Source organism: Equus quagga, chromosome 5 (assembly GCF_021613505.1).
Source record: "Equus quagga isolate Etosha38 chromosome 5, UCLA_HA_Equagga_1.0, whole genome shotgun sequence".
Taxonomy (NCBI): domain Eukaryota; kingdom Metazoa; phylum Chordata; class Mammalia; order Perissodactyla; family Equidae; genus Equus; species Equus quagga.
The window spans coordinates 23,597,778-23,666,992 of record NC_060271.1 but is presented as its reverse complement, the minus strand read 5'-3'; the positions used below and the strand labels follow the sequence as shown (position 1 = coordinate 23,666,992).

The following is a 69,215-nucleotide window of genomic DNA, read 5'->3' as shown; positions in this document are numbered from 1 at the left end:
ACACACACACACACACACATCTACAAAACAACCAACCTCCCAAAACATACACACACACACACACACACACTCAAAACCCCCAAAGGCAGGTGGAGCTTACCAGACAAAGGGAATAGCTATTGCAAAGGCCCTTGGGTGGAGGTGGGCCTGGCCCTTCTGATGAAGAGAGAGAAGGCTAAGTGTGGCTGGAAGAGAGAGAGAGAGAAAGAAGAAGAGATAGGGAGGTATGGATGGTATTCGATGATGGTACAGAGGTAGGCAGGGGCCAGCTCGGGGAGGACATTGTTGGTTAGAGTAAGAAATTACGTTTTTATTCTAAATGTCATGAGAAGCCATTGAAGGGCTTAAGCAGGAAAGCGATATGATCTAGTTTATATTTTTAAAAGCTCACTCTGGAGTCTGTGTGGAAAATGGATTGCAGAGGACAAGAGTGAAAGCAGAGAGACTAGTCAGGATAGCATTGCCATCATCTGGGCAAGAGATGATGGCATGTGGTCTAGGGGCCTAGTGATGGAGACGGAGAGAAGTGGGCAGATTCAGGATGGATTCTGATGTGGCATCAACAGGGCTGGCTGCTGGGGGTGAGCGAAGAGAAGAATCAGGAATGACCTTCAGTTTTGTAGATTGAGCAACTAAGTGGATGGCGTTGCGCTATGTACTGAAATATCCCCTGAATTGGAGACCCCTGGAGGGGAGCAGATTGGGGTAAGCATGGCAGGACAGGAAGTCAGGAATTTGTTTTGGCTAGGTCAAGTTTCATTTGCCTGTTTGACCACCTAGTGAAGATGACAAATAGGCAGTTGGATCTAAGAGTCTGGAGCTTGGGAGAGAAGTCAGTGGTGGTGATATAGATTTGTAAAGTCATTGGCAAATAGATGGTGATCATTTTGTAATGTATAAAAATATCAAATCACTATGGTGTACACCTGAACTAATATGATATTGTATGTCAACTATAAATTACACTTCAATAAAAAGATAAAAAATTTTTTAAAAAATGGAAACAAAACAATAAAAAAAAATAGGAGGCCGGCCCTGTGGCCTAGTGGTTAAGTTTGGCATGCTCTGCTTTGGGAGCATGGGTTCGGTTGGCCTATGCAGACCTACACCACTTGTCGGTGGCCATATTCTGGCAATGACCCACATATAAAATAGAGGAAGATTGGTACAGATGTTAGCTCAGGGTGAATCTTCCTCAGCAAAAAAAAAAAAAAAATAAAAAAATAAAAAAATAAATAAGAAGAAGAGCAAAAAAATGCCATGAGACCGGATGAGATCACCCATGGAGAGAGTTAAGAGGAAAGATGGAAGCTTAGGGTTCTCTGCGAACATGTCTGTGCTAGGCAAAGTTGTGTGGGAAACAGGAGCCCGGGGAGGGCAGGCCTTGCTTGGGTCCCGACCAGGGGTCCAGTGGGGCAGACAGAGGTGACAAGTGACAGCCACAGTGAATAGGTGGAAGGTGTAAGAATTCTCAGAGATCCTTGGGAAGGGAGCCTGGGAAGAGAGAGGGTTTCCTGAAGTCTTACAGACTGAGGGTTCAGACTGTTGGTGCACCTGCATTGAAGGGATGTGTGGACTGCTGATAGAATAAACAAGAAGACATCTAGGTCACTCCTCTTCCCATGGGTTTGTCATCTCCAGCTACCATGAGCTTCTTGAGGGCAGGGACTGTCTCCTTTGCCTCTGTACCCCGTACCCAGCTCAGAACAGCTGTGGCATGAAAGAAGGAAGAGAGTGAACTTTTAACAGGCCTGTACACATGGTCTGAAAAGGAGACTGTCTAAACAATGAGATCTGCAGGCCAAAAGGAAAAGGGATACTGAGAAACCAGGACCAATGGCTCCTTAGAGCCTCACCTGCAGGCCCTCTTCGGGGATGGAGCAGCCGCCTTGCTGCTCCCCCGAGCAAGAGAACACTTTGCTTCTCTCCCCAGAACTGTGGAGAAACCCATTCATCCCCAAGCAGAGCATCCCAGCAAGCTCACAACCCAGATGGCAAACCATATGGAGAGGGATTTCTCAGAAGTCCCCAAGGAAGGAAGATGCTGGCTTCTCCTACCTCCTTGAGCTCCCGCGGTGGATCCCTGGGGGGCGGGAGGGAGAGCGTCAAAGCCAGCAGGGAGGGGGGACCTCGAGCAGATGTGGCAGTGGGAGTGGATGAGAGGCGGTAAACATGACCAGAGCATGGAAGGGCGGAGCTTCTGCACCCTCCAAAGGTGGCCTTTGGTTTTAGTTCATCCTGGTGTTCCCTTGGGATGGGGCGGCCATCATCAGCCATGAGAATGCAGAAGCAAAGATGGCTGTTTAGGAGAGAGGGGAAAGTTGAAGCAGAGATGGGAGAGAGAGAGGAACTATTGGCAGGTCTCTGACAGCTCCACTCACTGGCTTCAGTCCTTCCCTAGGCCCAGCTGACTTAGGGTTCCATGAGATACCCCCACCTCCTCCCCACAAATTGTGCTTGGGGGAGTCTGAGTTGATTTCTGTTCCTGAACACAAAAAGAACCTCAATGAAGACAGTAGCGTTGTCCAGGCTACTCTTGGCCCGGCCTCTTTCGCTTCCCCAGAAGGCCTGCTGCCATTGCTACAGGATGACAGACAGACAGTTCCACCCAGCTGCCCTGGCTGGATTCCCATTTGTTCCATTGTGTGTCAATGAAAATATCTCCTCATCCTGTAGACCTTGTTTGAACTCCTCCTGCTGTCCTTGTGATGTTTGGCATAACAGGAAACAAGGGCAGCCTTTACTCAGGGCTATCTGGGAATTCACAGTCACACCCCAATGTCCCCTGGAAACCCAAATGAGGAAGTAATAATTAGGACATTCTCTCCTTTTATAGAAGCAGAAACTAACTACCTTGGGGATCTTGGACAGGCCACTGGACTTTCTTGGGCCACAGTTCTCCATCTGAAGAATGGGGGGAGGCAGGGCTTGGGGGAAAGCATACAAAAACTGGATCATGAGGAAGAAAAGAGAGCATAGAGTCTGGCACATAGTATGTTCTCAACAAAAGTGAGTTATTTTTACTATTAAAAGGAATTTAATGGGTAGCCATAAAAAGAGATTCTGGGAAATAAAACATTTCTGGGCTTATATTGTTTAAAGTGCTTCTCAGGATGCCTGGCACATAGGAAGGTATAAGAGATGGTAGTTATATGAAAAATGTTTAGTGTTGGGACAAGGACTGAAGTGAACTCAGGCAAGCAAAAGCCATTTGATTTGGTGCTTGTGCAGCTGTGGCTCAAATGTTTCTTCCTTTTGTTTAGAATTCTGGTGATGCATAACCAATGCATATGGTTATGCAATGAAGTCGCTGAAAATTTGTTTGCTTAAAGATGATGTTTGCTGACCAGCTAAGAACTTATAGAGAAGGCAGTCATTTGGTTTGTTAGAAGCCGTCCTCCAGGAGGACAGGAGCAAGTGGAGGAAAAGGAGGTGATGGACACAGGGGATCAAGAGAAAGTGTAGGGAGAAAGGATCGGCTGAGAATGGAGGCAGGAGAGATGGATGAGTGGAGAGAGAAAGGAGAAAGCCCCCTCCAGAAGGTGGCCCCCTGATCAAATATTTTATTATTTCATTTCATTAATTTTATTTGCACAGCTGGTTTCTCAGTTCTCTTTCTTCCCAGAACAGTTCTCTGGGCAGCCTTGACCAGACCACAACATGAGAATTATCTGACTTCAGCTTCTTGCTATAAACTCCTCACATCACATCCCCAGGAGGAGATGATGAGACCTCTGTCTTCGGAATGTGTGTGTGGTGCCATGGGCCAAGAGGGTGGAGGGAGGGGACTTCTACGCTCTGAGGGCTCCACTTCTCTTCCATGGTCGAGAGTGGAGGCTGCTTGTTGCCGCCAACACTCCATCCCCACCTGACCCGACCAGGACTCTGGTTCTGATCCCAGCTCTGCCACTTGCTCTCTGCTTGGCCCTGGAAAATACCTTTCTTTTCTCTGGGTCTCTGTTTCCCCATCTGAATAGGAAGGTGTTCGACTAAATGAACTCAGAGGAACTTTCTAGCTCAGGCAGTCTGTAAGTCTCTGAGATCTGGAATGACTGGGGAAAGGAAAGACACAGGGGCAGGAATCCCAGAGTTTCCCATCAAATGCTGGCCCCCAGCTCCTACTTGGGGAATTAGAGTGAAGCAAGTTAGTCTGCTGGTTACCTTAACAAGGGCAACTGAGTCCCATCCTAGGATTTCCTTCCTTTCCACCTGACTTCAAATTCCGCTCTTCTCACTTTTAAACAAGTAAAAGCCATATGGGAAATCATCACAAGAGTAAAGTATATAGTTTTGCATTCTTCATCTAAACGCTCTGGATTATGTCCAAGGGAGTGATGCAGTTGGACATGGCCCCAAGCGTCATACTGTACATTAATGATCTGTTATGTATCCCTCTCCCACTAGACTGAGAGCCCTCCACGGGCAGAGACTATGTCATATTTAGCTACATAACACTAATAAATATTACAGGGTTGAGGGGACTCCTTTTCCATCCCTGACACATGAGCCAATTGAGAAATATGCAAAAGAACAAACTCTCACCTTTACGACTGTAAATCAGATATTGGAAACCATGTCTTAGAGCTGCAGACATGTGGGCTTCCTAATAGCGAAACTTAAATTCGTTTTATCTGTCCAGTTGTGGACAGTGCAGGGAATTTGCAAATTTCCCCATGTGTGTGAGGTCTGCTCCTACAAAACTTGGTGGGTGAAGAGGCAGATTAAAATGTGTAGTGTCAAAGGGAAAGGAAAGAGAAAGGCACAGAGCTCCACATCCCCATATTCTCTCCCCAACTCACTAATATCGTAAGTCCTACTTCCTCCTCAAGAAGTTGTGAAGGGGTCAAGGTAAGGCAGGAGGGTTGTACTAACGGTGGTTCCTCCCCATGGAAGAAAACATCAAGTGTGGGCGAGAAGCATTCTCCCCTACCCACACAGTTCCAGGCGTGTTATGAGCTCAATATGCTTCGTACAGGGTAGTGGATATTTATCATCTTTTTGGCTATCCGGCATCTGAGCCTCTTTCTATGTTTCTTTTCAGGGGAGAGGGCTCACCCAGCTGGAGGGAAGTAGAGCCTGCTTCTCACTAGAGAAGACAAAAAATTCCAGAGGCTTCATTTCTCAACTTCTCTTGAAGTGTATTGTAGACCCATGGACTAGTATTTACCAACTAGATAACTCCGACTTTGAATCATAGGACAGTGACATTAAAAAGTAGGGACCAAGCAGAATCCCTTTTTGGTAATGGGGTAAAGGGGGCAGCAGGGAGCTGTATCTAGTTTCTCGTCTAGCAGCGGCTCCAGCATCTAATTTCTGCTGGATTAGCAGTGCAAGCTAGCCCCAGCAGCAGCACAAGTGGCGTCCTCACTGGATAAGTTGCATAGCATGATTTGGGCGTTGTTCTTGAATGTGTGGCCATGGGTCTGGTTCTCAATTCCCCCTGAAGAGTCCGTGAGGTGCCCCAAATCCTTTTCATAAGTTCCTTTTCTGCTTTGATCAGCCAGAGTCAGTTTCTGTGGCATATAATTAAACCATGACAGATGCAGAGTGTGCAAGGAATGGTTGTTGACAACAGACCCTCAGGAAAAGAGGAGAAATCTGAGGATTGGTTATTTTGGCCTTTTGGAATCAAGGGCAGTGAAAACCCAGCTTTAAGCAATGGGACTCTGACAGGTCAGACATACAATGGTGAAACAGTCAATTAAGTGGAAACTTCTAGTCACCTGGAATGAAGTGCCCATTGAAAGCAAGGCTCTAAGAAACTGAGTGGCCGTGCTAGAGGGCAGTGTGTGGGGCACAGAGACTTCAAGCTCATATCCTAGTTACTCAGTTCGAGTGTCCACCTAAAATCTAAGGACCTTTTATGTCTGCGATCGAAGAATCTCAAATTTCTTGCAGCAGCAGGAACAAGGGGAAGAGGTCGTATTCCTGGAGCCCAGGACCTCGAGTCAACCAGTGGAAGCCAGAACTATGGCAGGTGTGCCCTGCAGGAGTTAGAACCATGACAGAGTTGCAGCTGCTGTGGGAGGTGACACCAAAGCAGAGGAGGAGGGGAAAGAATATCCCAGCCTCTCCCTTTCTCCTGCCCTCCAACCTCTTACTCACACAGAAGTCAGAAAATATAACTTACAGGTATCAGCTTACCTGGGATATGGAACAGAGACGGGGAAGGAGAGCAACAGATATGAGAAACAGGCCCAGAACTGGTCCAAATGCAAAGCCATCTTCTCCCCAGTCCAGAGATGTGTAACTAGCATCAGAGTCCAGTATACCTAGAAGGCAATTACAAGTCAAACCCAAGAGGAGAGGCAAATAAGAGTAAAGTTTTGCTAATTTGTACTGTCAAAAGCTAAAGAATACATGTGGAAATAGACCTTGAGGGTGCTAGACTAAGGAGGGAGCAACATAATTTTAGATTGCACTGAACTTATTTCTGCAGACACATTTACCAGAGATCCTTACTTCAATTAGGCTAGTTTGAATAGCTGGAAATGTTCTAATTGTCTACTTGGTTGATTGACTAAAGCTTGGACTAAAGAGTGGTCTGCCAAACACAGTTAAGATGTCATAAATCCTTTATTATGAAGTAGTAGGGAGATTGGGATATGTGAGTACATTTCTGTGTGCAATGTTCTCTCCATCCCCTAACTGTATTCCGAGAATGGGCCTGAAGACAATCTTTTTTTGAAGACATTGAGAAATACATTAGTGAGGGGAGCACTGTCATCTTTGAAGAACACTGTCATGGCTGTTCTCTGTAAGGCTGGGGATAGTCGGAGGAAACTGCAGTTGAAATGGGCTCCCTGATTTCACTAGGACTACCAGGATGCTAAGGTGGCAGACTCCAGGTAGGAGCACTTAACCACTAGGGGCAAGGTGGACATGGTGACCGAATAGGCATAGGAAAGGAGTTTAGATGCTAGACAAAGAACAAATGCCTGCTACTATATACCCCTCTGCCTATCCATTGACATAAGCCCTTTTTCCAATACTTAGACTTCAAAATAAAGCTTCCACCGACGATAGTACAATCAACTATTCTTTGAAAACTAACAATGTATTCACTCATTGCCAAACGAGTCAACCTAAATCTCATCAATAACTATATCCAGTTGCAAGTCTACAATCTGTGGGTGCTGGCCACTCTTCTGATAACTGCTATCCTATCTCAAAATTCTATAATCTGAGCAATAAATGGTAAAATTAATCACCACCAACACACTATTAAATAATAATGAGGAAAAAGAAAGAACAGAAAAATTAGTTTAAAGCAGTTAAATTACTGAATTTGACTGAATCTAAGAATGAGTTGTAAAACAAACCATTATCTTGTGTACCATTAAGGATCCAATTAAGTGATGACACAATGCTTTCTCATCACTTATAATTTAGGGCTACTTTATATTTATTTAGACATAGACATAGATTTTTATTTTATATAACTTTTGTGCACACAAAAAGTAAAAATATAAGAAAAATATATTGATTACGATATTCCTCAAACTTCTTCATATTTATAGTCCTAATTTGAATTCCCCCCATATTATTTGTACGATAAAGAATATTTGCCCCACTGCTTTCTTTCCACACTTTGCTTGCATATACTACTTTTCATTTCAATGTGGAATTATAGTGTAATATTTCTAAGACATGTTAAAGGACAATTAAACTAAAATGGGTAGTATCAGCAATATCCATCACTCAGTTGAAGTGATAATAATATGAACAGCTATGATCAAGTAGGCATATGCACAGTCAAGAGTAACTATATCAAGAATGTTGCCTGGTTACCAGCAATAGCAAGGTGTTATTAATTGTAGGATGCTGCCCCATTTCACAGGTGTGAAAATTATGAAAAAAAATGAACATCTTAAAATTGATGATTTCATAGTGAATATAAAATACCCTGGCACAACAAGGAAGAAAATACAGATGTATGTTACAATTCTTTTTTTCTGGTGGTATATTTGACTTCTGTTCTCCAATAACCCTCTCATGTTCTATTTGACTTAATCCAGCACCTCAACTGTTGTTGTTGTCATTTGTTTGTCTGTTATTTTTACTCAGTAGGGTAATCAAAATCTTCATTCTTGAGGGAATTTAGTCAGTGGTAGTTCTACCAACATAGCGTTACTATAGTGGCAATTCTTGTCTTTTCTCCTGTTTATGTAATGGGTCATTTTCCTCTACTTACCTTTAGGAGTTTATCAATTATTTTCAACATTTTGATTATGAAATTCCACATTGTGGTTTTCTTTGTGTCTGTCCTCCTTAGGGTTTCTTGAAATTCATGGCTTTCTGGGTTTATAGTTTTCATTAAATTTGAAAAAATTTTGGTTCTTATTTCTTCACACTCTCCCTCCCTTTTTTTCCCCCCTTGGGACTCCAATTACACATACATTAGACTGTTTGATATTGTCCTACAGATCATTGAGATTTTGTTCAGTTTTTCCTGACTTTATCTTTCTGTACTTCACTTAGGATACTTTCTATTTCTAGGTCTTCAAGTTCACTGGTTATTTTCTTCTGTAGTGTGTAATATGCTATTAATCTTATCCTATGAATTTTCATTTCAGATTTATTGAGTTTTTAAGTTCTAGAAGTTCCATTTAGTTTTAAAAAATATTTTCCCTTTTGGGGCCAGCCTCATGGCCAAGTGGTTAAAGTTCCATGTGCTTTGCTTTGGTGGCCCAGGTTTGTGGGTTCAGATCCTGGGTGTGGACCTGCTCCACTCACCAGCCATGCAGTGGAGACATCCCACATGCGAAGTGGAGGAAAATTGGCACAGATGTTAGCTCAGGGCAAATCTTCCTCACATTCTTTCCTCATTATGTTCATGTTTTCCTTTAAGTCTTTGACCATATTGGGTGTATTTATAATAGCTTGTTTAAGATCTTTGTCTGCTAACTCCATCATGTCCGTCATTTCTGAGCATGTTTCTATCGATTGATTTTTCTCTTGGTTATAGGTCTTATTTTCCTGCTTATTCACGTCTTGTAATTTTTTTATTACATGTTGGACATTGTGAATGTTACATTATCAACAAGCTGGATTTTGTTTTTTTCCTTTAAAGAATGTTGAAGTTTGTTTGTTTGGGCAGGCAGCTATTGGTGGGTTACCTTGATAATTTCAAGACTTGCTTTTAAGCCTATGTTCTAGGCTGGTTTAACCCTATTACTAAGGTGTCTCCTGACTGGATTCTCTACTAAATGCCCTATGTATTCAACAAGGTCCCTCATATCTGACTTGTCAAAACTTAAACATCTCCAAACCTTGTGAGAACTCTGGAAATTATTCGTCGTACAGCTCTTTAACAGTTATTCTTTGCCCAGCCCTGTGGAGTTTCATCCTAAATATATTCAGTTGGGTCTTAGTGTTCAGCTAATTGGATTTCTGGAGCTCTTTCTCTGTGTAGCTCTCTCCTCTCCTGTACTCTGTTTCACAAATTGCAGTTGTCTTAGGTTTTTGTTTTCTCAGCTCATTAAGACTGCTATGGTCTAATTGCATTCCCTCTCTCTCCCTATGCTGGGGTTCAGTAAATGCCTGCAGATAGAAAGTCAGGGCAGCTATAGAATTTTCCTCATTTGTTTCCCTTCTCTCAGGGATCACCATCCTATACTGCCAGTTTGCCTAATATCTGAAAACAGTTGTTTCACATATTTGCTCCAGTTTTAGAGTTGTTCATGGTAGGAGAGCTAGTTTAGTACCAGTTACTCCTTAATGGGGAAAGTGGAGTATTGCCTGGCTCATTAATTTTCAACTTTTGCTATTTGTTTTCTTTATTGTTTTTTTTCCCTTAAGGGTGTCCCCCCCCCCCCCCCATAAATATTGCTTTAGCTTTATCCCACAAGTTTTGATATGTATTATTTTTGTTATTGTTCAATTAAAATATTTTATAATTTTCATTATGGTCCCTTCTTTGGCCCATGGGTCATTCCAAATAATATTTATTATGTTCCACAATTATAAGGTTTTTAAAAAACATATATATTGCAAATAACTTCTTCTGATGTGTGTGGCTTTTTACTTTCTTAGTCATATATTTTAATGAACAGAATTTCTTAGCTTTAAGGAAGTCCAATTTGTGAAAACTTTTTATGGCCAGTTCTTCTTTTTTCTTTTTTGAGGAAGATTAGCCCTGAGCCAACATCTGCCCCCAATCCTCCTCTTTTTTGCTGAGGAAGACTGGCCCTGAGCTAACATCTGTGCCCATCTTCCTCTACTTTATATGTGGGATGCCTGCCACAGCAAGGCTTGCCAAGCGGTGCTTAGGTCTGTGCCCAGGATCTGAACCAGCAAACGCCAGGCTGCCGAAATGGAATGTGCGATTTTAACTGCTGCACCACTGGGCCAGCCCCTATGGTCAGTTCTTTTTGTGGCCTATTTAGGAAAATTTTGCTTATCCCAGGACCATGAAGATATTCTCTGAAGTTTTCTTCCTAAAAGATTTATTCTATTTTTCACATTTAGGCTTATGATACATCTCGTTATTTTTTGTGAACATAAATGGAGTTATACTGGTGCCTTTTTGTAAATCAGGTGACTAGATATGATCTGGTCTATTTATAGACTCTATTCTGTTCCCCTTATTTATACATCCTTCTGCCTTGTTATTTAAAAATATTTTTTCCAAGTTCATTTTCTAATTGTCTCTTAGTGGTCATGCTGCATTTCTTTTGTTTGTCCCTCCACATCTCCTTGCCCTTTTCCATCTTGCTCTTAGCTCAGGGAAGCTGCCCTGAATGGATTACAGTACTGTTTTCCCCGCTCTGAATCCAGGGCAAATGCAGAATCCCAGAAAAAGGTCAGAGGGAGGGAGGAGAGAGGTCAGTGGGTTTCTGCCCCCAATTTCCTTCCTGTGAGGTCCCCTCAGGTTAGATTTGTGACTTGACTGAATGTCATTGTTTCTCTCAAGGCAGCTCACCCCATAAAACTCTCTCTCTTTCCGAGTTCTGGTAACTTCTCTAGCCTTAACTCCTTCCCTTGTAGGAGTGGTGACAGCTCCTATGTTGCTAGCCGCGGGTTCCTGCACCACCCCTTATGGTACCTCTAAGTGCTGCTAACATCTTTGTGATTAGTCTCTTCGCATACAAACCTTTAAGGAAAACCCTAAGTTGAAGGTACTGTTTCCTGTTGAGATCCGGAGTAATGCACTGGTGTATAAGAAAGTTTTTAGAAAAAGTTTCCAGTGTCCGGCATTTTGCCAGACGTTCTATAGTTTTAATTGTTTGTTTCTAGAAATTCTTGGATTTCCTATGTAGATAATCATAACATCTTATAAATGGTGACCCTTTTGCCTCTTAAAATACTTACAATGATATCATTTTAGTTTCTGTTCTTTTTCTTTCGTATTCTCCTGGCATTATAATCTTGAACAGAGGTAATTATAACTGTCTCATTCCTGGCTTGAAAATGAATGCAACAGATGGTTCACCATTTAGAATTATATATACTGTAGATCCGGGGTAGGTACCCTTTTATAAGTCAAGGAATTTTTCTTCTGAGTTTATTATTTTTTCAAATCATGACCAGATATTGAATTGTATTGAGTGATTTACTACATTGTTTGAGAGCATCATAAAGCTCTTTCGTTTTTCTTGTTCTGTTCTCGCTTGGGGTCCTGGCTCCATCCTGATAGTGCACATCAAGGTCAAGGCCATGCAGACCGTTCTTCCTGGAAGGACAGATACGGAGCCCTATAGTCCTTTTGGGTAGATCTTGGGCTTCTTGGACTCTTCCATGTGGAGCATTACAAGATGTCCATGAAGGCATCATTTTGATGTATTACATTGCTTGCAAAATGTCTGCTTCTTTCAAAAAACCCTGACTTGCTCAAGATCTCCTTTCTATTAGAGTAAGGAGAGGAAGTAGAAAAGGGAGTGTTGAGGAGAAACCCCATTCTGACACCCATAGGTAACGTGTAGCCATCCTATGAAGCAGGTATTGGTGTGCTTAGTTTACAGATGAGCAAACTGAAGCTCAGAGAGGGGAAGTGCATTGCCCGGGACAACGGCAGAGTGGGATCCTGGACCTCTGGCCTCCAATTTTGTGCTCAGAAACACTGTCTGCTTCCTCAAAACAGAGAAGTGAAATCTGGGTCCCTCCTCCCATGAAGGTACTTCTGCCTTTCCCTGAGCCTTGGGTCCTTAGCCGTAAGCATCTCTGGGTCTGGTCCTGCTCTCCCTTTCAGGTCCCTCGCAGTTTTACAGCTTGGAAGTGTCATGGCCCTCTGACCCTGCTTCCAGATCCTCCTGGGTCCACTAAGCGCTCTGTATCCCGTCGGTGCTGTGAGTATTGCGCATGTATGTGTGGAGGGGGAGGATGGGGTCTGGGTTCCTCTCTGGAAAAGGGAGGGGAGCAGAGAGTGGGGTTCTGATTCTGCTTCTCTATAGACTAGGCTTGGTGCTGAGATGGGCATGTGCTTGCTGCTGCCTGGTCTGTTCCTGTCCCTTCCTCTGACCACAGGCTGGACAGCTTCCAACTGCCTAGTGACGGAAGGCTCCCGGCTGCCTCTGGTCTCCGGCTTCTTCCTGACCTGCCCCACGGACTCCAGGCTGCACCTCCTTGCAGCATGCTCCTCAGTGACCAACCTCACACAGGCCTTGGAGGCTGTGCCACAGAATGTGGAGGGGCTCTGCCTTGCTGGTTCCACTTCAGTCCTGCACCCGGATGCCTTCTCCCTCTTTCCTGGGCTCAAGTTGCTAGGGCTGAGTCTGCATCTCACCCAGCTCCTGCCAGGAGCTCTCCGGGGCTTGGGGCAGCTGCAGCAGCTCTTTTTCATAAGCCGCCAAAAGGATTACCTCTTCCTACCCCCTGAGGCGTTTAGTAATCTAAGCTCCCTGCAATACCTTGCTTTCTTGGGCCCCTGCCTGGATGGAAACTTGGGTGTCCGGTTGCCTCCCAGTCTACAGCGGCTGGCTATCAAGTTCAGTTGCCTTCAGAATGTAGGGAAATTGGCCGACATCTTCCCAGACCTGGTGTTTGGCCCCTCCTCTGGTGATGCTCGGACCCTGGACATGTTGGATCTGTCATTCAACAATCAGCTGAAGATGGCCAGTCCTGGGGCCCTCCAGGGCCTCAAGTTGGGGACTCTGCTTCTGGATCACACAAAGATGGAGGCAGCTGCAGTGGGGGGGCTTGGGCTGCAGAGACTGGACACTCTGTCTGCGATGTATACTGCCACTGCGGAGCTGCCTGCCGTCGCCGTTGCCCACTTTGAGCTGGAGGAGTTGAATTTGGGATCCACTCCGCTAGGGCACATAGCTCTGGAGGCCCTGGCTTCCTGCTACAGTCTGAGGAGCTTGGGTCTTAAAAGCAGTGGCCTGACTGACCTGCCATCAGGTTTTCTGGCTGCCATGCCCAGGCTTCAGAGACTGAACCTGGCCAGCAACCAACTGCGGAGTGCCATGCTGTGCACGAATGAGACAGGGGCTGTGTCAGGACTGCAGGTCCTGGATCTGTCCCAAAATGGGCTGCGTACCCTGCCCCCAGCCGCCTTCTCCTGTTTGCCCCATCTGCGGGAGCTGCTACTTCAGGGAAACCAGCTGGTTTGTCTGGAGGGCCAGGTATTCCAGGGCTTAAGGAGGCTGGAGATGTTGGACTTGGGCAGGAATCCACTGGAAGCCCTGGGCGAGGACTGGTTGGCTCCTCTGCCTGCACTGACCACTCTAAACCTGCTGGATACCCACATGGTACTGAGCTTAGCCTGGGTCTTCCGGGGCCCAGAGAATCTGCACGACTTGAGACTGCAGCTCCCCTCTGGCCCTTCCAGGGTAGCGTTGCCCCTGCCTGTGAGGCTGACTAGCTTGGAGCTTCATGCAATCTCAGGCAGGGAGCATTGGAAGCTGGCTTCTAACATATTCCCAGTCCTGCAGACCCTGACTCTAAAAGGCTGGGGACTGCAGCTGAAGACGCAGAATGTCACTGAGATCTTCCCTGCCCTTCGTCAACTCTCCCTGCTTGGCAATAGCTTGGAGGCTCTCTGCTCCCAGGACAACTCCAGCTACTTCCTCTGGCAGCTCCCCGGGCTCCAGTATCTGAGGGTACAGGGAGATGGGCACAGCTCCAGGCCTTGCTGCATCACGGGGCTGCCCAGCCTACGGGAGCTGAAGCTGCAGGCAGTGCAGTCCCGAGCCCGGCCCCGCCTAGTACGGCTTGAGGAGCTGGTGGGTGAGCTGCCCAGCCTGGAGGTGCTGTATCTGGCCCAAACAGGATTGGAGACACTGTCTGCAGCTGCTTTCCAGGGCCTGGGAAGTCTCCAGGTCTTAGTGCTAGACTGGGAGACAGGCCTTGTGCTGGATAGCAGCCTCCAAGAGCATAGTCCCCAGATGCCCCAGTACATGTATATTCTAAGTGCATCCTTAGCCTGCCAGTGTGCCAATGCCTGGGTGGGTCCTTGGCATGAGCGGTCCCCCAGGACATACATGCATGTAGTATCACAGCTGTGCCACTCAGAAGCTGGGGGCCGCCTCAAGAATCCCCTTTTCCCCTTTCTCCAGAGCCACTGCCCCACAACTGTGGGGTTGGAACTCTTTTTGGGCAGTTCTGCCCTGTTGCTTCTGCTAATCTCTTTGCCCCTTCTACAGGAAGCCAGGAACTCCTGGATCCTCTATCTCCAGGCCTTGCTCAGGGCTTGGCTTCAGGGTCTGAAGTGTCGGAGGGGTGAGGGCAAGAGGTTCTTTTACGATGTGTTCGTGTCCCACTGCGGGCAAGACGAGGGCTGGGTGGTGTGGGAGCTGCTGCCTGCTCTGGAGGGCTGCCGTCCGGCTGGCCAGGGGCTGCGCCTCTGCCTCCCCGAGCGGGATTTTGAGCCAGGCAAGGATGTGACTGACAATGTGGCAGACAGCATGGCAAGCAGCCGGGTCGTGCTCTGCGTGCTGAGCCGCCAGGCCCTGCGCACCCCACGCTGCTGCCTGGAGCTCCGCCTGGCCACCTCCCTCCTGCTGGCTGCCCCCCGTCCTCCAGGGCTGCTCCTGGTCTTCCTGGAGCCTGTCTCCCGCCACCAGCTCCCCCGCTACCATAGACTGGCCTGGCTGCTCCGCAGAGGAGACTACTGCGTGTGGCCCAAGGAAGATGAAAGAAAGGCTGAGTTCTGGGCTTGGCTGAGGAGCAGGCTAAGGCAGCTTGGCTTGGGCTAGAGTAGTTGCATGTCAGTTGGAGGGTGGGGTTAGGAAAAGCAAGCCAGCCTGGCGCGGAGAGAACAGGCATGTGTGGCTTCGGGAGACCAAACTCATCTTCCTGTGGGAGGTGGGGTGCTGCAAGTGTAGGGAGGATCAACCAGTGGTTTTGGGAACACAGGCTTTGGGGAGGTTCTGGAAGCTGAATGAGAACATTTGGGAGATGGCAGGTGGCTGTGGGGTACGTGATGTGATCTCAAGATCTCCAAATCCTCAGTAAATTGACTAAATCCATGAGATGCTTGGCTTAGTTGGACTTTTTGTTTTTTGATGGAAAACCACCTGAGGCAGAAGGCGAAGGGGTTGGGGTCACAGAAACTGTAGGCCAGACGACATAAAGTTGGGAATTTATGGAGAGCATGGGGAAGCAAGGAGGGCTCTGAGCATTCCTAAGCTATGGCATGGGGTCCAGGCGAAGTCCAACCAAATCTTCAAGGGCAGAGGGGCCCCCTTTTCCATCTGGATTATAGACGAATTGGCAGCTGAGGACCAAAAAGCTGAGATGCTGCCCAGGAGGCAGCAGACTGATTGCCCATTCCCTCAATAAAAACATGAATGCATGGGCATATCTACCTTTCTGTTTGAGCCTCATAGCAACACTGGGAGTGGGAACCCACTCCCTTGGTGCTATGTGCTCTAGCTTGCTAAACTACTTGTCACTCCCAGAACACCATGCACTCTTGCCCCTGGGCCTTTGCACATGTTGCTCCTTCACTCAAGAACATACTTTCCCCCGGTTTCTTTTCTCTGAGGAACTATTACGTGTCCTTTAAGATTCAGCTCAGCCATCACTTTCTCCGGAAGCCATTCCTGACCTCCCAGCCCAGGTAAGCTGCTGCCTCTGGGTTCTAGCAACTTCCTGCACTTGCCTTTCTCAAAGTATTGATCCCTCAAAGGTCTAGGAGCCCCAAGAGCAATTGTCTCCAAAGTGGGGTGCACAAGATGAGCCACTGGGGTTTAGGAAGAAAATGTTAAAACTTCTATTTCCACTTTTTAAAATTTCACTTTATTCTGAAGCTAGACTGCTTGCTTTTTAGCCACACAGCTTTGTTATGTTACTTAACCTCTGTACCTCAGTTTCCTCTTCTGTAATATGGGATAATATTAGACTCTCCCTCAACGGGTTTTGTGATGATTAAATGAGATAATATGTATAAAGCACCGAGAGCAAGATCTAGTAATGCATAGTAAATGTTCAATAAAAGTTAGCTTTTCATGTAATTATACATGTACTACATGTATTTCATTTACAAGTAAATAAATATACACATGTTGGGAGTGTGTGCTCAAAAAAGTTTTACTAATAGGAAACATTACTAATTTACTAATAGGAAACTCTATTGGGAAAGTTTGAAGATCAGGCCCTGGGGACGGCAACCAGGTTTGCTTCATCTCTGCATCCTTAGAGCCTAGGGTTCTTGACAGATAAGTATGGACAGAAAAAAATCTTGGTGGATGCTGAAGCAGAGAACGGAGGTCTGGTTCAGGCTCTATTGCTTATTTCTGTATGACACTGGTTGGGGTACTTGGCCTCGTGGGGCCTTAGTTTTCCTCCTCTGTAAATTGCCAGGCTTTAATCAGACAAAGGCTAAGGGAAACCATGGAACAATTCCAGGCTGGATTCAGGGCGACGGGCGCCCTCTTGTGTCTCAGTGGTGTCCTTCTCTCCGCGCATCCTCACTTCCATTGCTCCTCGTCAGGGTAGACGATCCTGAAGTGCACATATTTACCTGACTCTGCGAAGCTGCCTTTCCAGCTTCAGACCCTGACATTCTCTCAAATGTCTCCACCGCGCACCCCACACTGCCCCACTCTCTCTCCCCACTCAGGCCCCTCCTCCTCCTGTGACCTTTTCCTTATGCAGTGTGGGGCTGAGAAGAGACCTTTGGAGTCACATGCCCAGCAGTTCAAATCCCAGCCCTGGCACTTACTGGCCATGCGATCTTGAACAGCTCACATCATCTCTCTAAGCTCCCATTTCCTCCTGGTAAACTGAGGGTCATGACACCAACCTTATAGGACTGTTGTGAGACTTCAGTCACAAGGAGGTTGCAATTACGTTCACTGAGTTATTACTACCAATAAGTTGAAACATGTTTCACAGAGAAGAAGGACTTTGAACTGGGTTTTAAAACTAAGATAATAGAATTCCCCTAATTTTAACAACAGCCAACATGTATTGAGCCCTTGACTCCAGGGACCATATTTTACTGTATTATCTCATTCAATCTTCACAACACCTTGCAACGTAGGTTCTATTGTATTACCTGCATCTTACAGATGAAAAAACCCAAAACAAAAGAGTTGGAGTAATTTGTTCAAGGCCACACAGCTAGGAAGTAGTTGGGCTGGGATTTCGATCCCTGTCTCACTACAAAACCCACATTCTCAACTCCATATTAGATTGATCACACCCCAACGTATTCACAGTGGTATAAAGCAACTGCATTTATATTCTTCTTCTTCTTCTTATTCTAATAATGATTAACATTCTTTCAGCACTCACGAAGTGTCAAGCTCTGTACTAACTGATTTACATAATAATAGCTAACCTTCGCTGTGTATTATTAGGACCCCCGCCCTGAGCTAATCTTCCTAGGTGTATTATCTCATCGAAGCCTCACAAAAACTCGGCAACGCGGATGCTACTATTATCCTCACTTTACAGGTGAAGAAAGCGAGATTCACAATTGATCCAAAGTCATGCATCTTAACTGCGAGCGGAAACTCAACCTACAATTGTCCAACTCTCTCCTGCCCACCAGCGTGGTTACCTCTAGTCACCCTCTCTGCTTAGTTCTCATTGTTTCTGCGTTGATCTCCCTGGGTCTACGGCTCTCGCTGGTCCCCTCAATAGGCCCCGCCCCTTCTGCTTGAGTGCCCGCCCACTGGGTGCCGTTATCCCGGAGCCTGCGGAAAGTATCCGTCGCAACAGGCCCCGCCCTCACGCTTAGAACCTGTTCCGATTTGTCCCGGTGCCGGGGACCGGGAGGAGATGACGTAGCTATTGGCTGACGACATCTGAAAGGCAGCAAACGGAAGGGGCCGCCCACCGGCGCTCGCGCGATTCCTTCTGGGAGTTGTAGTCTCAGACGCTCCATTCCCGGGGTGGCGCGATTTGGACTCCGCGTCCCAGCATTCCCTGCGCGAACCCTGGAGCACTTCCGCCCTGTTGTGAAGTGGGTGTCTCGGTGGGTGAGTCCGGGTGGCGGAGCGGGGGCAGCTGAGACTCAGGCTCTGGGCTGGAGACTTAGGAGGTGGTGGTGTCCCAGGGGGCCGGGGAAGGTGAGAGGGGAGAAAGAAGCCTTTATGTGGAGGTGGGGGGTGAGGGACGCTCAGAGGCTGAAGGGTCTGGAGATGGGAAGGGTCAGAGAGGGGTCGGGGATGAGGAGGGAGATAGGGGGCCCTGGGAGTGAGGAGGGTCTTAGAAAGGTGTGTAGGTGAGGAGACCGAGAGAGTTTCTGGAGGTGGGAGGGTCACAGAACGGTCTGGGGGACACAGAGGGAAGGCTAGAGTGTTCTGGGGCTCTGGCAAGAAGTGAAGATAAGAGGGCCTGAGCTTGAAGCCTGACCTTAAAAATAGTGTTCCAGTCTCTGCCTGCCCACCTAGAATAAACATATCTGATTTGATACCCCCTTACAGTTTCTCTAATGGTTGTGACCTCTGGAACCCAGTGGGAGGGACCGGCTATTGTGTTCGGCCCAAACCTTCACCTCTTTCCTTCTGCGTGATGGAAGTGAGTGGCATTATCATCCACTTTTCCCAGACGCCCTCTGAGTCCTCTTGCATTCTTCCACATCCAGGGATCTTCACATCTTTCAGTGTCCCTACTGTGTCTTGAATCTGCCCCTTCCTTGTCAGAGTTTTTGCTGAAGCCTCCACCCTTTCACCTCTGCCTGGACAAACACATTGTAGCTAGCGTGAACTGTGTAACTCACAAGTCTGATTATGCCTTCTGCTTAAAAACCTTCATTGACTCCCATCACCTACAGAATTAAGTCCGAACACCTTAGCCTGATATTCAAGACTCTTCATAAAGTCCCTTGTGTCCTAATCTTCATGCACCACACCCTCCAGGGCTATCGAGGTTCCCCCCCCGTTTCTTGGGGCCATTCTTTCTTCAAGAACCAACTCAAATGTTACTTTGTTCAATTCTCTAAGCAGATTGGGTCACCCCCTGACCTCCAGCTCCTACAGACCTCTTTTACTGCATTTACTTCATTTGATTGTAACTATCTGTGACTTTATTTTATTTTATTTTTGGTCTCTTCTGCTAGGCTGTGAGTGTTTCCAGGACAGAACAGTTTCTGAGTCATTTCCGTTTCCCCATTGCCCAGTGCAGAGTAGTAAATACTTGATGTCAGTCGAGTAAATCAGTAAATATGTGATGAATGCGTGAATAAAGACCATCCAGGGTGAGCTTTGCTCTACCAGGCTTGAAGACTGCTGCTTCCAGTGGGTTTCCAGGGGCATGAGCTTTCGTATTCTCTAGCCTGTCAGGGCTGTCTTTGCTCGAAGCTGGTTCACTGCCTATGGGAGTTTAAGCCAGGGGTGGCAAATATTTGGAGTGTGTGCTGTCACTTGCCCTTCCTGTGTCTGGCAGTCGTAGCTAATTGGTCACAGCACATATTCACATGTGGAGTCGGAGTCCTTAGCGCAGTTGACCGAAGTTGATGCTTTAAATGAAACCTATTTGCTTTCCCTGGTTTAAACCCTTAAGTGTGAGGTCAGGCTGCCTTAAGCAATAGCCTGGACCTTCAGCTGAGTAAGCTTGACAGCCCAGTTTCTTTCTCTTTGGAGGTCACAGACCAGTCTTGACGTTTCCGGTGGGACTGGGGCAGATCTTCCCATCCTACTGGGTGGGCTTCTCATGTCCACATCCACACTCACTACCCCAGGAGCCAGGATGCCCTTCAACTTCCCCATGTTTGTAAAGGGATGCTGATTTTGACAGCAGTTGACACTTATTCCTTATTGCTTAGGGGAATCTGTACCCTTTCTAGGTCTTCCTGGATATTAAAAGAATCCTTTGAGATCATTTAGCTGAAAGGTGGCAAAGTGAAAGCCTGTGCTGAATGAAGGCTGCCATCACACTCTATTTAATCCCCATGGTGTTTGAAACAATTTTGAGTTGGTGGCCAATGTTTAAAAAGCCAGAGTTCTAGCTTCTCTTGGAAGAATTAGAAGGGCCAGTGTTCCTCCGGGTGCTCCCGTTAGCCACAGTCCCCACCCCACTCATTGACTCATTTACATTGCCTGGCCCCTATAGCCATTTAAATTTGTAGCCACTGATTCTGGTCTCCCTGTCCGTTTGCTTTACTTCCATCGTACTAATTGGGGAACCTGGGGCAACTGCAGAGTAGGGTCAAGCTGTAAGCTGCAGTCTGGATAGGCAGCTGCAGAGGCCACGTGACCGGTCCAAAGTCACACAGCTGATAAATGGCAGGAGTGGAACTAGAACCCTGATCTGCTCGCTCCTGCCTTAATGTTCTTTCCACTCTCCATACCATCATCTCAGGAGTTTGGATGACTGGCAGACGTAGAGGAGGCTATATGGTGAGGTTAAGAAAAATAACCAGAGAAAACGAATCTGGGCTTAGATCCCAACTCTGCCACTTGCCAGGTAGGTAACCTTAAGTGAATCTTCTTCATAGCAGCTCAGTTCCCTGTATGTACATTGAGGATTTAGTGGAGTTATACCTTACAGGATAATTCTAAAGTCAACACAGAAGGTGAAAATCACTGTTAGCAAGAAATCACAGTCAGCTTGAAAAGCCTTTGGCGAGGAGCCATTTAGAAACCAACACACGGTCTTTGAATAAGCTAACCAGCACAGTCAGGTTTTCTTGGTTGAACATTAGATGAAAGAGTTGGCTTGTGTTTAGGGAACACGCTGTATGAAAGACACTGCTCACACTCAGTGGAAAGAGGCTTGAGGGAACTCAGACCAACCTGGGGACCAGCAGAGTCATGGGTATCATCGCCGCATGCTCACTCTGGAATAGGCACATAATGAGTGGAATTGGCTACACTATTAAATTACGTCCTTCTCTTTCTGGTGTTTGTATGTAGTTTTATGTGTCAGTTACAGATCAGTGTAATACAACTCAACACTAATGACACTTCACTTGCTTGCCTGGAGGATTCAGTGAGTTATGAATGTAGAGCACTTAGCCCTGGGCCTGGCACCTCATGGGCACTCAGTAAGTGGGTGCTCTTTGAGGTTGCTGATCCAAGTGAGGCCCCGAGATTCCTGGGAGTCTCAGGACTAAGGAATGTCCTGTCCCTTTTTCCTTTATCAGCTCTGTGTGAAGACGGTCTGCCATTGGCTGACCGTGTTGACCTCCCTCTGTGGATAGGCTTCTGCTATTCCTATCTGTCTAAGAGAGTAGCAGAAAAATCTCTCACATTTGTATTTGAAACTAACCTTTGGGACTTTCAAGTCTTCTCAGAAGAAACTACCTATTATCTGAGACTCTGGGCTTTGGTCCTGGTGGGACTACTAATTGCCTATTTTGTTGTAGTATTCTCTCTGTGCAGGAGCACACACTTCTTTGCTTGCTTATTGACTGTCTCTCTCATTAGACTGTTACTCTGAAGGTAGAGACTCTTTGTCCTGGTTACTATTGGCTCTGTAGCTCCCAGTACAGTGCAGGATACATACTGGGGCTCTAGTGACTGGTGAATTAGCCCTCGTGTAAGAGTGACACAGATGTGTTTGGACTAGTGCATGATTAAGGCTGTGGTTAAAAAAGAAATTTCATGAAGCTTAATTCTTTATCTTAATTGAAATTATGGGCCTTCCATAGCTCATTAGGCTTTTGATGTACAAGATTTACCGTTTTAATAAAAGGCGACAGAACTTCCAATGGCTCTGCTATTTATCAGACACTAGATTGGGCACTGTGGATACAGAAATGAGTAAAATAGTACTGACCCTAGTAATAGAACCTAATGGGGTTGTCAGATGTAAAAAGAGGGGACTGCAGTCATGTAGGGTAACACCTATGTTAGAGGTATGTCGCAACTGCTTTGGGAACACAGGATTGGGGAGGCGATTCTTGGAGAGCAGGGAGGGGGCCAGGGCATGACAAGGGCTTGTCAAGGAGCTCTTAACAGATGAGGTGACATTGGGCTGGTAGCTGAAGGATGAGCAGGAAGCTGCCAGGTGGCCATGAGCTGTGTTCCTAGCCTCTCCGTAAGTACGTGGAGGCCTGCAGGACAAGCCTTTCTTTTTCATTATCCCTGCTCTGTTTACAGACAGTCCAGTCAGATGGCCTAAAATCAAAATACCACCCTCCCTCCATTCTCAATTCAGCTGCGTCCCTCCCACTTGGAAGCCGCTAATAGCCTCCTTTGAGTGGGTATTTTTTATGTCATCTCGATTTGTTGGGAATGACACAAAGAGCTCATTTTTCCAGATAACCCAGCAGGAGTGTTGTCAGAGTCTTCATTGTGTGAAAGAAGCAACCCCAGACGTTCACTCAACAAGCATTTACTGAGAGCCTCCTGTGTTAGTGCCCCAGGCTTATTGTGAGAGTGGGGAAGGGGAGGGGAGGGGGGGACAAACAAGAGGAGTAAGCTGTATTCCTTGCCCTAAGTAATCTCCAGGGACACATATGTACACACCTCCCTCTAATAAAACGTAGAAAGTGGCAAGTGTCACGGAGATGGAAATAAAGAGGAAAGAATTCCTCTGGCATGAGCAAGAAGGTAATTTATACTTTTTTTATCTAGTGTGCACAGAAAGGGATTAATTATAATCCTTGCTTCCTGAGACATCCCCATCATTCCTTGACCATTATTTCAGTGTTATTGAGTGCTCCCTATGTGTGCTGAGCACTGTGCTAGGTCCCTTGGGAGCTTATGATCTCGTGGTTAAGATAATTACCATGAAGTATGATCAGGGTAATAGGAGAGAAAACATGGGGAGGCCTGGAATCTTGTGGCTGAGGACTGAATCTTGTTTCAGGGCGCAGGGAGGCCCTCTTGGAAAAGTACAATTTACGCTGAGACCTAGCTAGGTGAAGGAAGGGAGGAGACTGTTCCCAGAGGAGATCACAGCATGTGGGAGGGTTCAGAGAGCAGCATGAGGTGGGAGCTGCAAGCTGTGCTGCTGAAACACCCTGGCTGGTGGGAGCATGGTAAAGAGGTGAGGATGGAGACGTGAGCAAGGTTTGCACTTTGTCCTGAGGGAAATGGGAGGTCACTGAAGGGTGTTTAGCAGAGAAATGACATGATCAGATTTTGATCTAGTCCGGTTGTTGTGCAAAGACTGGACCAGGGGTTGGGGTGAGAGGAATGGAGGCAGGGACATGAGTTAGGAGGCTGATCAAGTGAAAAATGTGATGATCCTCTGGACCAAGGTCACAGCACTGGGGATAGAGATGCTTAGAAGGCCAAGTGGACACAGCTTGGGGATGAGTTGGATGTGGGGGATCTTGGAGAAGGTTAATGACCAGGTTTCCGGTATGGGTAACTTGATGGAATGTGATGCCTTCACTAGATAGAGAGCACCAGAAGAGGGACAGGTTTATAGCAGAAAATGATGAATTCAGTTTTTGACCCATTGAGTTAGAGATGCCTAAGGGACAGTCAAGTGGAAATGTCCTGTAGGTGGTTGGATTTTGGGGTCTGGGAATCTGGAGACAGGTCCTGGCTGGAGTTTTGGGAGTTACCAGTTTAGAGACGGACAATGCCAAATGGGTGGGGTGACCAAGAGGAAGTGTAGAGTGAGAAGGATTTTGCAAGGAGAGCACCCTTAGAGGAAAGCTATAAGGCCCAAGAAGAAAGGCCTTATGGAGGGGTGACATTTGGAACCCAAGTGGAGGGAAGGTCAGACTTTGGATACATGTAGAAGAGAGGTAGGCTGTTTGAGGCCAGATCGTGGAGGCCTTGATGTCACACTAAGGGTTAAGGCGTCTCCCAGAGGATTTAACACTGTGCTATCTTCGTCCAAGGTATGCTGGCTGCTGGTTTTGGGGCCAGATTGTGGTCTAACTTCCTGTTTATGGGAAAGGAGTGTCTCTTAACAGCCCCACCCCATGCCAAGGCAGTGGAAGGTATGGGGGAGGTGAAGAAAACGATGCTCCTGCGTCCCTCTTGCTCACTCTATCCTTTGTCTTTCTGCCTTCAGCAGCCTGGGGAGCATTTCCTCTCCCAGAAGCCCCTTGAAGGACACATTATAGATGCAGGAAGACGTTGGACGAGGACAGCCCAGCTGAAGTGAGGTTCAGGGTAGATCGTGGCCATGGCCCTGGAATCCCAGGCCCAGGCCTCTCCCCGACCCGAGCCTGAAGAGCTCCTGATTGTGAAACTGGAGGAGGACTCCTGGAGATCAGAATCCAATCCCCGGGGGAAGGGCCGTGAGCTTGTCCCTGGCCCTGAGGTCTCCCGCCAGCGCTTCAGGCAGTTCCAGTACAGGGATGCAGCTGGACCCCACGAGGCCTTCAGCCAGCTCTGGGCACTCTGCTGTCGCTGGCTGAGGCCGGAGATCCGCCTCAAAGAGCAGATCCTGGAGCTGCTGGTGCTGGAGCAGTTCCTGACTATCTTACCCAGGGAGGCCCAGGCCTGGGTGCAGGCACACCACCCGGAGAGTGGTGAGGAGGCGGTGGCCCTGGTGGAGGACTGGCATCGAGAGGCCCAGGCTGCGGGAGAGCAGGTGAGGTGAATTGTCTGTTCTTCAAGGAGTGGCCTGTGACTAGGTTAATAATTGCCAAAACCACAATAATAATAATAGTTAATATTATTATTATTGAGCAACTGACATTTATTGAGCAGTACTGTGTACCAGGCACTGTTCTAGGTGCTTTCTATGTATAAACTCATTTAATCCTGTTAACAATTTAATGAGATAGGTTATCTTATTTTTACCTAGGTACTGTTATCCTAATTTTACCAATGCAGAAACTGAGGCAGAGAAAAGGAAGGTAATTGGCTCGAGGTCACACAGCTCCTAGGTGATAGAGCCAGGATTTGAATTCAGGCAGTCTGGCTCTAAAACCAGCATTCATAACCATTGCTCTAAACTGCCTCCCAGGATCATATTCTCAGTATGATTGATTTGTATTGTCTTTTATACTTAAAATCTCTCTCTATATATGCTCTTTCTGGATGCTTATAGCAGTAATGTAGGTAGACGGAAATAGCATTATTGTCCTCATTTTATCGATTAAACTAAGGTTCAAAAGGTCAGGTGGCTCACAAGGCTCAGTGAGTATAAACCAGAGCCTAAACCAGATTCTTAGGTTGCGAGTTCATTGTTCTTTCGACTGCATGACAGATGCGCATCTATAAACCATGGGAATTACAATATCCCTGAGTCATGAGGCTCAAATGAGATATTAACTGACATTGATTGAATACTCACTGTGTGTCAGACCCTGTTCTGAGCTTTCTATATGCATTGCTCGTCTAATCAACACAGCAACCCAATAAGGTAGGTACTGTTATTATCACCATTTTTCAGATGGGTAAACAGAGACTCAGAGAGGTAAGTAGCTTGTCTAAATTTATCTAAGTGGTAAAGCTGAGATAAGGGAAATAAAAGTATTGTGGGTTTAACATTCACAGTTTTAACAGTTTGCAAGAGACCCTGAAGGCCCATGATATAATTTGTAATTTTGCTGTGATACAAATTTTGAATCCTGCTCTGGAGCCGGCATATGTAGAATAAGGCCTTTAGCTGGCTGCAGGCTGAGCCAGCCACGCAGAACCTTCGTCTCAACATAACCCTATTGCTTCCACTTGTTATATAGTAATTCCTATGATAATATACTTAATCACATTTTGTTGGGGGAAATTATGGGTTTGAGAATGTACCCCTTGCAAATGGTGAGAGTTTTCTGTACATTGTAAAAGGTAAAGCTCTATATAGATGTGAGATTAGGGGAAGAAAGGTTTAAGGTCTATGGCTTTGCTTTTTGGATTCCTTTACAAACTGATTGAAGTTACAGAAAGCATAATATTTAAAATTACAGAACAGCATGAGAGAGTGTCCCTTATTTTAATATACCATCCCGCTCTCCTGTGTTATTTCTTTTAAAGAAACCAGCTATTTGAGGGCCAGCCCAGGTGGCCTAGTGGTTAAGTTCGGCATGCTCCACCTTGGCGGCCTGGGTTGGGTTCTAGACATCTCATCTGTCAGTGGCCATGCTGTGGTGGTGGCTCACATACAAAAAGAGGAAGATTGGCAGCGGATGTTAGCTCAGGGTGAATCTTCCTCAGCAAAAACAAACCAAAACCAAAACCAAACAAAAAAAGAGAAACCAGCTGTTTGTCTTAAGTGGTAGTGAGGAAACAAATGGAGTCTTAGGACTTGAGAGCTGGAAAATGAAGACCCAGAGATGAGAATTGACTTAGATCTTTATACATCTTTATGATGCTTCATCTGTAAAATGAGAGAGTTGGATTAGACCAAAAGTTCTCAAATTATACCCTGTGAGCTGAGCAAAGGTTGAACTGCTTCTAAAATTGAGAAAAAGACTACTATCAACCACAACCTCCCCCGCAATCAACATCCCTCACCAGAGTGGTCCATTTATTACAGTTGACAAACCTACATTGACACATAGTCATCGCCAAAGTCCATAGTTTACATTAGGGTTCATTCTTGGTGTTGTACATTCTGTGGGTTTTGACAGATGTATGATGACATGTGTCCATCATTATAGTATCATACAGAATAGTTTCACTGCCCTAAAAGTCCTCTGTACTCTGCATGTTCATTCCTCCATCCCTCAACCCCTAGCAGCCACTTTGAACTTAGTCGTCAAAGTTTTGCCTTTTCTGGAATTTCGTATAGTTGAAATCACACTGTAGGTAGCCATTTCAGCAAGACATCTTTCACTTAATAATATGCATTTTAAGTTCTTCCATGTCTCTTCATGACTTGATAACTCATTTATTTTAGCACTGAATGATATTCCATTGTCTGGATGTACCACAGTTTGTCTCTTCACCTACTGAGGGACGTCTTGGATGCTTCCAAGTTTTGGCAATTTTGACTAAAGCTACTATAAGCATCCATGTGTAGGCTTTTGTGGGTACGCAGCCATTTTTGATAGATTCTTTATTCATTCCTCTCCCAACCAATATCCTACTGATGTTTTTCTCCTCATTGTCACTTGAATCTACTTCCTTCTGTGTCCACAATTACCATCCATCGGATCAAAATCTTTGCTCAGGCATGGCAGTGGTTGGGGGAGCTAGGGCTGGAGTGAGGATTGTTATGGAGTCAGGCGGTTCCTCTGTAGATTGTAAGACTGTAGCTGTAACAAAGTGAGGTGTTTTTTTTTTTTTCTTGAACAACCATATAAGAATGTTGACAAGCAGATGTTTTCTCCCTCTGAACCACACAGGACGTTGGTGAATCTCCTCATCTGCAATAACTTTTGTTGCTCATGGCCCATCCCTATGTATCTTCTCAAGGGTAAATGTCCCTCTCTTTGAGAGTGGATTTGAGTTATCCAATCAGCCAGAAGATTTTTGGAGATAAGTTTGGCAACCTGAATAAGTTGATGAAGATGGATGTTATTATTTTATGTCAAAAAATAAGGTTCAGAGCAATGTTTATAGTTGCTACCTTTTGTGTGAAAATGAGGAAGAAATAAGAATATATATTTATAGTCGCTCGTATATAAAGAATGTCTGAAAGGATTCAGAAGAACAGCGGTTACCTGTGGGGACGAGTGGGAAAGCAACTGGGAAGGTGGCATGGGGCATTTTAGCTGAAGATACCCTTATATATATTTTCTATTTTTGAGCCATGTGAATATTGAAAATATCTATTGAAAAAATTGAAATGCATTTTTTAAAGTTAGGTGTTTCTATAAATAAGGCAATGAGATTGTTACATTGTTGGGGTTTGGGGGCCAGGAAATAACATCTTGGCCTCTATCTCTGAATTTGGAACCAACTGAGGGATAGAGATAAGAAGTTAGCTTTATGAGTTATGCTGAATTGGGTCATGTCAGCTCTTAACTAATTATTTCCTTTTATTTTATATGTATTCTCTGTATCTCTGAGTACTTTTTTGCTTAAACATCTACACTGAATTAAAATTGCCACTCCTGTTTTCCTTTTGAGTAGCAGTGGCTCATCCTTCTGTTTTAAGAAGAGATGTGCCTTTCTGAAACAGCACTTACTTTATTTCATTTTAAAATTCCATGTATAATTCTTTGTCCTTCCTTTTTCTCATATTTCTTTTTTGAATTTCCTTTGCCTTTCAGCAAGAGTATTTAGAGTCATAGTTGCATCTGTTTTTATGCTTTCCTCTGCCTTTTAATGTAAACCTGTTTAACTTTTGTTTATTTATTTTTGGAGAACTTAAAAATTAAACAACCTATTTTTGATGTTTAGAGATTATTTTTTAATGTTGTAAAGATTTCACATAATTTGTCTCTTTATGATTTAAAATATTCTGGACAATAGTGGCCTCATTGAGACACTTATTAGTCTCCCTGTGTTGAATAAGACAGTAGTCATTTGATGATATAAATGCTGGTCTCTTTACTGAAGTCAGTCTGATGGCTTTGTTGTCATACTTTGAGTCATCTTTGAATCTTAAAACGAGCCTATTACCTCTGGACCCCAGTTGTACTCAAAAGAAGATTCCTTGCTCTACCAAAATTGGTCTCATTGAACTGATGATTGGGAACTTTGACCGTCTGTGTGTAGGAACTGGAATTGTGTGCAGAACAGACCAGGTCCTTAAAGGCAAGGCAGGAATCTCAAAGCTTTCAGCTGCAGCCAGCAGATCACTGGCCTGAGGGACAGTCCCAGAAGCAGTGGGTGAAGAATCCATGCCCTGACTTTCCCAAGCATCTAGACACCAAGATGGCACCACAGCCCCTGAGAGAGAGTGGTGAGTACCAAGAATCAGGGGCTATCAGTAAAGAGGGGTGAGGGGAGGGGGATAGGGAGGGTGCGCGGGGAGAAGGATGTGCAGAATTCAAGGCAAGGGATAAAGTAGTGTCTGTGGACGCACTGAGAAGTAAGGCAAATGAGCCTGGTAAAGAAGATGAAGCTCCCAACGGTGTTAGCATGCCCACTATACCTGAGTCCTGCTGCAGATTCAGGCTAGGACTGGGCCGAGGTGGCGATCATAGGAGGTGAGGGCTGGCATCTATCACATGGCACATCACTCAAGGCAGCTTAGGAGCTAATGCTCTAGAAAGGAGGTAGGAGGGGAAGTCTGCACTGGCATAGGGATAGCCTCAGTTTGACTCAAGCATCACTTTTGGAAAGCTGGACCTGAGGGGGGATGGTTTTTTGGGGACCAGAGCTCAGGCTTCAGAGTCTTTTTCTTCTCCTTAGCTGTCCTCACTCCCCGAGTCCCTACTCTCCCAAAGATGGGGAGCGTTGGAGATTGGGAGGTGACAGCTGAGTCCCAGGTAAGCTGCTGTTTGTTTTCCTTTATTGTCATTACTTCTCCTGTGCTCTTGCCCCTATGTTCCTCTCCTCCCTCTGTGGCCTGCCCTCTGCATTGGGCATAAGGCGCAGGGTGTTAGCCTCGGCCCTTCGCCCTCAGGCCACTGGGTCTCTGCTTGGTCCTGCTGCTCCTTATGATGCTGACCTCCCACGTGGTGTCCCTGTGTCCATTATCTTTCCTGCGGCATGGTAGGGTTCCCAGGCTGTTTTCAAGGGTCAGTGACATTTGAGGTCCTTTTCTTTTCCATCTCACAGGAAGCCCTGGGCCCTGGCAGACATGCTGAGAAGGAGTTCCGCAAGGACCCGCCAGGAGACAGCTGTGGGAACGGCGTGTCCCTGGGTAAGGAAACAGGGCCCTCTGAAGAAGATACTATCAGGTTTCTGGTACGTTCTGTTCCCAAAGAGATTTCAGCCCCTCCCTTCAGTCTCGTGGCTCTGTGAAGTCTGTGGAATTTCAGACATAGGAAGAAGACATGTGCTTTGTGGCCAGCACTGTGGTGGCAGGGATGGAGTGCCTGCATGGAGGCTGGCCGGCTGGCCTCCCAGAGCCTGCCCTCTCAGGGCTCGTTCCCTTCACTTCCTCAGTACTTTCAGCACGGTCCAGGGGCTGGGCCGGCCTGTTGTCTCAGAAATCCAGTGGCCGGCTCCGTGGTCGAGTGGTTAAGTTTGCGCGCTCTGCTGCGGCGGCCCAGGTTTCGGATCCTGGGCGCGGACATGGGACTGCTCGTCAGGCCACGTTGAGGCGGTGTCCCACATCCCACAACTAGAAGAGCGTGCAACTAAGATATACAACTGTGTACGGGGGGCGGGGGGTGGGGAGATAAAAGCAGAAAAAAAAAAAAAGATTGGCAACAGTTGTTAGCCCAGGTGCCAATCTTTAAGAAAAAATAAAAAATAAATAAATCTCTGAAAAAAAAAAAAATCCAATCTTTTCAGCATCAAACAGGACCCAGCTCTCAGGGGCAGACTCAAGTGAGCTGAGCCCATGAGACTGACGTATTAAACCATGATGAGAAATAATACTTGAAGCCATATGAACAGCACAGATTCCTTTCTCTGTAGACGCCTTTCCACGGGAAGCCACATAATAATGAACCACTTCCCTGCGGAGCGTGGGATCGGTGTGAGGGGAGTTAGACTCGGGAGTGGGAAAAGCAGAAGAGACCATGATAGGTCTGACCCATGTCAGTGAGGTACTAGAATCTTGTTGGCACCTTGCTTGACAATATAGCCCTTTTTTACACATGATATCTGGGGAAAATAGTGTTCAAAGAAACAGATGTTGGGAAATGCTGAACTAGATCATCCTTCAGCTTCTTTTAGCTCTGAACTCTTTCGTCTAGTTTTCTTCAGATATTTATATTAATTAATGACTTCCTATTTCATTAGGGCTGGGGTCTGTTGGGACAGCAAGTCCTTTAAACATAGCTAAGTTTTGAAAAATAAGGAAATTAATTTTCTCACATTGTTGGAAGTCCAGAGGAGGGTGCTCCAACCACAGTACAGATTGGCTCAGCAGCGTCGCAACAGTGCTAGGTTCGTTCTTTCTGCTCTGCCACCCTCAGTATCAGCTTCATGTTAAAGCTATTTTGTGTCATAATCAAAAGATAAATGCCAGTGGCAGTTGAGGCCACAAGTTTCCTAGCAAGAGAGACTCACCCTTCTTCCACCCTAAACACACACAGAAAGAGAGGGAGAAACCTTTCTCCCAACCATTAAACTCATCCTGATTGGGCCAGTTAGGCCGTGTGCCCATATCGGGACCAACGACGGTCATTCTTTTGTATGATTAATTTCATAACATCAATGAGACAGCAAACAAACAAAGCAAACGGGTCAGTTAACGTTCATGGTGAAGCGATCCTGTTGCCTCCAGTTGCCTCTCCCTGTCCCTCCAGACCTTTTAAGGGATTAGCATGGGAATTCCTCGTTAGCCTCTCACAGGGAAGTGATGGATTTCAGGGACGTTCGGAGAAATACTGCTGAACATATCATTTCTACTTAATCATTTCCCTTCTTCCTTTTGTATAGGAGTTCCAGTTTTAAAACCAAATACTATCTCCCAGCGAGAGCAAGGACCAGAATTTTGGGGTCCAAGCCTTATAAATTCTGGGAAAAGGAACACTGCGGATTACAGCCTGGATAATGAACAAACAAAACCAGCTCAGGCCGTGGCTTGGAGGGACTCCAGGGCCTGGGAAGAACAATGCCAGTGGGATGTGGAGGACATGAAGGTGTCAGGTGTGCACTGGGGCTATGAGGAGACCAAAACTTTCCTGGCAATTTTGAGTGAGTCTCCTTTCTCTGAAAAGCTCCGGACTTGTCACCAGAACCGCCAGGTATACCGGGCCATTGCAGAGCGCTTAAGGGCACGGGGCTTCCTGCGGACACTGGAGCAGTGTCGCTACAGGGTCAAAAACCTCCTACGGAATTACCGGAAAGCCAAGAGCAGCCACCCACCAGGCACATGCCCCTTCTATGAGGAGCTGGAGGCCCTGGTGAGGGCTCGGACAGTCATCAGAGCTACAGACCACCCAGGAGAGGCTGTGGCACTCCCTAGGCTGGGGGATAGTGACGCAGAGATGGATGAGCAGGAGGAAGGGAGCTGGGAGCCCGAGGAAACGGCAGAAGACTGTAACGGGGATGACCTGGCCACCGATGAGTCTGCCCAGAGGCCCAGGATTCCCGGGGGCCCAGCTCTGTTCCAGAGTCGTATTGGTAAGAACATAGGGGTTTAATCAGATCCAGATTCCAACCCTCCTGCCAGCCATACCTCTGCCTCCTGAGTTCAGGGCACAGACTGCAAGTCTGGATTGATGCCCCTGGAGTAAGGCACTTGGTTCCTGAGGTCATCCTCCTACTCTCCCTTCCTGTGATCAATACCCTTGTACAAGTTTTCTTAGTTATAGAAGCAAACACTTTTAAAACCATAAGGGACCTTAAAGAGCTAGTTCAATATTTCCCAGAGTGTGTCACTGGTGATGTGGGGAAGGTCATAGGTGTTACATGAGTGAACGTTCAGCTTTAATGCGGATGAGCCCATTAATCCGTGCTTTCACAGTAAATTTAGCTAAAGAAAAATATTGACTGAAATATTTAACAGATACAGCAGAAATGATAGTATATAGTTAAACAGTCGATGTTTGGGAAACACCCAATCATTGTGAAAGTGGAAACACTGAAGCCCACGAGATGAAGCAGCTTGTCTAAAGATACACAGTGAGTCAGGGGCAGCGTCAGGATCCGAGTCCAGTTTTATGTGGTTTTCCCTCCACCATGCTGCCTCCCTGGGCTGCATCATTTACCTGCGAAGGAACTAAGACTAGACCACTTCCTTTTTATTCCTTCACAAAAGAGGAAAGGGCTTCAGTTGGACTCCATTGCATGATTATTTGAAGTCTAATTGTGTCTTTAGGGATTCTCAGTTTTCGTGTTTGTTAAGAGGAAAATTCATAAAGTGAATAGAGGACATGTATTGAATGGATATACAGAGAGTCTCTTGGATCTCAATTACAGGCCTGTCTCTGAAACAGTCTGCTGAAGCCAGAGGAGTGGGGTCATCTGGTATAATGTGGTCCCCTAAGTCCTCCCCTTCAGCCAAGACACTTAATCTCTTAGAAGGGGGTACGGTGGGGAAGCTCTGATATACTCCTAAGAAGCAAGGGTATATTCTGTGCTGGTACCCCAGGCACCTCGACAATTTCTGAGTTGCTTGTGTTCTAGGCATTTAGCAGGGCAGGTGACCCCGATCCCTAATGACCTAGGCAAGTCTCATTAAGTCTCACAATTCTGAACTCTTCACTCTTGACAGCAGGTGTGCACTGGGGCTATGAGGAGACCAAGGCCTTCCTGACCATTCTCAGTGAGTCTCCATTCTCTGAAAAGCTTCGCACCTGTCACCAGAACAGCCAGGTGTACCGGGCCATTGCAGAGCGGCTGTGTGCACAGGGCTTCCTGCGGACACTGGAGCAGTGTCGCTACAGATTCAAGAACCTCCTTCGAAGCTACCGGAAAGCCAAGAGTAGCCACCCACCAGGGACATGCCCCTTCTATGAGGAGCTCGACTCACTGATGAGGGCTCGGACTGCAGTCAGAGCCATGGGTACCCTCAGGGAGGCAGCTGGTCTCCCTAGGTCTGGGCAGAGCAATACTGAAGCTGATGACGAGGAGGCCTGGAATGAGATGGCAGATGATGATGCCACCAAACCTCCAAACCCATGTCCTAAAACCCCAAACACTGGTAAGCCGGGAGTAATTGGATATCCACAAAATCCACAAGCATGCAGAGAGAGGGAGGGAGCCTGGCTCATTATGCTTTGTCTCTGAACTAAAAGAGAGAGTGGAATTGAACAGGAAAAGGACTTGTGCTTTGCTCAGATGATCCCCAAAGGTGTAATCCCCGAAATGAGACAGGCAGTCAGGTCTAGGTTTTACTGGGATTCATCTGGGAAATTATACAGTTTGTTCAATCTCATATGACACAGGATATACTGAATGTAGTAGAAGGAGGAGGTGTTCATTGTTGAATAGTGGGATAGGGCAGTTGGCCAGGGAGACTGACCAGCTGTCTGCTTGGCCTGGGCCTCATGGCTCCTTGTGGGGTCACCATGTCCCCAACTCCATTCTCAGAAATTCGTGTCTGCAGCAAAACTTGGTCAATTTCATGTCAGTCACATTTCTAAGATACAAGGTACAAGATGTAAATTCACGTTCGACAAATTCACAAGACATAAGATATATAAATAGATGCTAACTAATAAATCAACAAAAAACACATTTCTGTCTATTCTTTCAGGTTTTGAGATGAGGCATGAGGATGAAGACCAGATTTCAGAGCAGGACATTTTTGAGGATTTGCCTGGAGCCTTATCAAACTGTGCTACAGAGGGTGTTTGCCACCCTTATGATTGGGGGGAGGACAGTGAAAATGAAAATGAAGGTGAAGGGCAGTGGGGAAATCCCCCCCAGGAACAGTGGGAAGAATGTTCTTCTGAAGAGGACTTAGAAAAACTTATTGACCATCAAGGCCTGTACCTTGCGGAGAAGCCCTACAAGTGTGACATGTGCGTGAAAAGCTTCAGTCGGAGCTCCCACTTCATCGCCCACCAGCGGATCCACACAGGTGAGAAGCCCTATGCGTGCCTTGAATGTGGGAAAAGCTTTAGTGACCGCTCTAACCTCAACACCCATCAGAGAATCCACACTGGAGAGAAGCCCTACACATGCCTGGAATGTGGGAAGAGCTTTAGTGACCACTCCAATCTCGTCACCCACCAGAGAATCCACACGGGGGAGAAGCCCTATAAATGTGGGGAATGTTGGAAAAGCTTCAACCAGAGCTCAAACCTTCTGAAACATCAGCGAATCCACCTGGGAGGAAATCCTGACCACTGTCGTGAGCCTGGGGACCACTTTGGCCAAAGCCCATCCTTCGGTGCTCACTGGAGGAACTCTGCAGAGGAGCCAACTCCTGAACAACCTCAAAGTGCCAGGAAGAACTTGAATCCTCCGGGACCACAGAGCACCAACTCAGGGGAAAAGCTTTACCAGTGTTCCGAATGTGCAAGAACCTTCTCTAAGAGCTCTGCCCTCATCAGTCACCAAAGAATCCATACGGGGGAGAAACCGTATGAATGTGCTGAATGTGGGAAAAGCTTCAGTAAGAGCTCCACGCTGGCCAACCATCAGCGAACCCACACTGGGGAGAAGCCGTATAAGTGTGCGGACTGTGGGAAATGCTTCAGCGAGCGCTCCAAGCTCATCACGCACCAGCGAGTGCACACAGGGGAGAAGCCCTACAAATGCCTCGAGTGTGGGAAATTCTTCCGCGACCGCTCTAACCTCATTACTCACCAGAGGATTCACACGGGAGAGAAGCCTTATAAGTGCAGAGAATGTGGGAAATGCTTTAACCAGAGCTCCAGTCTTATCATTCACCAGAGAATCCACACTGGGGAGAAACCCTACAAGTGCATGGAGTGCGGTAAAGACTTTAACAATAGCTCCCACTTCAGCGCCCACCGGAGAACCCACACAGGAGGGAAGGCATCGTAGGAGACACCTCCTCCCACAACAGAAGAGATAAATGTATATTTAAATCCCCCAGATGTATGCTAGAAAGAAACGTTCCCAATTTTTAAGTTTGGTGTATACCCAGGGAAGTTAAATCTTGATATAATCCAGGTAATTCGGAAGTGAATTATAAATGCTAAGGATCCAGATTTGAAGGCACTTTTCTTAAGTGTAATTTGTTTTTCTCCTGTAAAAAACCCACACACAGTCCTCAGGCTGGGCTTAGATTTGCTGTCATGTAAGAGCTTTATCAGTGTTTGAGCCAAACTGGTAACTTAGGGGATTAGAGGTAAGTCAGTGGTCCTGAACAGTGATCCCAAACCTCGCCATGCCTTCACACCGGCCACATGTGCACATGTCCTGTTGGCATATTGGCACGTTCTCACACATGGTAGTTTTCAGTTGAGCGTATCCTCACGGGAGAACTTTGAGCCTCTGGTGAGAGAGGGGGATAACTGAGAATCAGTGGCCTAGAGCAGGCCACCGTGAGCTCAACAAAGAGTAGGAACAACAGTGACATCATTGTGAAATCATGATTAATACTAGCAAAAGTAGCCAGTGTTTGTTGAGCGTTTGCTTTCTGGGGGGCTGTATGCTAAGCACTTTAGACACATCGTCTCATTTAATCCTCACCGCAGCCCCGTGAGGTAGGTACTCGTATTCTCCCCATTTTTCAGAGGAGAAAACTGAGGCTTGGGAAGGTTAAGTCACACATCTGAAGGGGGCAGAGGCAGGATTCAATCCAATCCGTCTGTCTCCAGAGCCTGAGGTGCTGTTACCTTTGTGCTGAATCCCCATTCACATCAGGGCAGGTAACTCAGGACCAGGATCTCCAAGCACTTCCTAGACCACGTTTCCTGTTAAAATTCTTTTACGAATTATCCTTGTAACAAATACGGAAACAGAGAATCCCTAAAGATTGAAGGACAATGTTTAGAATTGACAGTGTGCTTTGAGCAAGGCTAAGCATTTGGTGGGAATTTCCCTCTTTACAGTACGATGGGTAGGAGAGAGGTGGGTTGAGATTGGGGAAAATACAGAGCCAAAGCGATGTTTCTTTCAGTGAGGTACTGCTCTGGCTAAGGAAATGGGGTTTAAGGTTTCCCCTTTCCTTGGGGAGTCACGCCTGCTTCTTGTTGCCCTTGGCTGGGTCAGGTTAGACCTTAGAAACCTGGGCCTGGGCTTTGGCCTCTCTGGCCCTTCCCTCTGGGCATAGCAGACGCCTGGTCCCTGGCCCCCATGCCAAGGTGGAGCAGGAGGGCGGTGGAAGGAGTTGGTGTGTGGGGCACTCTGCGGAGAGGACTGAATGCCGTTCAGGGCACGGTTTTATCCTGAGCCCGCTCGTCCCAGGCCTGCCCACGGCTTTCTAAGTGTTGTCCCTTAAGACCCGCCTCCCACACAGGCTAGATTCACAGGATGGTTTTCTAAGCTGCAGCCCTTTGGCCTCCAGAGTTTCTCCTCAGCAGGGTTTAAAAATGCTGGCCAAGGGCTTTGGTTTCCATAGGATTTTAAAGGAAAACCCCTCTCCTGACGTCTGCCTCTGACACTGGGATTCCGTTCCTACCCTGGTTATTTCACAGACCTGGGAAGTGCCTATCTGATAACGGATGGGTTGGAACCTTGAAAAATGCGACTTTCTGATCACATGTGAGGAAGTCAGTGGAGAGGTTTGACTCCCACGGAATGATCACTCCTTGACCTCTTCCTTGGCTTCTCGAGACCTAGCTTCCGTGGGATCCCTGCCTGTCAACTCCTGCCCGGTTTACTTTCCTGGCTCACGAGATCTCTGAGGGGCAGGGGTCATGGGTGAGGCTGGACTGGAATCAGCAGATGTCATTAGCTGAAATAAGATGCTATGTAGGGCACCGTAGGAGCTGAGAGGAAGGGCCCTGAAGGAGAGGAAGGGAGTTCCAGGGAAAGGCACAATGGTGGAAATAGCATGGATTCAGGTGGGGGTGGGACCATAGCTTCTTAGCACTATTGGGGTGTAAAATGGGAGGAGAGGAGTGGTGGGAGCTGAGATTGGAGGGGTGCTGGGGCAGGGTCATGGAGGACCCCATGTCTGAGTGGAGCTTAGATACAGGCTGAGGGTGGCATGGTCAGAGGTGCACACATCTAATAGCTGAATGGAACTTGGGTTTGCTACAATTAGGGCGACCTGTTGGGATGCTATTGCAATATTCTAGTGAAAAGTGAGGGTCTGAACTAGAGCAGTGGTTACACTGAAGACGAGGGGTGGATTTGAGAGGTTTCAGAGGCAGAATTGGGGACAGCACAGGAAAGCTAGAACCGTGGATGACTGGGCAGAGCATGTCCTCATGCAGAATTGAGAACACGGGAAGGAGATGCAGCTGGGGCAGGAGGGCAGAAGATTGTGTTTAATCCGGGACATTTTGAACTTGAGGTGCATAGAGGACATCTGAGCGGCGATATGCAACAGGCACTTGGCTATGTGGGCCTGAAGCTGGGGGAGAGGTTAGGAGTAGAGAGTTCTCTGTGTGCCTGGTAGTTAAACTCTGAGAACGGGAGTCTTTTCAAACTCAGGAATATTGGGGCTTGGACAGAACTTGAGAAGCCCCAAGTGTGGAGGAAGATGCCCCTCAAAGGAGCTCTAGGCCACTGCCCACACCCCCCAAGCCCTGCACACTCCTGTCATCTTTTGGACACTGCCTCCATCCCTGCCGACCCAAAATTCTCAGTGTAGTCCTGAGTCTTCTGGAACCTTCACTGTGGAGGCCAAGCTGAGCTCTGTGCAGAAGTGAGATGGCAGCCTCTCCCCACTTGAGTGTCACCCGTTCCCCTGCTAGTGTGCTAGTGTCTCATGTTCCCAGTGAAGTTTTGATGTTTATTACCTGTCACTCCTTTCTCGTAACTCTTAACTGTGGGTTCAGCCGTGAAGGCAAGGGCAGCGTGGGCCGGGAGAGAAGACTGGGCCGGGTGGACCCTCCTCCCTGTGTACCCAGCTCTTCCTTTGGAAGAGGTTCTCTTTCCGGTGGCTTCTGTGTTTGGGTCCTGACCACCACTTTCCCGGGGCACCTGGACATCCTCCAGCAGGTCTTGGCTGCTCGAATAAACTGACATCTGGTTTTACACATCCTGAGCTTTGTTGACATGAGTCCGCTCCTGGGGCGGAGCTTCACTTTGCGAACGGGCCTCAGCCTGGGCGGCTGCCGGTCAGACCGTGCTGTGGGGGGAGACCGACACAGTGAATGCTACCCGGGGAGGGTGGAACCTGTGAGCTGCGTCCCTTCACTTGATTTCTGTGCCCTCCACCCCAGGAGGGGCGTTGGCTCTTCTGAGGTGACTTAAGGGCACCGAAAGGACTCTCCTTCCACGACTCAGGAGGCAGCGGTCACAAAGGAAGGGGCTGGAAAGGTGGGGCTGAGGCTGCTTTAGAGACCCAGTTTTTTCTTAGGCCTTGGCCTCAGCAGCTGAACTCATGGTCATGGCTTTCTCAGCCTTTTGTCCCCACAGCCCCCTGCCCGAAGGAGTATAAGGTACCTGGGGTCCTCCCATGCTGAAAATGTGACCGTCAGGACCCCTGGGTCCCCTGGGTGGTTTCCTCTGCCCCATCCTGTTCGGGGACCCCTGGTGGGGATAGCTCTCTGCCTTCAGGCTGCAGAGAAGTTTATATTTAGTCACGTTGTGGAGAAGAGTGACGCCCTCTAGGGATGGGGCAGAGTTGTGCCGTAGTGATGCAGTGATGTTCAGAGGCGGGGTGGACTCATGTTACCCAGGCTGCCCTGGGTCTTGGGACTCCAGACGTCAGTCCCAGGCCTGCTTCTCCATTTGCTCCCTGCATTCTGTTCCATTTGCATTTTTTGCCACTGGGTGGAAGCTGACGACTTCCAGTTCTGTCTCCTGCCCTGGGCTCTCCTCTTAGGGGCCCAGTCACCTGCCCGCCAGCCCTACGCGGGTGACTCCCGGGCTCCTCCAGCCCCACCAGGCCCACCTGCTGCCGTCTTCGGCCTCCTCGCCCGCACATTCAGCACGTGCACTTAGGTACGCACTCAGTGGCTCACAGACAAGCCGCCTTCATGTCCCCAGGGAGTCTTGCACACTCAGACTTCTGACAGACTCAGTCTCCCAGACACATGTTCTCCCTTCTAATGGCACTTTCCAGCTGGGTGCGGTTACCCAGCTGCCTGGGAAGTCTTTCTGAATGGAGTCAGTACCTGCAGTCAGAATCCTGTGAAACATCCCCTTACCTCCATTTTGATCCCATTCTTCCTTTAGACGTCCCTTAGCCCCCCTCGTCTTAGCAGCAAACAGCAGCCTCTGCCATAGAGGTTGGTGCTACGTGCAGTGGGAGGTCAGGGGAGTCTGGGATGGCAGACACTTTTGTCGTCTTCCCCACAGCTCCTGGCCCCCAACACCGGTATGACCACTAGCATATATTTAGCACCACTTTTCCCTCACTCTGATTTTAGGCAAATCTGGAGTTAACTCGAAAGGCATATTTAGGGGGCTAAAGGCACATTCTTCTTCACCTCACGGTTACTTCCCCCACCCCACGGTGCAGCTGAATGGCTGGCCTCTCCTCATTTCCCTCTGTGCATCTCTCACCTGGCGCCTGTCGGGAACCCTAGAAGGAGCCTGCGCCCAGGAACCCCCTCCCGTGCTGCTTGGGGGAAGAAGCAGAGAATGTGCGGGGCCCCTCTTCTCAGTGTGCTGTCGGTTCTCCTCCTCTCAAGGCTGAGAGCTGCTTTGTTCTAACAGTCACTTACTTAAGTCAAGAGCATCAGAACAGTCAAGGGCAGAATCCAGGTAAACAGTTTGGCCTGGACTCACTGATCCACATAGACATCGATTTTCTAATCAGGGCACGGTTAGTGATTCTCTTGGTGTGTGATGATTCTGATCCTGTCTGCCATCACATAGTACTTATTTCTAAAGTCACATTTATTTTTCACATTTTCATTGTAGGAAAATGTTCCATAATTGTGCCTCCTAGAGGGGAAGAAGATTGAGCAAACAAGTCTATCTCCAAGGCTGGTGTGGATCAGCATTGCGGGTTCATCTGAGCCCAAGCGGGAGAGGAACCACGGGCAGGGCTTGACAGAGCCATTGTCACTGAAATCTCTTCTGAGTCACTGGGGCTCAGGGAGCTCCACTTGGTGCCAGGTGACAAATGTGGCAGAGCGGAAAGGGCTCTTCCCCCTCCTTCCACAGAGAACGTGGCTTGGCTTCAGCACTTTGGGGAATTCATAGATCTCAGAGTAGCTTCTGCATATTTAAAGAGAGCAGAGACCAGCAGGAGTGGGTCAAGGGTGTGCCCTGGAGGTGGTGGTGAGAAGCTTCTTTGAAACCCTCAGTGCCAACCTCACCTGGGGTCCAGGTCAGGAGAACACCTCTACAGACAGCACCCAGTGAGGACAGGGCTTGTTCATGACCACATCTGAGGTCCCCAACCCCACCCCACCCCACTCCTGAAGTTTCCCAGAAATAGACAGAGGAGGTGAGGCCAGCTGGGCTGGAGGTCATGCTGACCCCGTCTGGCACGTCCTGGGGAGACAGAAAACACAGGTGTTATCTTTGGGGACCTTCCTTGAGAAACTAATTTGTTATGAAAACTAGACATCTGTGATTGATTTTCGTCCTCTCTTAGTGACTGTGAAATTAAAATGGATTCAAGTTTGGCTACAAGGAGGCTCAGAAGTTTAAGGTCCAATCCTAAAAAGGGGACAGGTTCTTTGGGTTTCAACATGTGCATCAATCCATGCTTCACTTTATTTGGCCGTGTTTCACTTCCCTATCCTTTATTGTTTCGTTTCTCCTGTGGTATTATATATATCTCCTAAAGCTGGTCAAATCCTATTTTGGTGAAGTGATCTGATAAATTAACAAATTATACTGATTAAACTGGAAAATAGAAAAGATGAACTTGTTTCTGATTCTTCTGGCATCTTCCTGTTACATCAAAGCAAGGAGGAAAGGAGGAGGGGAAATCAGGAAGACATGGTGAGGCCGTCAGGGAGGATTGGGGCCCAAGATCTCAAGTCCCTTGTGTTGGACTGGCATCATCCTTTCACTGTTCTCTATGCTTCTTCAGATCTGGGTGGATGTACACAACCCAGGAGTCATTGCCTTCTGCCCATAACAGGTGGCTCCTTGGTCTGCTGGCCTTCTCCACACAGCTACTTTGATGTGTCTCCCAGGATCTCTGTGCTAGGAAATCTGAAGTATCTGGGACCCAAACAACACAAGGATGATAATGGATGAAAAGAAAGAAAGGTGTTCCCAGAGGGCCTAGTCTTACCGGACTCTTCCGATTTTCCTTCAGGAACAGAGCTGACACACTTTGTACTTGAGAAGGAGAAGGGAGCTGGCGGGTCTTCATGGGTATTCTTTCCCCTCCTCCCTACACCCATTCCTCTTCTGGTAATATCCAGAAGACTCTGTAGCTCAAAATTGGAGTTTCCTAAGAAACTCACTCTTTTATCCTTGTTGAACGGTGTATAGGCAGCTCTTTCCTATTCAGACTCTGTTGTCCTCGAATTCTGGTTGTGAATTGGTCGAGAGAGAAAGAGCACCATATTTTAGAGTTTGATGTGGCTCTGTTCAGAATCCAATGGAAACCTGTTCCTTCCTGTAGATGTTGGAATCTCAGTTGTAGATTGTAGCAGTGGTTGTAATGTTCTGCACATCTTAGGATAAAGATGGGATCTGGGAGGAAATGGGTTATGGTCTCTGTGGAGGAGAATTTCTGGGTCTTTGCTGACATGTTCTCATGGAACTTCTCTCTAGCAGTTGCTCCAACAGTGACCAGATCCACAGGGCTTGCCTTCCTGGAAGGCAGGACAGAAGCCACAGACTCCTCGGCCATGCTCTTGCTGTTAGCCATGGTTTGACCACAGGTACACCATGGCCCAGAGATCAGTTACAAGTGTTGGAGTTCACTAGGGCTGGCTAGCCAACCCAGGCAGGAACAAGAACTCTGTTATCAGTCTAGGTATCCAGAGAGCTAGCCAAGACCAGTGTGACTGAGAACTTAGTACTAGGAGAGAAACCCTTCCTGAGAGAGATGCTTTGTGGACTGGGGCTGGCTATCTGTTGGCCCCCATGGCAATAGGCTGTTGGGTGCTCATGTCACCAGAAGTTCTGGGCTGAACCAGGAATCTGACTAGCAGGGACACCTAGTCCCCAGCTAGGCAGTGGGAATTGCCAGGTGAGACTGGGGCATCCTTGGGGTTGAGGTCTGAAGAGGAGGCCTGAGGGATCTGACAGTTACAGGTCTCAGACAACTTGAGGAAGGAGCTGGGTCAGAGGCAAAGGAAGGATTGAGAGAAAGAGGGGGGCCAGTCAGAAAGGATGGTGGTAGATGGGGAGGGCAGAGGGACAGAAAAGGGAAAAGAAGGAGTAAAATGACAGGCAGGGGAGGGGGCAACCAAGACTTGGAGAGGGGTAGGGTAAGTGGTAAAGGTAGGGTCAGCTGTCCTGGTTGTCCAGGGCGTAAGGTGGGGGTGGGGCAGGCAGAACTGAAGAGGAGAGGGCAGGAATTGGAGCAGGTGGAGGGGAAGGGGAGCAGGGGAACCGGAGGCCGCTTCCTAGTGGTTCCCAAGTTAGAAATGAGGGCTGGGCCGCCTGGGTCAATATTCTAGATCCTTCTCCCATTCTATTTTCCTTTGAGCTGGACTCCATAGTAACCAAGATCAAGAATTCTCAGCCACACTGTTCAATATGGTAGCCACTAGCTGCCTGTGCCTACTGAGCCCTCCAAATGTGGCAGTTTGAACTGAGATGTCTTGTATGTGTAAAAGATAACACCAGATTTTGAATACTTACATGAAAAAAAAGAGCAAAATATCTCAACATTTTTTATATTGGTTACATCTTGAAATAACAATATTTTGGGCATATTAGGTTAAATAAAAATATTGAAATTCATTTCACCTGTTTCTTGTTGCTTTCATAATGTGGCTACTAGAACAATTTAAATTATATGTGCAACTTGCATTCGTGGCTTGCATGATACTTCCGTCAGACAGCACTGTTAGAGGGCATGTGAACAAGGAAAGACCCCTGAAAGCCTCATTTTGTGGATGAGGAAGTTAAATTCCAGGGGCTTGCGCAGGGCCTCCGACAAATGTCACAGCGCTTGGACCAGGATCCAGGTCTGTTGATCCCCGTCAGCGCAGGGCTTTCTCCATCAGCTCACGCTGGTCAGGTACAGCCAGGCCCGCGCACAGGCATGAGCTTGCCCTCCTGGTATCGCATGAGAAGCAGGGAAGGTACACCTGTTGCCCCCACATCTACCTCTTTTCATAAGCCTGGGGCCTTAAATGGCCCAATTATCACTCTTGTAAGGAAGGCCACTGAACGATGGGCCGTGCGCACCAGATGAAAGCAGTAACTGATCAAAGAGCTGAGTCTGGGTGCTGGGGACCGGGAAGAAGTTTCTGAAGCTGGAATAGAGCTAAGGAATGAAGTCAAAAATCGCAGGCTTAATCTATATGTCACATCTCAGCTTTCAGAATTTTTCAGAGTTTATCTCATTGAAACTTACTCATGTGCAGATTTCAAGGGAAGATGTTACACCCATTTTCCAGACAAGGAAACTGAGGCTCAAACAGGAACTTGTCTGGAGAGCTAGAATAGCAGATGGCTTTCAGCCAGGCTTCCTGGCTGCTGGTTCAGTGCTCTTTCTGCTTAATAGCCAAAAGCCAGCTGGCTAGGATAAAGAGGATTAAGAGGACGGTCACTGACCATTAGTGTGCACTTGCCCACTCTCTTGGCTCCAGTGAAGACAAAGAAAGAATCTTGGGTACTTCCAATGTTGATTTGCTCTGGGTCTCTGTGGGACTCCAGGGTGTGCAAGATGGATTTCGTTGTCTGCCCCAGACACACAGGCTCCCCATTCTGTCTGACCTGTCCAGTGAGTCAGGGCCGGCGTCCAGAGTCCCGAATGGCCCGGCTCAGTTCTCTTGTTTCTTGCCCACGGCTGTGTGTGCTTCTGCAGGGGGCTAGCGCTCCATACTCTCTTCCTGGACCTTCTCTCGCTGTCCATAGACAGAGAAATACCTACAGCTGAATTCTCTGAGACCAGAGGGCCCGGTGTCAGGACTCCCTCTCCCAGGCCTCCCTCACGTGGCTGATTTTATTGATCGTTCCTCCTAACGCCCCGGGTGGCTGCTGCTTCCTTGAGCCTACTTCGTCAGACTCTTGCCCTCCCCACAAAACCTGTCCATCCAGTCCTTTAGAAGTCCTGCTGCACAGTCACCAAGCCCAGAGCCTCCATCTTGTCCCCTAACCTTTGCTGCACTGCCCGGCCTTGTTGAAGCCCACCCTCCTCCAGAGGGCCCTGCGCCTGGCAGCATTCTCAGACAGAGGCTGCCCCTCTGCTCATGGCCAAGTTCCTCTGGGTGGGGAGGCAGGGCTGCTGTCCTCACTCCTCGCTGCTGCCTCCAGCTCGTTACTCCTCCTCCCTTATTCCTGTGACCAATAATTGAGAACTAATAGCTATAAAGCACATTATTAAGCACCAGAGGGCCAGGCGCTCTGCTAAGGGCTGTGGAGGACACAATTTCAGCCTCAGCACAACTCCCTGGGGTAGTGTTGTTATCATCCCTGTTTGAGGGCTGCAGAGGCTCAGGTTCCTAATGTGCCTCAGGTCACACAGCCAGGGAAGTGGGGAAGCCCAGGTTCCAGCTCGGGTAGTTTGGCTCCAGGGCCTGCACTCTTAGCCATTAGGTCCTTTGAAAGCCTGCTCCTTTGATGCTCCTGGCTTTCACCTGTGTCCTCCTGCAGCCTCTCCCTGAGGCAGCCCTCACCTCCTCGAGAGGCTCCTGCATTCACTGCAGACATCCTCCCCTGGTTAGCATCTTCCTCTGCACCCCAGCCCTTGCCATCACCCCGGGTGACTCAGACATCCACAGCAGGGCCCTGCAGTCTTTGACTTCATGGCTGCCTCTGCCTCTCCAGCTCAGCCACATTTGTCCCTGAGCCCACCACTTCTGATATCGTTGATTCGATGAATCCAGACACTCATCTCTCTCCTGAGCTCCAGATTTGCTTAACTAATTCCTTGGCATCTCCTCTGGGGCTCAGCAGGTCCATACTGATTCCCCACTAAACTTGTTCCCCAGCCCTCCACCCCTTTCTTTTCCATCCCAGTAAAGAGTATCATCATCCATGCAGTTGCTCAGGCCAGACATTTGAGTCACCCTTGGTTTGTCTCTCTCCTTTGCCTCATATGCAGCCACCACGGCATGTGGAGTAAGTCTCCTAAAGAGATGTCGAATCCACCCATTTCTCTCCATTCCCGTTGCTACTGCCTTCATCCCGGCTACCATCACCCCGACCTCGTTGACTGCAGCTGCCTCCTGAGTAGTATTCCTACTTCTACACTTGACCCTCTACAACCCAAGCTCCAAAAGTTGCACGTTATTTTCTTTCTTTTTTTTTTTTTAAGGAATATTAGCCCTGAGCTAACTACTGCCAGTCCTCCTCTTTTTTGCTCAGGAAGCCTGGCCCTGAGCTAACATCTGTGCCCATCTTCCTCTACTTTATATATGGGATGCCTACCACAGCATGGTGTGCCAAGCAGTGCCATGTCCACACCCGGGATCCGAACCAGCAAACCCTGGGCCGCCAAGAAGTGGAACATGCGAACTTAACCCCTACGCCACCGGGCCGGCCCCTGCATGTTATTTTCTTACAAGGTAAATCAGGTGGCACCACTCGGCTTCCCGTTACAGGAGCATGATTTTGCACTTGCCTTCTGTCGCAAGCTCTTCCCTCTACTTTCCCATACTTCAGCCATTTTGGCCTCCTTTCAGTTCCTCCAACAGGTGAGCCCTTCCCAACCTTCGCACATGCAGTTCCCACTTAGATTGCTCTTCCCTGCATTTATCACCTGGCTAAAGCCTGCTCATCTTTCAGGTCTCAGTTTAAAAGTCACAAAAAAGGCAGTGCCTGACTCCTACCCCATTTTCCCTCATAACACTTGTCCCAGGCTGTTATTATATGTTTATTTCTTAGTGTCTGGACACTGCTGGTTGCTTCGCCCTTCCTAAGAGGCTGGCAATTTTTGTTCAGGTAACTACTTCCTCCCATGAAACCCACACTCCTCAGGGCTGTCCCCAGTTCCAGACATGGGCCTGCTTTGTCCAAAGGTAATCCCATTCTCCATCTAGGAACACAGTCAGCTGCTCAGTGGTGACATTGTCATGGTGGCAGGGACTGGATAATCAGAAATGGATGACCCAATTTGTGCCAATGAGATGAAATTGCAGGTTGGGGGGGTGGGACTGGAAAGTTAGCTTCTGAATTTTACCAGCTTGAAAGCAGCCTGCCTGGAGCCACAGCCACACACAGAGCACAGCCGAGGGAATCCTGGAGAAATGGGGCTGGAGAGACTGGCTAAGGCAGTGCCCACCGGCTGTGGGATTTTGTGATCTGAGCCAATGCATTCTCTTGTTAATTTAGTTTGAGCTGTGTTTCCTCTTCCTTGCAGCTGAGAGAAATACACCTAAGGACCTTTCTTTTATCCATCACATCCCTCCTGTCTTCATGTCCCTTCCTCTCCAGCTTAGGGCCATAGTTCAGAATTCCAACCATTTTTACCAATATCCTTGCATTTCTTCTATCTTTTGTTACATATGCCTGGTGTAATCTCAATCATTTAAGAATCCAATAATGCAACCTCTCTAATACCTGCGTTCATGCTATTGACTTTTGCTGGAAAAAAAAATATTATCAGAAAGATTGGTACCATGATAAATTCACGGTCAATTAGGTCCTAAACAATATCCAACAATCATTCTATGAGGTTGTTCATGGCAGTAATAAGATGACAACACATTTTATAATCGAAACATCCAATAAAGGGGAATGCAATACAAATTATAGTATCAGCAGGCACCAAAAAACTAAGCAGCCATTTAAAATGTGAAAAAAAAAATACAGATACACCACTGCATGTAAAAATGCCCACAATAAGTTGTTAGCTGACAAGAGTAATATTACAAAAGCGTGTGCGAGCACAAAGGCACTCTGAAAGGAGAAAGCAGAATGTTACCATGGTAATCTCAGGGTGCTGGAATTATAGATTTTTATGGTGTTCCTTTGTGATTTTTTATATAATGCTCAGTGTTAATTTAACACGAAATTTCAAATTATATACATTTCTTTGAAATAAAAGCAAGAACCAGAGGTGGTCTAGAGTCCTTGGCAGGCTCCTGATGTCCACCCCGCCCCTTCGTTTTGTTCTGAGAGAATGTATAGACCGGGTACTGTGTCACAAATAATTTAAAATAATTAGTTACCAATTTTATATATTATTAGTTTCATCTATTCCATTTGGTTTTTAATTTTGGGGATTTCTTGAATTTTTCATATTTTTTGGTTTGGGGGAGTTATCTTCATTTTCAGCTTTCTGGAATAATTTGTATAAGGTAGGGATTATATATTCTTTGAAAGTTTGGTGAAATTCCTCCATAAAATAGTGTGGGGCTGATTTTTGAAACTTTATTTGAAAGTGCCTAACAGTTAATTTAGGGGGTTGATGCTGATATCATCTAATACTCCATCCACAGTCTTTGAGTGCTTCCCTGCTTCCTGTCATAACAAGACGTCCCAGGAGGAGCCCTTGTCCCTTTTAGTGAAGAATGGTATTTAGAAACCAAGAGCTGCCTTCCAGTTTAAAATAAATCCTGGGGATGTCATGTACCGTGTGGTGACTATAGTTAATAATACTCTATTGTATATTTGAAAGTTGCTAAGAGAGTAGACCTTAAAAGTTCTCACCACAAGGAAAAAATATTTGTAACTGTGTATGGTGATGGATGTTAACGAGACATTATGATGGTCATTTCACAATATACACAAATATTGAATCATTACGCTGCACACCTGAAACTAATACATGGTACGATGTTAATTATATCTCAATAAAAGAGGTAAAAGAAAAAAAATAAAGTTATCTTGGGGCATATTTCCATAGCCAAAAAAAGAAAAGAAACCAAGAGCTGGGTGTTTAGTGTACTCACTGCTGCCCCTGGGGTGTCATTGCTTCTGGACGCTTTCAATGGACAGAGTTAGGAAATATGCACATATTCTAAATTTCATGAATTCATGTTAATATTTCTAATTCAAATTTCAAATCATTTGATTTTTTATTAACCTATTTTAGAAAATACTTATAGCTTTTTTACGGATAACATCTTGGTGCTAATTAACATTATCATATTATTTGCTTTATCATATAATATACATAAAATTGTTTCAAAACTAGAAGGCCAATATTACTATTAACAATAAACTAAGTAAGGTTAAGATTTCTTTGCAGTCCTTCTCCTTAGAATAGATATCACTAAGTCGGAGTTTTGTGTTCAATAGTGACTTAAAATACCAGGTATTTTCTCTCTGTGGCTGTGTTATCAATTTGAGAAACTTTTAGGTCATTTGTTGCTGTTTGTATTCAATTTAAGGGTTTAAAAAAAATCTTTTAATTTTTGAATATTTGAATATGTAAATTTACTTGGCATAAAAGTTAAAAACTCCACAAAGAGAAATGTACTTAAGATTTCTGCTCCCATTTCTATCCTTTCACCTCATTCCCACCCGTCCCCTGTAGGTAATGATGGTTAATCCTTCCTGCATTTTTTGGCAAGAAAAGCAAATATGGTATATAAACTATTATTTGCCGTTCCTTCTTTCTTTTTTTTTTCTAGGATATTTTAAAGATTTTATTTTTCCTTTTTCTCCCAAAGTCCCCTGGTACATAGTTGTGCACTTTTAGTTGTGGGTCCTTCTAGTTGTGGCATGTGGGACCCTGCCTCAGCATGGCTTGATGAGTGGTACCATGTTTACGCCCAGGATCCGAACCAGGGAAACTCTGGGCCACTCAAGCAGAGCGCACGAACATAACCACTTGGCCACGGGGCAGGCCCCTCCTTCTTTCTTTAAAAAGACTTTTTATTATGGGAAAGTTTTAGACATATACAAAAGTCAAGAGTATAATGAATATCCAGCTTCCATAATTATCAACTCGTGTCTATTCTTGTTTTGTGTATATTGTCACTCCCTCTCTCCAAAGATTACTTGGAAGCAAATCCCAAATATCATATCATTTCATCTACCAATATTTCAGTATATTTCTCCAAAAGATAATGGTGCCTCTACCAATAAACATATCCACAATACCCTTACCACACCTAGATGTTAAAAATTATTCATTAATATAATAAAAGTATCCAGTTAGTGTCCACATTTCATGGATTGTCTACAAAATTTGAGAACAATTTCTTTGAATCAGGATTCAGAAAAGGTCACACACTTCAACTAGATTTAGGAGTAGGTCATTTTTGCTTAAGAGTTTTCCAGAGTCTGTCTATTGTCAGTTGCATCCCTTTGATGCCACTGAAGTTGTTTCTCTGTCATCTGTATTATCTATAAACTGGTATTTAGATCTAGAGTTTTGATCAGATCCATATTTGACTTCTTTGTCCCCAAGAATATTTCATGGGTGGCGTTGTGTACTTCCGTGAGGGGCACAGAATGTCTGGCTGCTTCTCTTTTTTGTGATATTAGCAGACCTCGAAGATCATCGCTGGGATTTATTTTAATAGGGTTTCAAAATGGTGATATTGAATTCTGTTCTTCATTTACTGGCTAGAATACTTCTCTAGAGAGAAACTTCCCCTCCTTAACTATGTGGTTCCTCCAAAACACATTTCATACAAGAAAAGTGGATGCCTGCTTGCTCTTCCCCCTTATAGTTACGGTTATTAAAGTAATGAGCTGGTTCCTTAGCAACTTTCACAGGCGACCAATGAGTTTTTGAAAAACTGTTGTTATGAACTCATGGATTCAAACATATTTACCCTGTTTCCTTCCATTGCCTTTATTATTATTATTATCATCGATGCTCAAATTGTCCTATATTTGTCCAGTTTTTGGCCAGCCTTTTGAAGTCGGCTCTTTAGTTCCCTTGACATGATATGAGTAGTCTGTGGGAGCTTTCTTTTTTTTGGGGGTGACAAGATGCTCCACGTTTGTTTTATACATTTCCTGCCCCAGACCTGGAATCAGCCATTTCTCCAAAGAGCCGTGGTTCCTTTTTTTTTGGAAAAACAACATTTAGAAACCACAATCTGGGGGTTAAGAGTGCTCAGTACAACTGGATTTTTCACTGTTTCAAGGTATTTTCGGTAGATAGAGAGAGGAAATACACACATAAGTACATACATACATACATGTATTTTAAAGATAAAAACCATCACGTGATCATGATGATATTTCTAATTCAAATTCAGGACTAAAGAGTTTTACTTAACTTTATCTATCTAACACATGAATCTCCTTTCTCCCCTGAGAAAAATCTCAGTTCCCAATGACACTAACAAAATTATTGACATGCTTTTCCCCATAATACACAAAACAGTATCAAAATAAAATACCAACACTATCGTCATCAATATGATTTCTGAAAACAGTTAATTTTTTGCAGTTCTCTTTGTCTTTAGCTCTGTCCTGCTAGGGACATACTGTCAAATTACTGTATCTTAAAAATCATTTGAAATAGTTCCTCTCCTGTGATCATTCCAACTTCATAAGAAGGTGTATTTGGTCCATTTTGCCTTCAGTTTGTAAACTGAGTCCCTTTCTTTATTATACAAAGTACCATAATATACACTCTTCTGCACCTAGTCTTTCTCATACAGTATTTTATCTTGAGAATCATCCTGTTCTTGGAGTTCTTGGAGAGCTTCCTCATTGTTTTTAACAGCTGTATAATATTTCATTGCATGCATGGACCCTGGTTGATGCAAGTCTCCTACTGATATACACTGAGGTCACTTCTAGTCTTTGTTTGCTTTTATAAATAACGCTGATGTGAGTAACCTTGAGCATATGTTATTTCATATTGGAGGAGGTATATCTTCAGAAAAATTCCTACAAGTGGGATCCCTGGGTCCAAGGATAAATAATTATGAGATTTTGTCACGTGTTGTCAAATTCTCTTCCACAAGCGTTGGGCCAGCAGTGTCTGAGAGTGTCAGTCTCCCTCCAATCTTTGCCAACAGAGAGCATCTTCTGGCTTTTGGAGTTTTCCCAATCTAACAAGTGAGAAATGATATCTCCAAGGGATGAAACTGAGCAGCTTTTCGTATATTTAAGAGTCTTTACATATCTTTGTTTTCATAGTCTTGGGCTATTTGCTTATGGTACTTCTTGTCTCTTTTTTTCCCTCAGTTTTTAAGAGTTCTTCACGTATAAGGGATATTTGCAGGATTGTGTCGTGTCTGCTTCAAGAGGAAGTATATTCCCTAAGATTGGGTTGCAAATTTGACACATATTCATAAAAACTTCCTTATGATGATTTTGTTTAGCTCTTCTATGGCCTCACTGTGTTTGTTACCTTGACCTGTCGTGGACCGAGAATGGTGAGCTACAGCTCCTGTTATTGGTGTCCTCTATTTCTCTTTGCATCTCCTAGTTTCTGCTTTATAAAAGGGGCTGCTGCTTCTTTGGTGAGCAGTGAATTCTGTCCGTTAGTGTTACAGTGTCCTTCTCTGTCTTGTTTACTGTCTTTGGGCCTGAATTCTGACTTGTCTGATACCAGGATGCTGATCTCTGATTTCTTGTTTGTGTATGCCTGCTGTTCCTTTGTTGTTGTTATTTATGATTTTCTCTTCATTGTTATTGAAAAACTAACAATGGCAACTGTAACTACTGAGTTTCTTTACCTTTATTTTACCTTTATTTTTTAATTTTTGTTGAGGTCACATTGATTTATAACACTGTGTAAATTTCAGGTGTACGTCATTATATTTCGGCTTCTGTACAGACTGCGTCGTGTTCACCATCAAAGATCTAGTTTCTGTCCATCACCATGCATATGTGACCCTTTATCCCTTTCACCCTTCCCCCACCCCCATCCCCTCTGGGAACCACCAATCTGTTCTTCTTATCTATGTGTTTGTTTTTTTTATCTTCCACATATGAGTGAAATCGTGTGGTATTTGTCTTTCTCTGTCTGACTTACTCCGCTTACCATAATACCCTCAAGATCCATCCATGTTGTTGCAAATGGCACTTCTGGGTATTTATCCAAAGAACATGAAAACACTAATTTGAAAAGCTGTATGCACCCCTAAGTGCATTGAGGCATTATTCACAATAGCTAAGTTTCTTTGCTTTAGCTCCACGCCGTGCATCAGCTAATGGTATGTGCACTTGGCTCCAGAGCCCCAGAATGCCTATGTGTGGCCCCAAAGTGTGGGTATGACAGCTCCTCCCTCCCCTCCCCTCCCCTCCTAAAGGCCCAGTTTCCAGAATGCAGAAACATCTTGGGCCATGCAGAAGATATCCCCATCCTTTTGAGTGTAGCTGTTTTGAATAACTTTGTTTCAGGTATGCCTCTCGTTACAGCACAGAGTTGAATTTTATTTGCATCTGAAAATCCTTTTCTTTTAATTGGTGAATTAAACCTAATTACATTTAATGATATAATGGCTATGCTTGCTTTCAGATCTGTCATATTATGTTGTGTTTACTTTGTGTATTTGTCGTATTTACTGGTTCTTTCACAATGTGGTATTTTGGGTACTTAAAAAAATATATGTATTCATATTTAGCAAAATTTGTATTTTCATTCTAGTGATTTCCTTTATATTAAAATACTCATGTAATGTCCTTAGTCCTCTTTTTCTCGACTTATGTCCTTCTATTTTGTTGGCTTTATATCAGTGGTTCTCAATGGGTCAGGGGGAGGGTGTGTGCACGTGAGTGTTGGTTTTGCTCCCCAGAGGACACTTGGCAATGTCTGGAAACATTTTTGGTTGTCACTACTGGGGTAAGAATGCTACTGGCATCTAGTGGGTAGAGGCCGGGGATGCTGCTAAACATCCTGTAACATACAGGACAGCCAGCTCTACAACAAAAAAGCATCCAGCCCAAAATGTCAATAGCGCCAAGTTTGAGAAACCCTGCTTTATATAATCTTTTGACTCTGCCCTATTAACTATGTGGCAATCAATGGGCTCATTTTACTTTCCTCTTTCCTCTCCCTTCTCTTTCCATTAAAAAATTGTGTTATTTCCACTTTGTCAGACAGATGACATTTACATACTATTCTTCCATCTTTGTCTCCTTCTTCATTTTAGATTTCAATATAATCAATTCTCAACACCAGGGTTTTTGCTAAAGGTCCCCAGTTATCACCTGGTTGAATGAAACTCATCCTCTCATTAGCAGGAGATTTTTCAGGAGGGGCTCCTGAGTAAAACAGTCCTGAGTTCTTGAATATTTAATATTATGTTTTTATAGTCTTGATGCTTAAAAATCACTGCATCTATAATCCCAAGCTTGTACTTTTTCTCCTTCAGTTTGTCGAAAACATGGCCCCACTTCTCTTTTGCTTTGAGTGTTGCTGTTAAGAAATCTGATGACGAGCCGATTTTCTTTCCTTGCAACTGACTTTTTTAAACCTGGAGCTCTGCGAATGTTTTTTTTTCTTTAAAAATCTTATGGTTTTCCTGGGATATGTCTCAGAGTTGGCCATTCCAGGCTAATTTCCCAGGAACACAGTGGACCTTTCAATATAGAGGTTAAGTTTTTCTTTTCGTTCTAGAAAGCTTTCTTAGAGTCTAATTTTAGATACCAATTCTGTTCCACTTATTTAGGTTTGCTTCTTAGGGACTCCTATTGCACATAAATTGTGTTATCTTTGCCTGTTTGCTATATCTCACTTTCTTATCCTTTTCACCTCTTGATTTGACTTTTGTTTTCTTAGATGTTTTAATTTTCTTCCTATATGCCCTTTATTTACTTTCTTTGTGTATCTCTTGTCCCTTGGACACTTTGCAGTTTGGTCTTAACTTCTAAGATTTATCCTTTTTTGGTAAGCTCTCATTTCACTTCTTTCTGTTGTATGTCCATTTGCATTCCGAGTTTTTGAACTTCTGATTTATGTTCCACTTTAATATTGGCAATTGTTTGTTTAATTATATGTAATTAATGTTGATATGCTTTTTAAGAAGTATTCTTCTCTTTTGTTTATTTTTGGAGGACATGTTTTCATTAGCTAAAATGTTTTACTACTTATTTTCTGTTTTATTCTTATAGCAGTGTTGTAGACATGTTGAGCGGCCTTTTCTGTCCATGACAAGATAAACATACAGGATTTTCCCAGACCAGCAGTAGCAGGTGACTCCAATGGAGTGAGGGACGGAGTGGTTTTGGTTGCTTATTTGATTTCTTAGTTCAAGGCCACGCTCTTCTTTTGGTGTAGGTTGATCTTACGGGGTTGGTGTAGCTTGTCTCACAGGCATTGTAGTTTGGGCCTGCCCCCTCTATCTCTGCCCCGAGGCTCACGAAAGCTTGTCCTAGCATGACTTTTGGAGGTGTTTCCCCATTCTAAAGGAGCGTTCCAGAAATTGCCTGCCATTTTCTTGTAAAGTGTTTATAGGCTGGGAGAGCTTACCTTCTGAACTTAGACAGTGTTTGCTGTCTTGTTCTCCCGACTCCTAATCCAGCAGGAGCCTGTGTTTTTATGACAGTCTGATTACTGGCCTGAATCCCAGCCAAGCTGCCTGAGGGCCCTTATGGGAGGGCTGGGTCTAGCCAGCTACTTCCTTGTGGTCAGGAGATAAATACAAGACATTATGTCGCACATGAAATGCCTGTTTGGAAACTGGGAAAGTTCATGAAAATCAGGTTATTGAGATGATCGGGGGACAATGGGAGCCAAGGTGCAGTGCAAAAGTCAAGGGTAGTGAGAGTCGGAAACCTGAAGGTAGTCTGGATGAATTTTCCACATAAAATAATGATTCCTTATATATATGTGTATGTGTGTGTGTGTGTGTGTGTGTATGTATATATATACATATATAAATGAGAATGTGTATATATATAAATAAAAATATATATGTGTGTATATATATGTATTTAGAGAAAGAGATTCTTCGTTCTTGCCAGTCTTCCTTTTTTTCCTCACCTCTCCTTTAGTGGCTGTCGTACCTGGGAAATCCTCCCTGATTTGGCCTTTCTCTACTATAGAGTTTCTGCTCCCTAAGCCACCTGCCCTTTAGACTGCAACCCTTAGATCCTGGCCTCCTCAGTCCAGGCCAAACCCCATCCCGGAAGGCGAGCGGCTCCTTTGTTCCCAGGTTCCTGTCCTGAGCTGACCTGGGCTCCACTATAAGTAAAGAACATTTTTGAATTGTGGTAAAATACACATAACATCAAATTTGCCACCTTAACTGAAGTTCAGTAGTGTTAAATATATTCATATTATTGTGCTAACAACCCCCAGAACTATTTCATCTTGTAAAGCTGAAACTCTGTACCCATTAAACAACAGCTTCCGTTTCGCTCTCCTGCCAGCCCCTGGCAATCTCCATTCTACTTTCTGCTTCTACGAGTTTGACTGCTCTAGAGACCTCAGCTAAGTAGAATCACGCAGTATTTGTCCTGTTGTGATTGGTTTATTTCACTTGGCGTAAAGCCCTCAAGGTTCATCCATGTGGTGGCATGTGTCAGAATTTCCTTCCTTTTTAAGGCTGAATAATAATCCATTGCATGTTTATACCACATATGGTTTATGCATCCATCACTTGACATTTGGGCTGCTTCCATCTCTAGGCTATGGTGAATAACACTGCAATGAACACGAGGGTACAAATACCTCTTTGCCACCCTGCTTTCAATTCTTTTGGATATAGAACAAGAAGTGGCATTGCTGAATCATATAGTAATTTTATTTTTAATTTTTTTGGGAACCTCCACACTGTTTTCCATAATGGCTACACCATTTTAATTTCCACGAACAGTGCACAAGTGTTCCAATTTCTCTAAATGCTCACCAATACTTGTTATTTTCTGTGTTTTGATAGTAGCATCCTAATGGGTGTGAGGTGGTATCTCACTGTGGTTTTGATTTGCATTTCCCTAATGATTCGGGATGTGGAGCATCTTTTTATGTGCTCATTGGTCATTTGTGTATTTCTTTGGAGAAAGGCCTGTTCAAATCATTTCCCCATTTTTAATTTGGGTTATTTGTTTTTTTGTTGTTGAGTTGCAGGAATTCTTTACATATTCTGGATAGTAATCCCTTATCATATGTATGATATGCAAATATTTTCTCCTATTCCATAGGTTGCCTTTTCACCCTTTTGATTGTGTCCTTTGATGCACAGAAGTTTTAAATTTTGACTTACCTATTTTTTCTTTTTTTGCCTGTACTTTTGGTGTCATATCCAAGAAATCATTGCTAAATTTAATGTCACGAAGCTTTCCTCCTTTGTTTTCTTGTAAAGGTTTTATAATTTTAGGTCTTATGTTTAGCTATTTGACCCATTTTGAGTTAATTTTTTTGTGTATAGTGTACCCACTATCATTTTTGCTGGGAATTCCTCACACATAGCAGAGGCGATATAAATAAGTTTAAGAAAGATTTCCACATTTCAAAAAACTCTTGGCTTTTAGCCCAAAATATGTCTTTCCTCCCCTTCTCCAACAAACACTTGCCCTTAGCCATGAAAAAGGCCATAAAAGTGTAAGAAAACCAATGCAAAAATTTATATTTTATTTGAATTCAAAAAATTTAAAATTGCTTTCAAATTCAGGAAAGTACCATAATGCAGACCCCAGGGGGAAGCCTCATATACAGAGACAGATAAATTAAATGTATATACTGCAGACAAGCCAAGGAGGTGTGTAGATTACATATTTACAGCACTTGATGTTTTCTGAAAACCATATTTATACATTTTATTACATTTACAAAAAAGGCTTCCACTACTGTTTACCTACAATAATGAAAAAAAATTTACACCTTTTTTTCTTTCTTTTTTGGTACTGTACAAACTTTGTATAATAAAAATATATCTCTGTACAAAAGATTTTTTTTTTGTTTTTGTTTTACTTTTTTTTTTTCCTCATGGGATGGTGGTGGGTATATGGTGTGAATGGTGGGTGATGGGCCGAACCTGCCCTGGTCCCTTATGAGCCTCTGGAGGTGGAAAGTGCCAGAGAGGGGAAAGGGTAATGCACAGCAGAGTGCTGGCCGCCCCACCAGCATGTGCTCCTTGGGAATCTCCTAGGACTTCATGAGGGGGCGGAGGCTGGACGGGGAGCCCACTGGTTGGTTTGAGATGAGTGGATGAAGGGAGAAAGGAGCAGCCAAAGAGCTTCCTACATTTGTTTCCAGGGAAAGAAAGAGAGGAGTGTGTGAGTGTGTTTGTCTGGATTGGTCCTCTCCCGCCAAGCCCAAGGATGCTGTGACCCAGAACGGATGCGGGCTCCTGTCGTTGCCAGTCCCAGTCGCATCTGCTGGAAACGGGCACTTCTCGCTTTACTGTAGCGCTTCTTCACATTAGATCTTTTAATTGTTCCAACCCAGAATTTGCCTAAGAACCAGGTGTCCCTGCCACACCACTCCCTCATTTCCTCCTGGTTATTTCGATATGTGATGGGAACATCTGAGACCAGCATGTCACACGTGCACGGGTGCTTACGCCTATGGGGACCTTCCCGAGGACAGAGAAAGTGGCTTTAGATGTCCGAGTTTTTGATTCCTAAGCTCTTGATTCCTAAACTGTTAACGTCCCAACAATCCTTATATGGAATTCATTAATGACCCAAGCACAAGGAAACTCAAAATAAATCAAACCCAGTTGCAAGGAGCTGAGAGACTTTCATTTACTCCCTTCTTTTGATTCAGGAGCCCCCAGGTCCTTTGTCTGCTATGGCGAGGGGCTGCTGGGAGCCTTGGGGCCAGCACCAGCTCCTGGAGGCCTGGGGTACTGAGTCCTTGCCCTCAGGCTTCCCAAGTGGAGAGAATAGACCCCAGAGAGGACACGTGGGTCCCCTGCCAGGCCCACCAGCCCTGGCCACAGCTATACTGTAGAGATTCACCTCCTTGTCCCTGTCAGTAGTCCCCTTTAGACTTGGGTTTCTGGCAGCTGGTGTAGTGAACTCTGGAGCCAGACTCATCGGGTTTGCATCCTGACCCCATACTTGCTATGTGACTTATGACTCTTCACCTTTTCTTCTGTTTTCTCATCTATAAAATGAGAACAATATTCCTGTGTTTTGGGTTGTTGCAAGGTCTAGAAATTACACACAAAGTGTCAGGCACAGAGAAGAAACTCAAGATACAGTAGCTATTATTTTTTGGACACTGGAATGGGTTTCGTTTCCTGTCCCTTCCAGCACCTCCCCGATGCCTACAGACTTGGTCTCTATCTGGGCCACAGACTTGTCTCTTTTCTCTTGTCAGTTGATAGCCAGGCTTGACCTTGGGCTCCTGGCCAGACCCCTGTCCTTACCTTCCCTGATTCATCCTTCTTTTCCAGTACTGCCTGGGACCCAGAATGACTTAATTCACTGGGTTGAGAATGCAATAAAATTATGTTGGAAAAAACAAAGTAACGGATTTTCAAACTATTTCTTAAGAAGGTTTTCTGCCCTTGGGGTAATCCTTGCTGTCATTCTGCGGATGGGACTGTCCATTGCAGGTGGCTGGGCTCTGTGCCCTGACCATGGGATGCATCCGGCTAACACATACACCATCCCTGCACCCGGGCGGGGCGGGCGTGTTGGTTTCAATGCAGATCGCGTCTCCTCATCTTTACCGCTTCTCTGTGTTTGTGGGGAGCAGGGCACGGGGCACCGTTCACACACAATTCTCTTTTTTAAGCTTCTCTTTCATAGGACTCAAATGAAGGAGGGGGTGTGTGTTTGTGTGTGCTCAGGCCCATACACACACGCGCACAGCCACGGGATGCTTTGCTATTTTAAATCCGCAAGCTTCCTTCCTTCCTCCGTCTGCGGCCCCTCCTCCTTGACAGCCCGAGGTGCAGGCGTAGTGGGAGTCCTCTCCAGGGTGGCGGGTGCAGATGGCGGCAGGGCGGGGGCCCAAGTGCCAGCAGTAGCAGACACGGGCGGAGAGACAGACGAAGATGGGCACTGGGCACTGTGTTCAGGGGAGGTTACTTCCTGTCCCCTGGAGAACTGGGCACAGACAGATCACACCGGGGGTGGGGTTTGTAAAGCAAGAGAGGCAGGGGGGACATGGGACGGGGACAGACGGACCAGAAGGTGCACGAGAAAATAGGCAAAGCAAAGAAGGAATAAAGGGAAAAGAAGTAAAGAAAATTAGTTGCTTTGATCTTTATCTTTGGTTTTTAATCTTCTCAAACTGAGGGTGGGGTGTAGGTCCCCCTACCTACATACAGCAGAACACACATTTTCCCAACATCATCTTTTTCCCTGGCAGGGCCGACTTAGCCATGAGGCGAGCAGACCCCGTGCCTAGAGGCCACTATACTTTCAGGGGCCCAGGAAAATGTTTTGATTTTTGTTTCTTTCACAATCAGAAGGAAAAAAATGAATATTCTAATAATGGACATACAATAATGAATCTGGCCTAGATTATATTCATCTTTATAATAATACAATTTTAAAGTATCATATTTAAGTTTTTTTGCTGGGAAAGATTCACCCTGAGCTGACATCTGTTGCCGATCTTCCTCTTTTTTCTTTTTCTTCCCCAAAGCTCCAGTACATGGCTGTAGATTCTAGTTGTAAGTCCTTCTAGTTCTTCCATGTGAGCCACTGCCACAGCATGGCAACTGACAGACGAGTGGTGTGGTCCCTGCCCGGGAATTGAACCCGGGCCACTGAAGTGGAGCACGCTGAACTTTAACCCCTAGGCCATCAGGGCTGGCTCTAAATTTTTTTTCTTTTAAATGGAGGGAGGGGTCCATGGAAGTCACAACACAGCTTGTCCCCTTGCCCCCTGACTCACTGACCCCACAGGCCTCCATGACTTCCCCATGTGGGGTTCTTATTTTAATTTCAGCTGTTCTCATTAGGCTTCGTTTGAATGGACCGCCTCGTCACTCATTTTAAGCGTATGTGTGTCTGTTCAGGGTGGTTTTTAGACATCCCCTCCCTGAGCAAGTCTCTCTCTCTGCTCCAGCCTGGGTAGGCTGGAAGTGGGCAGAGGGGCCCTACTGGAGAGCTGTGGGCCAGGTAGAACGTTCTGAGGCCCCGGATGCTGGTGGGGGCAACGCTGAGGGCTGCCAAGACTTGGAGCCACCAACCCCAGATGACCCAGGGTGAAACATCGTGCACACAGGCACCTGGGAGCCAGGGGAGCCCGAGACTCGGAGCGGGGGCGGGGGGCTGTGCAGGTCACGGGCGTTCTCGTTTCTTTCCTATGCTGTTCAATAACTGTGCCACTCCAAGTTCAGAGTCCTGGCTGAGAACCTGCAAGGCCTGATTTACATCATCAGAGAGGCTGTTACTTTTCTTTTCTGCTTTCTATTTGTAAGCGTTCTGAGGAGGAAAAAGGTAAGAAAATGTAAAGATGGAGCAGAAAGAGGAAACCTCAGAACTAGTTTTGGCATATTAAAATGATCCCACTGGAATAATTTCGCCTCTTCCTTTAAATACTTGTTTTGGAAAGATGTAAAAGGATGAGGAAACTCTCAATAACTTAACTGTACTCAGCAGTTGCCTTCATATAGCCTGAAAATAACTTTTATCTCTTTATGTATAAATTATCTTAATACCTACAATTTCAAGCTTAGACTTAAGCAAGAGAAATGATCTAGAAGAACAAAGTGGCCCCAAAGAGGGAGGGGACAAGGAGGGCGGTGCAGCAGAGTTTCAAGGCCAGGGACTTTTCAGTCTGCGTCACTAGCTCGCTGCAGGGGTGGGACTCGGGCTGAAGCTGCCGAAGTCCTCCTGGGGTGCTTGTGAGGACGAAAGGAAGCGACGCGTGTCAGGGGCCGGACAGACTTTTATAATTACTCTCCTTGTCCCTCAGCAGGTGTTGTCCCCCCCATTCCCGTCAGCCCAACCCTCGCATCCTCGCTCACACAGCCTGTTCCCCCATGAGCTGCACACGTGTCTGGCAGGAATACCCATCCCATGCGCTGCTATAGGTGGGAGCGTGGGAAGGCAGAGCTGGCAGTAGCTTTAGGGTTTGGCTGATTACCCACTTGACGGGTTTTCCCTGGCCCTGTGGGAATTCCCACCTCCCTAGGGGCTGTGACTCTTCTCCCCAGAGCCCTCGGGGCCTGGCTGGCCTCTTTAAGGTGGGAGGAGGCACCCAAGAGAGAGCACCTGTCTGTCCCCAGCCAGTGGGATCTGCAGGAGGAGACACAGGTCTCCGAGGGGGTGCATCTTGGACCTCATGTTAGGGCAATTCCTGCAGGTCCCCGGCTCCCAGGGGAAGGTGGTATCGTTGAGGGAGGACATGGCGAGGAGGAGACAATGCCTTCTAGATTTGTCAGTTCCTCTGTGGCAGGCCTGTCAGATGTGCGTGGGTGTGTGTGTGTGTGAGTGTACGTATGTGCATGTGTGAGAGAGTGCATAGTGTGCACTTGTGAGCCTCTGTGTGTGCTTCTGCCCCTCTGTCCACATAATGGGGGTGGCCTTCCTCTCTTGTCCAATACCAGGGATTGTGTCAGTCTACCTAATAGGTTCCAGGTGACAGTTAATTTTATATGTCAACCTGCCTCAGGTCTGGTGCCCTGTTGTTTGGTCAAACAGCAGCCTAGATGTTACTGTGAAGGAAGTTTTTAGATGTGATTAACATTTAAATCAGTAGACTTTGAATAAAGGAGATTACCCTCTATAATGTGGGTGGGCCTCACCCTATCAGTGGAAGGCCTTAAGAGAAAAGACCTAGACCCCCTGAAGAGGAAGGAATTCTGCCTCCACACTGCCTTTGGACTCGAGATTACGACATCAGTTCCTGATGGAAGTTCCAGCCTGCAGGCCCGCCCTGTGGACTTCAGACTTGCAGCCACTCCATTGTGTGAGCCAATTCTTTAAAACAAACATCTCTCCTTCTTGCTCTGTCTGTGTGCACATCTCTCTCTCTCTCTGAGGAGCCCTGACTAATACACTCTGCCTGGATATTTTGCTGATCCCCGTGGCTAAGAGCATAGTCTCTGGAGCGGCCCGCCTGGGACTGGATTCTGACCCTGCTACTTATTAGCTGTGTGATCTTGGTCAAGTTAATTCCTTCTTCTGCATCTCAGCTTTCCCATCTGTAAAGGGGAGAACCACAGCACCCACCTCCCAGGTGGAGGGAAGGGCCTAGCTGAGTGCCTGGCACGCAGCAGTGCTCAGAGCACCTTCCTCTTACTGGGCGTGTCTAGAGGGGTGTCTCCGCGCCTGCAGAGGGACCGGCCACCTCGCACGCCCCCTCTCACCGGCTGCCGGAGGCGGGGCTCTCAGTGGCGGAGGCGGTGGCAGCCAGGCCTGGTGGCTATACCGCTGTACACACGGTGCTGACTGTGAACTCCGCCTCGGTGGCCATGATGTCTGTGGGCTGGATGTTGCGGTCGTACATCGGGTTTTCAAACGTGGCCCGAACATTTGTGTTCTCGTGGCCCGCATAGCCATTGAAGGGAACTTTGGGTCTTCTCCTGGGAAGGAGAGAGAGAGAGACCGAGACATCAAGAGAGACGCAGACTCAGGGATCTAAGGGGGGCGTGGGGGCAGCGGGAGGCTCTGCCTTCCTCTCAGGAGTGACGGCTCTCCCGAGCCAGGAGGGCTCTGGCGGGGTCGGGGTCTGGGACAGGGCCTGGTCACCCTCCGGCCCGGGCCTCGTCCCTTCACTCTACCTGTGCTTGTAGAGATAGAGCACGAAGCCTGCGATGATGAGGGCGATGAAAGGCACCAGGATGGCGGCTGCCACGGAGCTGCTGTTGGAAGCAAAGTGGCGGCCGATGGACTCGGGGTCCGACTCCAGCAACCTGAGGTCTGCAAAGTCCCAAAGCATAAACCTCAGGGCAAAGAGCCGCCGTCTGGGGTCACCCAGCATCCCCCCGCCCCGCCGCACACCAGCGGGAAGCGTGGCGGGGGCTCGGGATGTTCCCCCCCACCTCAGCTGGGGGGGAGCCTGGGTGCTCGGAGCCCGGCCCCCGCCCTCCACACCCTCCCCGATGTCCCCGAAGGGCCCCACGCGCTGGTCAGAGCTCAGGCAGAGGACGGCGCTCAGTCCCGGGGAGCCAATCCGCGGGAGACCCCGAAACCATGTCGCAGAATAAAGTCTTAAAAGGGGCAGCCCTCTGGAAGTTTCGAAACTTCCATTGGCCAGAGAAGCCTTTTCTCAGGTGAAACCTTACAAGGAAGCCGAAATGTCCAACAGGGGAAGGTGGAACTGCTCCCCCGGAAGTGGGAGAGGGGCTGCGGTGTGGACTAGGGGCGTCTCACGCCCGCAGCTCGCGAGGGCGGGGCTACGAAGCACGCCGCCCGCCTGGGAGGAGCAGGGTGGAGGGGGAGTGACAGGGAAGCACGTTCCTGCTTCCTGCTTGAGACAAAGAGGAGCTCCCCGAAGGCCGGAGCTGCGAGAAGATGCAATGGACACGATGGACTGCCTGGGCGGTCGGGCGCCCCCGGGATGGCGGCGTCAGCACCCGGGGACAGAGAGCTGGCTCTCCAGCACCCAGGACTCCTCCTGCCTCCCTTTCCACTGCTTCTGAGAAACCAGGCCCCTCCCCCCATGAGAATCTGAGCCTCAAGGCCAGGAGGCTCCGAATCGAGGTCAGTCTCTGAAGTGAGCACACTGACACTGATGACGTGTAGCCTGTGGAGTAAAGATGCCCGGGAAGAACGAGGGAGGGAAGCCTTCTTGGCACTCAGTTTTCCCATCTGTAAAACGAGGACAGCAATCCCAACCTTCCAGGACTGTGCTGGGGAGGGAAGGACATCAGGAAGCTGAGAACCCAGGTTGGACTGCTTAAGGATGTCTGGGTGATGCCTGAGGGCTGGCCAGAGAGTGCTGTGGGGGGCTGTGTCTGAGACCCAATGTCCCTTAAGCTGGGGGCTCTCCACTCAAAGGCTGAGTGTGAAACTGTTTGGCAAAGGTTGAGGGTATTATGTAAATGTGTTTGTTTCTGGGGAAATATTCCACAGCTTTTTTTTTTTTTTTTTTTTTGGTGAGGAAGATTGGCTCTGAGCTAACTTCTGTGCCAATCTTCCTCTATTTTGTATGTGGGATGCTGCCACAGCATGGCTTGATGAACATGTGTAGGTCTGTGCCTGGGATCTGAACCTGCAAACCCCAAGCTGCTGAAGTGGAGCATGTGAACTTAACTGCTGCGCCACCGGGCCAGCCCCCAAAAGCTTTTATCAGAATCTTGAAGGCATTCCTGATCCAAAAAAGTTAAGAACCCCTGTCTTAGACTGTTGAAGTTCACCAATCCCCTACCCCTGCCCCCAAATACAAGATTTTCCCCGACTCCCCTGAGCTCACGCTTCCAGGGGACACATGCTAGTTACCAAGTCTTTGAAAGCCGAACTGCCCGAAGCCTTGGCCCTTGACGGAGCCTTGGTAGACGAAGGTGCCTCCGGAGGACTCCGAGGAGACCTGTGTTGGGGGAGCAGAGAGAGTAAGACAGGAGGCGTGCTCGAAGGAGCCAGAACTCCTACTGGCCGGGCCAGAGACACACTCACAGGTACAGGCTGTGAACACACTGGTGTCACTCATCCACCTGTCACCCTGACAGTGACTCTCTGCCTGACTCTCACCCAGGCAAGGGCGGAGCGTGGCTGGCGTGCTGGGATGGGGCAGGGGCACCAACCGCCTGTAGGAGGCAGCGGGACATCTTTATTTTCTACTGGTCAAGTCACTTAATCTGCCTGTGCCTCAGTCTCTCATTTGTAAAAAGGGGGTAATAACAGTCCCTAGTCATAGGGTGGCTGTGAGGATTAAATGACTTACTATAGATGGACCACTCAGAACACTTAACCTAGATAATACTTAACCTGGATAAGTGTTAGCTATTAGGACTGTGAGGAAAAACTGACTTTTAGAAACAAACCATGATTAAAATGTACCTAGTGCATTTAACGTGCTTTGGAGAGCTCACTACACTTCCAATAGCTATTCATTTTTGGTGGCGGTAGGGGGCTATTTGGGCACTCCCAGTGGACAGTGCTTCCTCTGCCACTTTGCCTTCATGATGCTCATGTAACAGACACAGACGCTCAAACACGTAGCCTGTGGACTGCTCAGCTGAGGGTGTGCTTTGAGGATGCTTGTGCTACTGCTGTACCTTCCAAGTCATGCTCCACCCCTGGGTGCAGCCCTTTGTCTGTTGCACTCTAGGCGACCTCCCCACCTGTTCCCCCACATACGCCCTGGATGGCCACAGAAGTGGGCCCAATGGTTAGCTGTCATCCTTGGCAGTTGCTCCAGCCGTGCCCGGCCCTCCAGAGCTCCTTTCTCGTCTAGCTGCCGGCTTGCACTCTGAGCTCCGTCTCCTGACTCTGACCTTTGTTCTCTCATCTCTCGCAACCCTCCCAGCCTGGTGGAGCCTGTCATTCCTGCACAGCTTTTAGACTACTACTACTACTGAAGTCAGCCGGGGCTCGGATACCCACAGGGGTCCATAGGATGCTCTTGAGAATACCAAGGAAGCAAGTGTATGTGCCAGCCCCAGGAGATGCCGCTTGCTTCTCCTAATGTGTTTGTAAAGCAGTCACTAAAGCCACAGCCTCCACCAGTTACACCTGTCCAGGAGGATGCGCCCTGACTCCTCAGCTCTCTGCTACTCTGGCCACCATGACCTCTCCCTTCTTTCCACTCTTCCTTTTCTAGCTTCAACAATCCAAGACAGGGAGGCCAAGGATGCGATAGGTGACACTATGCTCAACTCGCTGACTTGTGAAATTGGAAGGTATGGGCAGAGGAGCATCACTGGGGACCTGGCTTCCACCTCAAGAATGCCCTAGAATGTAATAAGCCTTTCCCACGAGGGAAGGCAAGAAAGTTGTATCCCTTCCCCCATGTCTTGGTCTCCCAAGCTGTGCTGAGACACCTGCAATCTGCATCCTCCAAGGTGAGGAGATGTTCAAGGCGGTTGTCTGGGCCTCACCACCTTCTCCCGGCTCTCACCATCATGCCATGACCTTCAGCTGACTTGAATTCACTCTTATACCGCTGACCTCCAATTCCTGGCTTTCTGCTCTAACACCAGAACCTACTCCATCTCGCCCAGTTGTGCTGATCCTCCAGCCCTTTTTCTCTTTTCCTCTGCCCACTTCACTAGCAGATGAGGGCTCCCTTGCTCCCAGTGCTGGCCCCACAGAAAACCTCCCCCCAAGTTCCCATGTTGGTCCCAGGAGTTTCCACCCTCTTCTCCCCTCCTCTTTCCTGCCTGTAATCTGGGAATTGGAGATGGGACAAGGGCACAGGGAGGCCAAGGACTGAGTGGGATTTTGCGGAACTTACATGTCCATCTAAAGCCCAGTGGTCATCTTTGAACTTGTTCACAAAGATCTCCACCGGCCCTGTAGTCTGGTAAACCTGGAGCAGGAGATGGAAATCTTCCTTCCTGTAAGTTCCTGGGAGAGGGAAGTGTAGAAGGTGCACTTGAAGCATCTGGGTACATTTCAAATCCAGAATTTGTGGGTATGTGGGCGTGAGCGTCTGACGGGGATTTCACGCGCAGACGTTGACGTAAACATCCCATGTGTAACTGGGAGTGGGTCAGTACGGTGCTGCCTGTGAGCTTGTATAGGCCGATGGGAGCATATGCAAGAAGGCGCATACATGTGTTAATCAACAACTGGATTGCTGGCCTGTGATTGTGACCATATATACACGTCCGTGTGTGAGAATAAAGAGAACACGACTCTGTGTATGTTAATGTGTCATGCGTGGATCTGCTTACAGTTCAGCGGGTGCAGCAATGCATGGGGGCGTGGACAGAGGAGAATGTGACTGTATGAGCACGTCTGAGAGCAAATGAGAGAGTACGAACCTTCAGTTGTGTTTGTGTGCACGCATTGAGTGGACGTGACTGCACGTGGGGTTGTGTGTTACTGTGTGCATTCACTCACGCATTCATCTATCTAGCCATCTATTCAACAAATACCTGTTTCCTAAGATATTTAGTTTATATATATTATATATATTATAGAAAGATTATAGAAAGATTGAGAATTGGAGAAATTTTGAAAAATGCAGAGATGTATGAAAAAAAAATCACTCCTGAACTCACCAGTAAGAAATAACCACTGTTAATATTTTGGTGTAATTACTTCCAATTTTCTTTCTTATGAATATAATTTTTCCTTCAGAAACTGAAGCCGTGTTTTAAATGCATTATAGTAGGTGTATTTCCTCCAAAATTTGCCTAATACTTTATCCAGCAGATATACTATAATTAATATATCCATTTCTTTATTTTCAGACAATTTTCTATTTCCAGTTTTTATGTAATACAAAATAGTCCTGTAATGTGAACATTCTTTATTCATAAATGTCTGACTCCTTCCATAACTATTTCTTATGATGAAAATTCTTATAAATGTAATTAATGGGTTAAATCATTTCAAGGATCTTGATACAAATTGCCAGATTTTTTCTACAACTGTATTATTTTACGCTTTGACCAGCACTGCATCACTGGACCTTGACCAGAACTGAAGTTTATCATTTTAAAAAAAATCTCTTGGGGCCGGCCGGGTGCTGCAGTGGTTAAGTTCGCACGTTCTGGTTCGGTGGCCTGGGGTTTGCCAGTTTGGATCCTGGGTGTGGACATGGCACTGCTCATCAAGCCATACTGTGGTAGGCGTCCCACATATAAAGTAGAGGAAGATGGGCACGGATGTTAGCTCAGGGCCAGTCTTCCTCAGCTAAAAAGAGGGGGATAGATGGCAGATGTTAGCTTAGAGCTAATCTTCCTCAAAAAAAAAAAAAAGAAATCTCAGTGAGATAAGTGGAAAATGACGTTTTGTTTTTACTTTTCTTTTAACTCCTGAAAAATAATTTCTCTCTCTCTTTTTTTTTAAGTATGCTTTTTGGTGAGGAAGATTGGCCCTGAGCTAACATCTGTTGCCAATCTTCCTCTTTTTTTTCTCCCCAAAGCCTCAGTACACAATTGTGTATACTAGTTGCAGGTTATTCTAGTTCTTCTATGTGGGACACTGCCACAGCATGGCTTGATGAATGGTGTGTAGGTCCGCACCCAGGATCCAAACTGGTGAACCCCAGGCCACTAAGGTGGAGTGTGCAAACTTAACCACTCAGCCACAGGGCCAGCCCCTTTCTCTTGTTTATTGACTGTCTGTACTTTGGCTTCTGGGAGTTCTTGGCTCCTATTGTGGTTCAGTTATAGGGATATTGGTCTCTTTTCTATTTATGTGTAAGGGTTCTTTGGATGCTCAATGTGTTAATATTTGTCTTCTATTTCCCTTTAGTCTGTGGTGCTTTGATTATGTAAACAAAAATGAATAGATGCTTACACTTCCCTCTGCCCACCAGAAAAGTCTCAGCCTTGCATGACAGTACAATGCAAGGACAGTAGCCTCATCCTTGCAAAGGGCACCTGCCCCTCCTCCCACCCCCCCAAGGCTTTCCTGGAGATGGCCTGCTCCTTACCAGCCAAGTGCAGCTCCACGCCACTGTGGTCAATCATGGTGGCATTGACCTTGCTGTTGACAACCTGGAAGCCAGTCACTCTGAGCATGGCTGGCTGTTTCTTCCCCTGGTACTCATAGGCCCCTTTCCATAGGGAATTCTTAGCAAAAACATCCCCAGGAACTAGAGGAATTGAG

At 46.6% G+C, this 69,215-nt stretch overlaps 3 protein-coding genes across 10 annotated transcripts in view; 2 read left to right on the top strand and 1 right to left on the bottom strand.

Moving 5' to 3' along the window:
- The first annotated feature begins 11,973 nt into the window (after nucleotides 1-11,973).
- Nucleotides 11,974-15,137, top strand: LOC124239263 (toll-like receptor 12). Its single transcript, XM_046660832.1, has 3 exons — nucleotides 11,974-12,115; nucleotides 12,191-12,287; nucleotides 12,393-15,137. Exon 3 carries the CDS (start codon nucleotides 12,411-12,413, stop codon nucleotides 15,135-15,137), a length of 2,727 nt encoding a protein of 908 aa, XP_046516788.1. The 5' UTR covers nucleotides 11,974-12,115; nucleotides 12,191-12,287; nucleotides 12,393-12,410.
- Nucleotides 15,138-18,338: 3,201 nt separating this feature from the next.
- On the top strand, nucleotides 18,339-41,567 carry ZSCAN20 (zinc finger and SCAN domain containing 20). Of its 8 annotated transcripts, none has more exons than XM_046663272.1 (8): nucleotides 18,339-18,371; nucleotides 24,316-24,837; nucleotides 28,854-29,040; nucleotides 29,493-29,569; nucleotides 29,862-29,946; nucleotides 31,638-32,324; nucleotides 33,418-33,846; nucleotides 34,402-41,567. In XM_046663272.1, the coding sequence occupies exons 2-8, from the start codon at nucleotides 24,427-24,429 to the stop codon at nucleotides 35,658-35,660; spliced, it is 3,135 nt and encodes a 1,044-aa protein (XP_046519228.1). In that variant the 5' UTR covers nucleotides 18,339-18,371; nucleotides 24,316-24,426; the 3' UTR covers nucleotides 35,661-41,567. The 8 variants fall into 8 exon arrangements, with proteins under 8 accessions (XP_046519228.1, XP_046519233.1, XP_046519231.1 ...); XM_046663277.1 differs by having other exon boundaries at nucleotides 18,345-18,367; nucleotides 24,313-24,837; XM_046663275.1 differs by having other exon boundaries at nucleotides 18,350-18,371; nucleotides 24,313-24,837.
- Nucleotides 41,568-62,666: 21,099 nt separating this feature from the next.
- Nucleotides 62,667-69,215, bottom strand: part of CSMD2 (CUB and Sushi multiple domains 2) — a 585,891-nt gene continuing 579,342 nt past the window's right edge. Inside the window, exons 66-70 of the mRNA XM_046662326.1 lie at nucleotides 69,040-69,201; nucleotides 66,886-66,998; nucleotides 64,932-65,019; nucleotides 63,272-63,410; nucleotides 62,667-63,073 (exon numbers count right to left, since the gene is read on the bottom strand). Coding sequence (XP_046518282.1) covers nucleotides 62,914-63,073; nucleotides 63,272-63,410; nucleotides 64,932-65,019; nucleotides 66,886-66,998; nucleotides 69,040-69,201 — 662 coding nt within the window. The 3' untranslated portion in view covers nucleotides 62,667-62,913. The remainder of the gene's footprint in view (nucleotides 63,074-63,271; nucleotides 63,411-64,931; nucleotides 65,020-66,885; nucleotides 66,999-69,039; nucleotides 69,202-69,215) is intronic.

Bases quoted from the DNA above. Each gene is read 5' to 3' on its own strand.
- LOC124239263 (XM_046660832.1), top strand. From the start codon at position 12,411: ATGGGCATGTGCTTGCTGCTGCCTGGTCTGTTCCTGTCCCTTCCTCTG.
- ZSCAN20 (XM_046663272.1), top strand. From the start codon at position 24,427: ATGGCCCTGGAATCCCAGGCCCAGGCCTCTCCCCGACCCGAGCCTGAA. The intron at 24,838-28,853 runs GTGAGGTGAATT...GTCTGTGTGTAG, and splicing joins CCCAGGCTGCGGGAGAGCAG to GAACTGGAATTGTGTGCAGA. The intron at 29,947-31,637 runs GTAAGGAAACAG...CCTTTTGTATAG, and splicing joins TGGGAACGGCGTGTCCCTGG to GAGTTCCAGTTTTAAAACCA.